The following is a 72,089-nucleotide window of genomic DNA, read 5'->3' on the forward strand; positions in this document are numbered from 1 at the left end:
GAACTAAATAAGGCCGGGAGTCGTTTTTATTGTTTAAAACACCATTTCTCGACCAGAATATGCTTTCTCAAGAACGCCATTTTCCCATGGCGAGAGACTCATTTTCTGTGAGAAAATGCATTAAAAGGAGGGATTTCATCAGAAACACAAAAAATACATATTGTACATGTCTGAAAACGCACAGAACCTTGAAATAGAAGGTTTCTCACCAAAAATCACATTGGTGAAAGCCGTACTTTAAGGCTCTGAGTGTTTGCAGACATGTACAACAGGCATGTTTAAACTATAACGTTTTTAGTGAAATCATGTTTTTCTCGAGGAGAAAACGCGTTTAAAGCCATAAAAAGATTTCGCTGTGTTTTGGCATTGGACCAAGCTGCCAACAACCTAAACAATGATCAGAACTGGAGAAATTACACATTGACATTGGGTGAAATCATGTAACTCTTAAGGATGTGTTGCAGACTTGTTGAATAGATTCATTTTGTTTGTTTTTGATGAAATTGTGCTTTTCTTGTCGAGAAAAGGCCTTTAACGCGATAAAAAGGTTTAGTGCGTTATGAATACGGGCTAGGTTAACAAAAGTAAAAATGTGAACTAAATAAGGCCGGGAGTCGTTTTTATTGTTTAAAACACCATTTCTCGACCAGAATATGCTTTCTCAAGAACGCCATTTTCCCATGGCGAGAGACTCATTTTCTGTGAGAAAATGCATTAAAAGGAGGGATTTCATCAGAAACACAAAAAAAACATATTGTACATGTCTGAAAACGCACAGAACCTTGAAATAGAAGGTTTCTCACCAAAAACCACATTGATGAAATCCGTACTTTAAGGCTCTGAGTGTTTGCAGACAGTTACAACAGGCATGTTTGAACTATATCGTTTTTAGTGAAATCATGTTTCTCTCGAGGAGAAAACGCGTTTAAAGCCATAAAGAGATTTCACTGTGTTTTGGCATTGGACCAAGCTACCAACAACCTAAACAATGATCAGAACTGGAGAAATTACACATTGACATTGGGTGAAAGCATGTAACTCTTAAGAATATGTTGCAGACTTGTTGAATAGATTCATTTTTCTTGTTTTGTTTGTTTCTGATGAAATTGTGCTTTTCTTGTCGAGAAAAGGCGTTTAACGCGATAAAAAGGTTTAGTGCGTTATGAATACGGGCTAGGTTAACAAAAGTAAAAATGTGAACTAAATAAGGCCGGGAGTCGTTTTTATTGTTTAAAACACCATTTCTCGACCAGAATATGCTTTCTCAAGAACGCCATTTTCCCATGGCGAGAGACTCATTTTCTGTGAGAAAATGCATTAAAAGGAGGGATTTCATCAGAAACACAAAAAATACATATTGTACATGTCTGAAAACGCACAGAACCTTGAAATAGAAGGTTTCTCACCAAAAATCACATTGGTGAAAGCCGTACTTTAAGGCTCTGAGTGTTTGCAGACATGTACAACAGGCATGTTTAAACTATAACGTTTTTAGTGAAATCATGTTTTTCTCGAGGAGAAAACGCGTTTAAAGCCATAAAAAGATTTCACTGTGTTTTGGCATTGGACCAAGCTGCCAACAACCTAAACAATGATCAGAACTGGAGAAATTACACATTGACATTGGGTGAAATCATGTAACTCTTAAGGATGTGTTGCAGACTTGTTGAATAGATTCATTTTTCTTGTTGTTTGTTTTTGATGAAATTGTGCTTTTGTTGTCGAGAAAAGGCGTTTAACGCGATAAAAAGGTTTAGTGCGTTATGAATACGGGCTAGGTTAACAAAAGTAAAAATGTGAACTAAATAAGGCCGGGAGTCGTTTTTATTGTTTAAAACACCATTTCTCGACCAGAATATGCTTTTTCAAGAAAGCCATTTTCCCATGGCGAGAGACTCATTTCCTGTGAGAAAATGCATTAAAAGGAGGGATTTCATCAGAAACACAAAAAATACATATTGTACGTGTCTGAAAACGCACAGAACCTTGAAATAGAAGGTTTCTCACCAAAAACCACATTGATGAAAACCGTACTTTAAGGCTCTGAGTGTTTGCAAACATGTACAACAGGCATGTTTAAACTATAACGTTTTTAGTGAAATCATGTTTCTCTCGAGGAGAAAACGCGTTTAAAGCCATAAAAAGATTTCGCTGTATTTTGGCATTGGACCAAGCTACCAACAACCTAAACAATGATCAGAACTGGAGAAATTACACATTGACATTGGGTGAAATCATGTAACTCTTAAGGATGTGTTGCAGACTTGTTGAATAGATTCATTTTTCTTGTTTTGTTTGTTTCTGATGAAATTGTGCTTTTCTTGTCGAGAAAAGGCGTTTAACGCGATAAAAAGGTTTAGTGCGTTATGAATACGGGCTAGGTTAACAAAAGTAAAAATGTGAACTAAATAAGGCCGGGAGTCGTTTTTATTGTTTAAAACACCATTTCTCGACCAGAATATGCTTTCTCAAGAACGCCATTTTCCCATGGCGAGAGACTCATTTTCTGTGAGAAAATGCATTAAAAGGAGGGATTTCATCAGAAACACAAAAAATACATATTGTACATGTCTGAAAACGCACAGAACCTTGAAATAGAAGGTTTCTCACCAAAAATCACATTGGTGAAAGCCGTACTTTAAGGCTCTGAGTGTTTGCAGACATGTACAACAGGCTTGTTTAAACTATAACGTTTTTAGTGAAATCATGTTTCTCTCGAGGAGAAATCGCGTTTAAAGCCATAAAAAGATTTCACTGTGTTTTGGCATTGGACCAAGCTGCCAACAACCTAAACAATGATCAGAACTGGAGAAATTACACATTGACATTGGGTGAAATCATGTAACTCTTAAGGATGTGTTGCAGACTTGTTGAATAGATTCATTTTTCTTGTTTTGTTTGTTTCTGATGAAATTGTGCTTTTCTTGTCGAGAAAAGGCGTTTAACGCGATAAAAAGGTTTAGTGCGTTATGAATACGGGCTAGGTTAACAAAAGTAAAAATGTGAACTAAATAAGGCCGGGAGTCGTTTTTATTGTTTAAAACACCATTTCTCGACCAGAATATGCTTTCTCAAGAACGCCATTTTCCCATGGCGAGAGACTCATTTTCTGTGAGAAAATGCATTAAAAGGAGGGATTTCATCAGAAACACAAAAAATACATATTGTACGTGTCTGAAAACGCACAGAACCTTGAAATAGAAGGTTTCTCACCAAAAACCACATTGATGAAAACCGTACTTTAAGGCTCTGAGTGTTTGCAAACATGTACAACAGGCATGTTTAAACTATAACGTTTTTAGTGAAATCATGTTTCTCTCGAGGAGAAAACGCGTTTAAAGCCATAAAAAGATTTCGCTGTATTTTGGCATTGGACCAAGCTACCAACAACCTAAACAATGATCAGAACTGGAGAAATTACACATTGACATTGGGTGAAATCATGTAACTCTTAAGGATGTGTTGCAGACTTGTTGAATAGATTCATTTTTCTTGTTTTGTTTGTTTTTGATGAAATTGTGCTTTTGTTGTCGAGAAAAGGCGTTTAACGCGGTAAAAAGGTTTAGTGCGTTATGAATACGGGCTAGGTTAACAAAAGTTAAAATGTGAACTAAATAAGGCCGGGAGTCGTTTTTATTGTTTAAAACACCGTTTCTCGACCAGAATATGCTTTTTCAAGAAAGCCATTTTCCCATGGCAAGAGACTCATTTTCTGTGAGAAAATGCATTAAAAGGAGGGATTTCATCAGAAAAACAAAAAATACATATTGTACGTGTCTGAAAACGCACAGAACCTTGAAATAGAAGGTTTCTCACCAAAAACCACATTGGTGAAAGCCGTACGTTAAGGCTCTGAGTGTTTGCAGACATGTACAACAGGCATGTTTAAACTATAACGTTTTTAGTGAAATCATGTTTTTCTCGAGGAGAAAACGCGTTTAAAGCCATAAAAAGATTTCACTGTGTTTTGGCATTGGACCAAGCTGCCAACAACCTAAACAATGATCAGAACTGGAGAAATTACACATTGACATTGGGTGAAATCATGTAACTCTTAAGGATGTGTTGCAGACTTGTTGAATAGATTCATTTTTCTTGTTTTGTTTGTTTTTGATGAAATTGTGCTTTTGTTGTCGAGAAAAGGCGTTTAACGCGGTAAAAAGGTTTAGTGCGTTATGAATACGGGCTAGGTTAACAAAAGTTAAAATGTGAACTAAATAAGGCCGGGAGTCGTTTTTATTGTTTAAAACACCATTTGTCGACCAGAATATGCTTTCTCAAGAACGCCATTTTCCCATGGCGAGAGACTCATTTTCTGTGAGAAAATGCATTAAAAGGAGGGATTTCATCAGAAACACAAAAAATACATATTGTACATGTCTGAAAACGCACAGAACCTTGAAATAGAAGGTTTCTCACCAAAAATCACATTGGTGAAAGCCGTACTTTAAGGCTCTGAGTGTTTGCAGACATGTACAACAGGCATGTTTAAACTATAACGTTTTTAGTGAAATCATGTTTTTCTCGAGGAGAAAACGCGTTTAAAGCCATAAAAAGATGTCACTGTGTTTTGGCATTGGACCAAGCTGCCAACAACCTAAACAATGATCAGAACTGGAGAAATTACACATTGACATTGGGTGAAATCATGTAACTCTTAAGGATGTGTTGCAGACTTGTTGAATAGATTCATTTTTCTTGTTTTGTTTGTTTTTGATGAAATTGTGCTTTTGTTGTCGAGAAAAGGCGTTTAACGCGGTAAAAAGGTTTAGTGCGTTATGAATACGGGCTAGGTTAACAAAAGTAAAAATGTGAACTAAATAAGGCCGGGAGTCGTTTTTATTGTTTAAAACACCATTTCTCGACCAGAATATGCTTTTTCAAGAAAGCCATTTTCCCATGGCGAGAGACTCATTTCCTGTGAGAAAATGCATTAAAAGGAGGGATTTCATCAGAAACACAAAAAATACATATTGTACGTGTCTGAAAACGCACAGAACCTTGAAATAGAAGGTTTCTCACCAAAAACCACATTGATGAAAACCGTACTTTAAGGCTCTGAGTGTTTGCAAACATGTACAACAGGCATGTTTAAACTATAACGTTTTTAGTGAAATCATGTTTTTCTCGAGGAGAAAACGCGTTTAAAGCCATAAAAAGATGTCACTGTGTTTTGGCATTGGACCAAGCTGCCAACAACCTAAACAATGATCAGAACTGGAGAAATTACACATTGACATTGGGTGAAATCATGTAACTCTTAAGGATGTGTTGCAGACTTGTTGAATAGATTCATTTTTCTTGTTTTGTTTGTTTTTGATGAAATTGTGCTTTTGTTGTCGAGAAAAGGCGTTTAACGCGGTAAAAAGGTTTAGTGCGTTATGAATACGGGCTAGGTTAACAAAAGTAAAAATGTGAACTAAATAAGGCCGGGAGTCGTTTTTATTGTTTAAAACACCATTTCTCGACCAGAATATGCTTTTTCAAGAAAGCCATTTTCCCATGGCGAGAGACTCATTTCCTGTGAGAAAATGCATTAAAAGGAGGGATTTCATCAGAAACACAAAAAATACATATTGTACGTGTCTGAAAACGCACAGAACCTTGAAATAGAAGGTTTCTCACCAAAAACCACATTGATGAAAACCGTACTTTAAGGCTCTGAGTGTTTGCAAACATGTACAACAGGCATGTTTAAACTATAACGTTTTTAGTGAAATCATGTTTCTCTCGAGGAGAAAACGCGTTTAAAGCCATAAAAAGATTTCGCTGTATTTTGGCATTGGACCAAGCTACCAACAACCTAAACAATGATCAGAACTGGAGAAATTACACATTGACATTGGGTGAAATCATGTAATTCTTAAGGATGTGTTGCAGACTTGTTGAATAGATTCATTTTTCTTGTTTTGTTTGTTTCTGATGAAATTGTGCTTTTCTTGTCGAGAAAAGGCGTTTAACGCGATAAAAAGGTTTAGTGCGTTATGAATACGGGCTAGGTTAACAAAAGTAAAAATGTGAACTAAATAAGGCCGGGAGTCGTTTTTATTGTTTAAAACACCATTTCTCGACCAGAATATGCTTTCTCAAGAACGCCATTTTCCCATGGCGAGAGACTCATTTTCTGTGAGAAAATGAATTAAAAGGAGGGATTTCATCAGAAACACAAAAAATACATATTGTACATGTCTGAAAACGCACAGAACCTTGAAATAGAAGGTTTCTCACCAAAAATCACATTGGTGAAAGCCGTACTTTAAGGCTCTGAGTGTTTGCAGACATGTACAACAGGCATGTTTAAACTATAACGTTTTTAGTGAAATCATGTTTCTCTCGAGGAGAAATCGCGTTTAAAGCCATAAAAAGATTTCACTGTGTTTTGGCATTGGACCAAGCAACCAACAACCTAAACAATGATCAGAACTGGAGAAATTACACATTGACATTGGGTGAAATCATGTAACTCTTAAGGATGTGTTGCAGACTTGTTGAATAGATTCATTTTTCTTGTTTTGTTTGTTTTTGATGAAATTGTGCTTTTCTTGTCGAGAAAAGGCGTTTAACGCGGTAAAAAGGTTTAGTGCGTTATGAATACGGGCTAGGTTAACAAAAGTTAAAATGTGAACTAAATAAGGCAGGGAGTCGTTTTTATTGTTTAAAACACCATTTCTCGACCAGAATATGCTTTTTCAAGAAAGCCATTTTCCCATGGCAAGAGACTCATTTTCTGTGAGAAAATGCATTAAAAGGAGGGATTTCATCAGAAAAACAAAAAATACATATTGTACGTGTCTGAAAACGCACAGAACCTTGAAATAGAAGGTTTCTCACCAAAAACCACATTGATGAAATCCGTACTTTAAGGCTCTGAGTGTTTGCAGACATGTACAACAGGCATGTTTAAACTATAACGTTTTTTAGTGAAATCATGTTTCTCTCGAGGAGAAAACGCGTTTAAAGCCATAAAGAGATTTCACTGTGTTTTGGCATTGGACCAAGCTACCAACAACCTAAACAATGATCAGAACTGGAGAAATTACACATTGACATTGGGTGAAAGCATGTAACTCTTAAGAATATGTTGCAGACTTGTTGAATAGATTCATTTTTCTTGTTTTGTTTGTTTCTGATGAAATTGTGCTTTTCTTGTCGAGAAAAGGCGTTTAACGCGATAAAAAGGTTTAGTGCGTTATGAATACGGGCTAGGTTAACAAAAGTAAAAATGTGAACTAAATAAGGCCGGGAGTCGTTTTTATTGTTTAAAACACCATTTCTCGACCAGAATATGCTTTCTCAAGAACGCCATTTTCCCATGGCGAGAGACTCATTTTCTGTGAGAAAATGCATTAAAAGGAGGGATTTCATCAGAAACACAAAAAATACATATTGTACATGTCTGAAAACGCACAGAACCTTGAAATAGAAGGTTTCTCACCAACAATCACATTGGTGAAAGCCGTACTTTAAGGCTCTGAGTGTTTGCAGACATGTACAACAGGCATGTTTAAACTATAACGTTTTTAGTGAAATCATGTTTTTCTCGAGGAGAAAACGCGTTTAAAGCCATAAAAAGATTTCACTGTGTTTTGGCATTGGACCAAGCTGCCAACAACCTAAACAATGATCAGAACTGGAGAAATTACACATTGACATTGGGTGAAATCATGTAACTCTTAAGGATGTGTTGCAGACTTGTTGAATAGATTCATTTTTCTTGTTTTGTTTGTTTTTGATGAAATTGTGCTTTTGTTGTCGAGAAAAGGCGTTTAACGCGGTAAAAAGGTTTAGTGCGTTATGAATACGGGCTAGGTTAACAAAAGTTAAAATGTGAACTAAATAAGGCCGGGAGTCGTTTTTATTGTTTAAAACACCATTTCTCGACCAGAATATGCTTTCTCAAGAAAGCCATTTTCCCATGGCGAGAGACTCATTTTCTGTGAGAAAATGCATTAAAAGGAGGGATTTCATCAGAAACACAAAAAATACATATTGTACGTGTCTGATAACGCACCGAACCTTGAAATAGAAGGTTTCTCACCAAAAAACACATTGGTGAAAACCCTACTTTAAGGCTCTGAGTGTTTGCAGACAGTTAACAACAGGCATGTTTGAACTATATCGTTTTTAGTGAAATCATGTTTCTCTCGAGGAGAAAACGCGTTTAAAGCCATAAAGAGATTTCACTGTGTTTTGGCATTGGACCAAGCTACCAACAACCTAAACAATGATCAGAACTGGAGAAGTTACACATTGACATTGGGTGAAATCATGTAACTCTTAAGGATGTGTTGCAGACTTGTTGAATAGATTCATTTTTCTTGTTTTGTTTGTTTCTGATGAAATTGTGCTTTTCTTGTCGAGAAAAGGCGTTTAACGCGATAAAAAGGTTTAGTGCGTTATGAATACGGGCTAGGTTAACAAAAGTAAAAATGTGAACTAAATAAGGCCGGGAGTCGTTTTTATTGTTTAAAACACCATTTCTCGACCAGAATATGCTTTCTCAAGAACGCCATTTTCCCATGGCGAGAGACTCATTTTCTGTGAGAAAATGCATTAAAAGGAGGGATTTCATCAGAAACACAAAAAATACATATTGTACATGTCTGAAAACGCACAGAACCTTGAAATAGAAGGTTTCTCACCAAAAATCACATTGGTGAAAGCCGTACTTTAAGGCTCTGAGTGTTTGTAGACATGTACAACAGGCATGTTTAAACTATAACGTTTTTAGTGAAATCATGTTTTTCTCGAGGAGAAAACGCGTTTAAAGCCATAAAAAGATTTCACTGTGTTTTGGCATTGGACCAAGCTGCCAACAACCTAAACAATGATCAGAACTGGAGAAATTACACATTGACATTGGGTGAAATCATATAACTCTTAAGGATGTGTTGCAGACTTGTTGAATAGATTCATTTTTCTTGTTTTGTTTGTTTTTGATGAAATTGTGCTTTTGTTGTCGAGAAAAGGCGTTTAACGCGGTAAAAAGGTTTAGTGCGTTATGAATACGGGCTAGGTTAACAAAAGTTAAAATGTGAACTAAATAAGGCCGGGAGTCGTTTTTATTGTTTAAAACACCGTTTCTCGACCAGAATATGCTTTCTCAAGAAAGCCATTTTCCCATGGCAAGAGACTCATTTTCTGTGAGAAAATGCATTAAAAGGAGGGATTTCATCAGAAAAACAAAAAATACATATTGTACGTGTCTGAAAACGCACAGAACCTTGAAATAGAAGGTTTCTCACCAAAAACCACATTGATGAAATCCGTACTTTAAGGCTCTGAGTGTTTGCAGACATGTACAACAGGCATGTTTAAACTATAACGTTTTTAGTGAAATCATGTTTCTCTCGAGGAGAAAACGCGTTTAAAGCCATAAAGAGATTTCACTGTGTTTTGGCATTGGACCAAGCTACCAACAACCTAAACAATGATCAGAACTGGAGAAATTACACATTGACATTGGGTGAAAGCATGTAACTCTTAAGAATATGTTGCAGACTTGTTGAATAGATTCATTTTTCTTGTTTTGTTTGTTTCTGATGAAATTGTGCTTTTCTTGTCGAGAAAAGGCGTTTAACGCGATAAAAAGGTTTAGTGCGTTATGAATACGGGCTAGGTTACCAAAAGTAAAAATGTGAACTAAATAAGGCCGGGAGTCGTTTTTATTGTTTAAAACACCATTTCTCGACCAGAATATGCTTTTTCAAGAAAGCCATTTTCCCATGGCGAGAGACTCATTTCCTGTGAGAAAATGCATTAAAAGGAGGGATTTCATCAGAAACACAAAAAATACATATTGTACGTGTCTGAAAACGCACAGAACCTTGAAATAGAAGGTTTCTCACCAAAAACCACATTGATGAAAACCGTACTTTAAGGCTCTGAGTGTTTGCAAACATGTACAACAGGCATGTTTAAACTATAACGTTTTTAGTGAAATCATGTTTCTCTCGAGGAGAAAACGCGTTTAAAGCCATAAAAAGATTTCGCTGTATTTTGGCATTGGACCAAGCTACCAACAACCTAAACAATGATCAGAACTGGAGAAATTACACATTGACATTGGGTGAAATCATGTAATTCTTAAGGATGTGTTGCAGACTTGTTGAATAGATTCATTTTTCTTGTTTTGTTTGTTTCTGATGAAATTGTGCTTTTCTTGTCGAGAAAAGGCGTTTAACGCGATAAAAAGGTTTAGTGCGTTATGAATACGGGCTAGGTTACCAAAAGTAAAAATGTGAACTAAATAAGGCCGGGAGTCGTTTTTATTGTTTAAAACACCATTTTTCGACCAGAATATGCTTTCTCAAGAACGCCATTTTCCCATGGCGAGAGACTCATTTTCTGTGAGAAAATGCATTAAAAGGAGGGATTTCATCAGAAACACAAAAAATACATATTGTACATGTCTGAAAACGCACAGAACCTTGAAATAGAAGGTTTCTCACCAAAAATCACATTGGTGAAAGCCGTACTTTAAGGCTCTGAGTGTTTGCAGACATGTACAACAGGCATGTTTAAACTATAACGTTTTTAGTGAAATCATGTTTCTCTCGAGGAGAAATCGCGTTTAAAGCCATAAAAAGATTTCACTGTGTTTTGGCATTGGACCATGCTGCCAACAACCTAAACAATGATCAGAACTGGAGAAATTACACATTGACATTGGGTGAAATCATGTAACTCTTAAGGATGTGTTGCAGACTTGTTGAATAGATTCATTTTTCTTGTTTTGTTTGTTTTTGATGAAATTGTGCTTTTGTTGTCGAGAAAAGGCGTTTAACGCGGTAAAAAGGTTTAGTGCGTTATGAATACGGGCTAGGTTAACAAAAGTTAAAATGTGAACTAAATAAGGCAGGGAGTCGTTTTTATTGTTTAAAACACCATTTCTCGACCAGAATATGCTTTTTCAAGAAAGCCATTTTCCCATGGCAAGAGACTCATTTTCTGTGAGAAAATGCATTAAAAGGAGGGATTTCATCAGAAAAACAAAAAATACATATTGTACGTGTCTGAAAACGCACAGAACCTTGAAATAGAAGGTTTCTCACCAAAAACCACATTGATGAAATCCGTACTTTAAGGCTCTGAGTGTTTGCAGACATGTACAACAGGCATGTTTAAACTACAACGTTTTTAGTGAAATCATGTTTCTCTCGAGGAGAAAACGCGTTTAAAGCCATAAAGAGATTTCACTGTGTTTTGGCATTGGACCAAGCTACCAACAACCTAAACAATGATCAGAACTGGAGAAATTACACATTGACATTGGGTGAAAGCATGTAACTCTTAAGAATATGTTGCAGACTTGTTGAATAGATTCATTTTTCTTGTTTTGTTTGTTTCTGATGAAATTGTGCTTTTCTTGTCGAGAAAAGGCGTTTAACGCGATAAAAAGGTTTAGTGCGTTATGAATACGGGCTAGGTTAACAAAAGTAAAAATGTGAACTAAATAAGGCCGGGAGTCGTTTTTATTGTTTAAAACACCATTTCTCGACCAGAATATGCTTTCTCAAGAACGCCATTTTCCCATGGCGAGAGACTCATTTTCTGTGAGAAAATGCATTAAAAGGAGGGATTTCATCAGAAACACAAAAAATACATATTGTACATGTCTGAAAACGCACAGAACCTTGAAATAGAAGGTTTCTCACCAAAAATCACATTGGTGAAAGCCGTACTTTAAGGCTCTGAGTGTTTGCAGACATGTACAACAGGCATGTTTAAACTATAACGTTTTTAGTGAAATCATGTTTCTCTCGAGGAGAAAACGCGTTTAAAGCCATAAAGAGATTTCACTGTGTTTTGGCATTGGACCAAGCTACCAACAACCTAAACAATGATCAGAACTGGAGAAATTACACATTGACATTGGGTGAAAGCATGTAACTCTTAAGAATATGTTGCAGACTTGTTGAATAGATTCATTTTTCTTGTTTTGTTTGTTTCTGATGAAATTGTGCTTTTCTTGTCGAGAAAAGGCGTTTAACGCGATAAAAAGGTTTAGTGCGTTATGAATACGGGCTAGGTTAACAAAAGTAAAAATGTGAACTAAATAAGGCCGGGAGTCGTTTTTATTGTTTAAAACACCATTTCTCGACCAGAATATGCTTTCTCAAGAACGCCATTTTCCCATGGCGAGAGACTCATTTTCTGTGAGAAAATGCATTAAAAGGAGGGATTTCATCAGAAACACAAAAAATACATATTGTACATGTCTGAAAACGCACAGAACCTTGAAATAGAAGGTTTCTCACCAAAAATCACATTGGTGAAAGCCGTACTTTAAGGCTCTGAGTGTTTGCAGACATGTACAACAGGCATGTTTAAACTATAACGTTTTTAGTGAAATCATGTTTTTCTCGAGGAGAAAACGCGTTTAAAGCCATAAAAAGATTTCACTGTGTTTTGGCATTGGACCAAGCTGCCAACAACCTAAACAATGATCAGAACTGGAGAAATTACACATTGACATTGGGTGAAATCATGTAACTCTTAAGGATGTGTTGCAGACTTGTTGAATAGATTCATTTTTCTTGTTTTGTTTGTTTTTGATGAAATTGTGCTTTTGTTGTCGAGAAAAGGCGTTTAACGCGGTAAAAAGGTTTAGTGCGTTATGAATACGGGCTAGGTTAACAAAAGTTAAAATGTGAACTAAATAAGGCCGGGAGTCGTTTTTATTGTTTAAAACACCATTTCTCGACCAGAATATGCTTTTTCAAGAAAGCCATTTTCCCATGGCAAGAGACTCATTTTCTGTGAGAAAATGCATTAAAAGGAGGGATTTCATCAGAAAAACAAAAAATACATATTGTACGTGTCTGAAAACGCACAGAACCTTGAAATAGAAGGTTTCTCACCAAAAACCACATTGATGAAATCCGTACTTTAAGGCTCTGAGTGTTTGCAGACATGTACAACAGGCATGTTTAAACTATAACGTTTTTAGTGAAATCATGTTTCTCTCGAGGAGAAAACGCGTTTAAAGCCATAAAGAGATTTCACTGTGTTTTGGCATTGGACCAAGCTACCAACAACCTAAACAATGATCAGAACTGGAGAAATTACACATTGACATTGGGTGAAAGCATGTAACTCTTAAGAATATGTTGCAGACTTGTTGAATAGATTCATTTTTCTTGTTTTGTTTGTTTCTGATGAAATTGTGCTTTTCTTGTCGAGAAAAGGCGTTTAACGCGATAAAAAGGTTTAGTGCGTTATGAATACGGGCTAGGTTAACAAAAGTAAAAATGTGAACTAAATAAGGCCGGGAGTCGTTTTTATTGTTTAAAACACCATTTCTCGACCAGAATATGCTTTCTCAAGAACGCCATTTTCCCATGGCGAGAGACTCATTTTCTGTGAGAAAATGCATTAAAAGGAGGGATTTCATCAGAAACACAAAAAATACATATTGTACATGTCTGAAAACGCACAGAACCTTGAAATAGAAGGTTTCTCACCAAAAATCACATTGGTGAAAGCCGTACTTTAAAGCTCTGAGTGTTTGCAGACATGTACAACAGGCATGTTTAAACTATAACGTTTTTAGTGAAATCATGTTTTTCTCGAGGAGAAAACGCGTTTAAAGCCATAAAAAGATTTCACTGTGTTTTGGCATTGGACCAAGCTGCCAACAACCTAAACAATGATCAGAACTGGAGAAATTACACATTGACATTGGGTGAAATCATGTAACTCTTAAGGATGTGTTGCAGACTTGTTGAATAGATTCATTTTTCTTGTTTTGTTTGTTTTTGATGAAATTGTGCTTTTGTTGTCGAGAAATGGCGTTTAACGCGGTAAAAAGGTTTAGTGCGTTATGAATACGGGCTAGGTTAACAAAAGTTAAAATGTGAACTAAATAAGGCCGGGAGTCGTTTTTATTGTTTAAAACACCATTTCTCGACCAGAATATGCTTTTTCAAGAAAGCCATTTTCCCATGGCAAGAGACTCATTTTCTGTGAGAAAATGCATTAAAAGGAGGGATTTCATCAGAAAAAACAAAAAATACATATTGTACGTGTCTGAAAAGGCACAGAACCTTGAAATAGAAGGTTTCTCACCAAAAACCACATTGATGAAATCCGTACTTTAAGGCTCTGAGTGTTTGCAGACATGTACATCAGGCATGTTTAAACTATAACGTTTTTAGTGAAATCATGTTTCTCTCAAGGAGAAAAAGCGTTTAAAGCCATAAAAAGATTTCAGTCTGTTTTGGCATTGGACCAAGCTACCAACAACCTAAACAATGATCAGAACTGGAGAAATTACACATTGACATTGGGTGAAATCATGTAACTCTTAAGGATGTGTTGCAGACTTGTTGAATAGATTCATTTTTCTTGTTTTGTTTGTTTCTGATGAAATTGTGCTTTTCTTGTCGAGAAAAGGCGTTTAACGCGATAAAAAGGTTTAGTGCGTTATGAATACGGGCTACGTTACCAAAAGTAAAAATGTGAACTAAATAAGGCCGGGAGTCGTTTTTATTGTTTAAAACACCATTTCTCGACCAGAATATGCTTTCTCAAGAACGCCATTTTCCCATGGCGAGAGACTCATTTTCTGTGAGAAAATGCATTAAAAGGAGGGATTTCATCAGAAACACAACAAATACATATTGTACATGTCTGAAAACGCACAGAACCTTGAAATAGAAGGTTTCTCACCAACAATCACATTGGTGAAAGCCGTACTTTAAGGCTCTGAGTGTTTGCAGACAGTTACAACAGGCATGTTTAAACTATAACGTTTTTAGTGAAATCATGTTTCTCTCGAGGAGAAAACGCGTTTAAAGCCATAAAGAGATTTCACTGTGTTTTGGCATTGGACCAAGCTACCAACAACCTAAACAATGATCAGAACTGGAGAAATTACACATTGACATTGGGTGAAATCATGTAACTCTTAAGGATGTGTTGCAGACTTGTTGAATAGATTCATTTTTCTTGTTTTGTTTGTTTCTGATGAAATTGTGCTTTTCTTGTCGAGAAAAGGCGTTTAACGCGATAAAAAGGTTTAGTGCGTTATGAATACGGGCTACGTTACCAAAAGTAAAAATGTGAACTAAATAAGGCCGGGAGTCGTTTTTATTGTTTAAAACACCATTTCTCGACCAGAATATGCTTTCTCAAGAAAGCCATTTTCCGATGGCGAGAGACTCATTTTCTGTGAGAAAATGCATTAAAAGGAGGGATTTCATCAGAAACACAAAAAATACATATTGTACGTGTCTGATAACGCACCGAACCTTGAAATAGAAGGTTTCTCACCAAAAAACACATTGGTGAAAACCCTACTTTAAGGCTCTGAGTGTTTGAAGACAGTTAACAACAGGCATGTTTGAACTATATCGTTTTTAGTGAAATCATGTTTCTCTCGAGGAGAAAACGCGTTTAAAGCCATAAAGAGATTTCACTGTGTTTTGGCATTGGACCAAGCTACCAACAACCTAAACAATGATCAGAACTGGAGAAATTACACATTGACATTGGGTGAAAGCATGTAACTCTTAAGACTATGTTGCAGACTTGTTGAATAGATTCATTTTTCTTGTTTTGTTTGTTTCTGATGAAATTGTGCTTTTCTTGTCGAGAAAAGGCGTTTAACGCGATAAAAAGGTTTAGTGCGTTATGAATACGGGCTAGGTTAACAAAATTAAAAATGTGAACTAAATAAGGCCGGGAGTCGTTTTTATTGTTTAAAACACCGTTTCTCGACCAGAATATGCTTTCTCAAGAACGCCATTTTCCCATGGCGAGAGACTCATTTTCTGTGAGAAAATGCATTAAAAGGAGGGATTTCATCAGAAACACAAAAAATACATATTGTACTTGTCTGAAAACGCACAGAACCTTGAAATAGAAGGTTTCTCACCAAAAATCACATTGGTGAAAGCCGTACTTTAAGGCTCTGAGTGTTTGCAGACATGTACAACAGGCATGTTTAAACTACAACGTTTTTAGTGAAATCATGTTTTTCTCGAGGAGAAAACGCGTTTAAAGCCATAAAAAGATTTCACTCTGTTTTGGCATTGGACCAAGCTACCAACAACCTAAACAATGATCAGAACTGGAGAAATTACACATTGACATTGGGTGAAATCATGTAACTCTTAAGGATGTGTTGCAGACTTGTTGAATAGATTCATTTTTCTTGTTTTGTTTGTTTCTGATGAAATTGTGCTTTTCTTGTCGAGAAAAGGCGTTTAACGCGATAAAAAGGTTTAGTGCGTTATGAATACGGGCTACGTTACCAAAAGTAAAAATGTGAACTAAATAAGGCCGGGAGTCGTTTTTATTGTTTAAAACACCATTTCTCGACCAGAATATGCTTTCTCAAGAAAGCCATTTTCCGATGGCGAGAGACTCATTTTCTGTGAGAAAATGCATTAAAAGGAGGGATTTCATCAGAAACACAAAAAATACATATTGTACGTGTCTGATAACGCACCGAACCTTGAAATAGAAGGTTTCTCACCAAAAAACACATTGGTGAAAACCCTACTTTAAGGCTCTGAGTGTTTGAAGACAGTTAACAACAGGCATGTTTGAACTATATCGTTTTTAGTGAAATCATGTTTCTCTCGAGGAGAAAACGCGTTTAAAGCCATAAAGAGATTTCACTGTGTTTTGGCATTGGACCAAGCTACCAACAACCTAAACAATGATCAGAACTGGAGAAATTACACATTGACATTGGGTGAAAGCATGTAACTCTTAAGACTATGTTGCAGACTTGTTGAATAGATTCATTTTTCTTGTTTTGTTTGTTTCTGATGAAATTGTGCTTTTCTTGTCGAGAAAAGGCGTTTAACGCGATAAAAAGGTTTAGTGCGTTATGAATACGGGCTAGGTTAACAAAATTAAAAATGTGAACTAAATAAGGCCGGGAGTCGTTTTTATTGTTTAAAACACCGTTTCTCGACCAGAATATGCTTTCTCAAGAACGCCATTTTCCCATGGCGAGAGACTCATTTTCTGTGAGAAAATGCATTAAAAGGAGGGATTTCATCAGAAACACAAAAAATACATATTGTACTTGTCTGAAAACGCACAGAACCTTGAAATAGAAGGTTTCTCACCAAAAATCACATTGGTGAAAGCCGTACTTTAAGGCTCTGAGTGTTTGCAGACATGTACAACAGGCATGTTTAAACTACAACGTTTTTAGTGAAATCATGTTTCTCTCGAGGAGAAAACGCGTTTAAAGCCATAAAGAGATTTCACTGTGTTTTGGCATTGGACCAAGCTACCAACAACCTAAACAATGATCAGAACTGGAGAAATTACACATTGACATTGGGTGAAATCATGTAACTCTTAAGGATGTGTTGCAGACTTGTTGAATAGATTCATTTTTCTTGTTTTGTTTGTTTCTGATGAAATTGTGCTTTTCTTGTCGAGAAAAGGCGTTTAACGCGATAAAAAGGTTTAGTGCGTTATGAATACGGGCTACGTTACCAAAAGTAAAAATGTGAACTAAATAAGGCCGGGAGTCGTTTTTATTGTTTAAAACACCATTTCTCGACCAGAATATGCTTTCTCAAGAAAGCCATTTTCCGATGGCGAGAGACTCATTTTCTGTGAGAAAATGCATTAAAAGGAGGGATTTCATCAGAAACACAAAAAATACATATTGTACGTGTCTGATAACGCACCGAACCTTGAAATAGAAGGTTTCTCACCAAAAAACACATTGGTGAAAACCCTACTTTAAGGCTCTGAGTGTTTGAAGACAGTTAACAACAGGCATGTTTGAACTATATCGTTTTTAGTGAAATCATGTTTCTCGAGGAGAAAACGCGTTTAAAGCCATAAAGAGATTTCACTGTGTTTTGGCATTGGACCAAGCTACCAACAACCTAAACAATGATCAGAACTGGAGAAATTACACATTGACATTGGGTGAAAGCATGTAACTCTTAAGAATATGTTGCAGACTTGTTGAATAGATTCATTTTTCTTGTTTTGTTTGTTTCTGATGAAATTGTGCTTTTCTTGTCGAGAAAAGGCGTTTAACGCGATAAAAAGGTTTAGTGCGTTATGAATACGGGCTAGGTTAACAAAATTAAAAATGTGAACTAAATAAGGCCGGGAGTCGTTTTTATTGTTTAAAACACCGTTTCTCGACCAGAATATGCTTTCTCAAGAACGCCATTTTCCCATGGCGAGAGACTCATTTTCTGTGAGAAAATGCATTAAAAGGAGGGATTTCATCAGAAACACAAAAAATACATATTGTACTTGTCTGAAAACGCACAGAACCTTGAAATAGAAGGTTTCTCACCAAAAAACACATTGGTGAAAACCCTACTTTAAGGCTCTGAGTGTTTGAAGACAGTTAACAACAGGCATGTTTGAACTATATCGTTTTTAGTGAAATCATGTTTCTCGAGGAGAAAACGCGTTTAAAGCCATAAAGAGATTTCACTGTGTTTTGGCATTGGACCAAGCTACCAACAACCTAAACAATGATCAGAACTGGAGAAATTACACATTGACATTGGGTGAAAGCATGTAACTCTTAAGAATATGTTGCAGACTTGTTGAATAGATTCATTTTTCTTGTTTTGTTTGTTTCTGATGAAATTGTGCTTTTCTTGTCGAGAAAAGGCGTTTAACGCGATAAAAAGGTTTAGTGCGTTATGAATACGGGCTAGGTTAACAAAATTAAAAATGTGAACTAAATAAGGCCGGGAGTCGTTTTTATTGTTTAAAACACCGTTTCTCGACCAGAATATGCTTTCTCAAGAACGCCATTTTCCCATGGCGAGAGACTCATTTTCTGTGAGAAAATGCATTAAAAGGAGGGATTTCATCAGAAACACAAAAAATACATATTGTACTTGTCTGAAAACGCACAGAACCTTGAAATAGAAGGTTTCTCACCAAAAATCACATTGGTGAAAGCCGTACTTTAAGGCTCTGAGTGTTTGCAGACATGTACAACAGGCATGTTTAAACTACAACGTTTTTAGTGAAATCATGTTTCTCTCGAGGAGAAAACGCGTTTAAAGCCATAAAGAGATTTCACTGTGTTTTGGCATTGGACCAAGCTACCAACAACCTAAACAATGATCAGAACTGGAGAAATTACACATTGACATTGGGTGAAATCATGTAACTCTTAAGGATGTGTTGCAGACTTGTTGAATAGATTCATTTTTCTTGTTTTGTTTGTTTCTGATGAAATTGTGCTTTTCTTGTCGAGAAAAGGCGTTTAACGCGATAAAAAGGTTTAGTGCGTTATGAATACGGGCTACGTTACCAAAAGTAAAAATGTGAACTAAATAAGGCCGGGAGTCGTTTTTATTGTTTAAAACACCATTTCTCGACCAGAATATGCTTTCTCAAGAAAGCCATTTTCCGATGGCGAGAGACTCATTTTCTGTGAGAAAATGCATTAAAAGGAGGGATTTCATCAGAAACACAAAAAATACATATTGTACGTGTCTGATAACGCACCGAACCTTGAAATAGAAGGTTTCTCACCAAAAAACACATTGGTGAAAACCCTACTTTAAGGCTCTGAGTGTTTGAAGACAGTTAACAACAGGCATGTTTGAACTATATCGTTTTTAGTGAAATCATGTTTCTCGAGGAGAAAACGCGTTTAAAGCCATAAAGAGATTTCACTGTGTTTTGGCATTGGACCAAGCTACCAACAACCTAAACAATGATCAGAACTGGAGAAATTACACATTGACATTGGGTGAAAGCATGTAACTCTTAAGAATATGTTGCAGACTTGTTGAATAGATTCATTTTTCTTGTTTTGTTTGTTTCTGATGAAATTGTGCTTTTCTTGTCGAGAAAAGGCGTTTAACGCGATAAAAAGGTTTAGTGCGTTATGAATACGGGCTAGGTTAACAAAATTAAAAATGTGAACTAAATAAGGCCGGGAGTCGTTTTTATTGTTTAAAACACCGTTTCTCGACCAGAATATGCTTTCTCAAGAACGCCATTTTCCCATGGCGAGAGACTCATTTTCTGTGAGAAAATGCATTAAAAGGAGGGATTTCATCAGAAACACAAAAAATACATATTGTACTTGTCTGAAAACGCACAGAACCTTGAAATAGAAGGTTTCTCACCAAAAATCACATTGGTGAAAGCCGTACTTTAAGGCTCTGAGTGTTTGCAGACATGTACAACAGGCATGTTTAAACTACAACGTTTTTAGTGAAATCATGTTTTTCTCGAGGAGAAAACGCGTTTAAAGCCATAAAAAGATTTCACTCTGTTTTGGCATTGGACCAAGCTGCCAACAACCTAAACAATGATCAGAACTGGAGAAATTACACATTGACATTGGGTGAAATCATGTAACTCTTAAGGATGTGTTGCAGACTTGTTGAATAGATTCATTTTTCTTTTTTTGTTTGTTTTTGATGAAATTGTGCTTTTGTTGTCGAGAAAAGGCGTTTAACGCGGTAAAAAGGTTTAGTGCGTTATGAATACGGGCTAGGTTAACAAAAGTTAAAATGTGAACTAAATAAGGCCGGGAGTCGTTTTTATTGTTTAAAACACCATTTCTCGACCAGAATATGCTTTTTCAAGAAAGCCATTTTCCCATGGCAAGAGACTCATTTTCTGTGAGAAAATGCATTAAAAGGAGGGATTTCATCAGAAACACAAAAAATACATATTGTACGTGTCTGAAAACGCACAGAACCTTGAAATAGAAGGTTTCTCACCAAAAACCACATTGATGAAATCCGTACTTTAAGGCTCTGAGTGTTTGCAGACATGTACAACAGGCATGTTTAAACTATAACGTTTTTAGTGAAATCATGTTTCTCTCGAGGAGAAAACGCGTTTAAAGCCATAAAGAGATTTCACTGTGTTTTGGCATTGGACCAAGCTACCAACAACCTAAACAATGATCAGAACTGGAGAAATTACACATTGACATTGGGTGAAAGCATGTAACTCTTAAGAATATGTTGCAGACTTGTTGAATAGATTCATTTTTCTTGTTTTGTTTGTTTCTGATGAAATTGTGCTTTTCTTGTCGAGAAAAGGCGTTTAACGCGATAAAAAGGTTTAGTGCGTTATGAATACGGGCTAGGTTAACAAAAGTAAAAATGTGAACTAAATAAGGCCGGGAGTCGTTTTTATTGTTTAAAACACCATTTCTCGACCAGAATATGCTTTCTCAAGAACGCCATTTTCCCATGGCGAGAGACTCATTTTCTGTGAGAAAATGGATTAAAAGGAGGGATTTCATCAGAAACACAAAAAATACATATTGTACATGTCTGAAAACGCACAGAACCTTGAAATAGAAGGTTTCTCACCAAAAATCACATTGGTGAAAGCCGTACTTTAAGGCTCTGAGTGTTTGCAGACATGTACAACAGGCATGTTTAAACTATAACGTTTTTAGTGAAATCATGTTTTTCTCGAGGAGAAAACGCGTTTAAAGCCATAAAAAGATTTCACTGTGTTTTGGCATTGGACCAAGCTGCCAACAACCTAAACAATGATCAGAACTGGAGAAATTACACATTGACATTGGGTGAAATCATGTAATCTTAAGGATGTGTTGCAGACTTGTTGAATAGATTCATTTTTCTTGTTTTGTTTGTTTTTGATGAAATTGTGCTTTTGTTGTCGAGAAAAGGCGTTTAACGCGGTAAAAAGGTTTAGTGCGTTATGAATACGGGCTAGGTTAACAAAAGTTAAAATGTGAACTAAATAAGGCCGGGAGTCGTTTTTATTGTTTAAAACACCATTTCTCGACCAGAATATGCTTTTTCAAGAAAGCCATTTTCCCATGGCAAGAGACTCATTTTCTGTGAGAAAATGCATTAAAAGGAGGGATTTCATCAGAAACACAAAAAATACATATTGTACGTGTCTGAAAACGCACAGAACCTTGAAATAGAAGGTTTCTCACCAAAAACCACATTGATGAAATCCGTACTTTAAGGCTCTGAGTGTTTGCAGACATGTACATCAGGCATGTTTAAACTATAACGTTTTTAGTGAAATCATGTTTCTCTCAAGGAGAAAACGCGTTTAAAGCCATAAAAAGATTTCACTCTGTTTTGGCATTGGACCAAGCTACCAACAACCTAAACAATGATCAGAACTGGAGAAATTACACATTGACATTGGGTGAAATCATGTAACTCTTAAGGATGTGTTGCAGACTTGTTGAATAGATTCATTTTTCTTGTTTTGTTTGTTTCTGATGAAATTGTGCTTTTCTTGTCGAGAAAAGGCGTTTAACGCGATAAAAAGGTTTAGTGCGTTATGAATACGGGCTACGTTACCAAAAGTAAAAATGTGAACTAAATAAGGCCGGGAGTCGTTTTTATTGTTTAAAACACCATTTCTCGACCAGAATATGCTTTCTCAAGAACGCCATTTTCCCATGGCGAGAGACTCATTTTCTGTGAGAAAATGCATTAAAAGGAGGGATTTCATCAGAAGCACAAAAAATACATATTGTACATGTCTGAAAACGCACAGAACCTTGAAATAGAAGGTTTCTCACCAAAAAACACATTGGTGAAAACCGTACTTTAAGGCTCTGAGTGTTTGCAGACAGTTACAACAGGCATGTTTAAACTATAACGTTTTTAGTGAAATCATGTTTCTCTCGAGGAGAAAACGCGTTTAAAGCCATAAAGAGATTTCACTGTGTTTTGGCATTGGACCAAGCTACCAACAACCTAAACAATGATCAGAACTGGAGAAATTACACATTGACATTGGGTGAAATCATGTAACTCTTAAGGATGTGTTGCAGACTTGTTGAATAGATTCATTTTTCTTGTTTTGTTTGTTTCTGATGAAATTGTGCTTTTCTTGTCGAGAAAAGGCGTTTAACGCGATAAAAAGGTTTAGTGCGTTATGAATACGGGCTACGTTACCAAAAGTAAAAATGTGAACTAAATAAGGCCGGGAGTCGTTTTTATTGTTTAAAACACCATTTCTCGACCAGAATATGCTTTCTCAAGAAAGCCATTTTCCGATGGCGAGAGACTCATTTTCTGTGAGAAAATGCATTAAAAGGAGGGATTTCATCAGAAACACAAAAAATACATATTGTACGTGTCTGATAACGCACCGAACCTTGAAATAGAAGGTTTCTCACCAAAAAACACATTGGTGAAAACCCTACTTTAAGGCTCTGAGTGTTTGAAGACTATTAACAACAGGCATGTTTGAACTATATCGTTTTTAGTGAAATCATGTTTCTCTCGAGGAGAAAACGCGTTTAAAGCCATAAAGAGATTTCACTGTGTTTTGGCATTGGACCAAGCTACCAACAACCTAAACAATGATCAGAACTGGAGAAATTACACATTGACATTGGGTGAAAGCATGTAACTCTTAAGACTATGTTGCAGACTTGTTGAATAGATTCATTTTTCTTGTTTTGTTTGTTTCTGATGAAATTGTGCTTTTCTTGTCGAGAAAAGGCGTTTAACGCGATAAAAAGGTTTAGTGCGTTATGAATACGGGCTAGGTTAACAAAATTAAAAATGTGAACTAAATAAGGCCGGGAGTCGTTTTTATTGTTTAAAACACCGTTTCTCGACCAGAATATGCTTTCTCAAGAACGCCATTTTGCCATGGCGAGAGACTCATTTTCTGTGAGAAAATGCATTAAAAGGAGGGATTTCATCAGAAACACAAAAAATACATATTGTACTTGTCTGAAAACGCACAGAACCTTGAAATAGAAGGTTTCTCACCAAAAATCACATTGGTGAAAGCCGTACTTTAAGGCTCTGAGTGTTTGCAGACATGTACAACAGGCATGTTTAAACTACAACGTTTTTAGTGAAATCATGTTTTTCTCGAGGAGAAAACGCGTTTAAAGCCATAAAAAGATTTCACTGTGTTTTGGCATTGGACCAAGCTACCAACAACCTAAACAATGATCAGAACTGGAGAAATTACACATTGACATTGGGTGAAATCATGTAACTCTTAAGGATGTGTTGCAGACTTGTTGAATAGATTCATTTTTCTTGTTTTGTTTGTTTCTGATGAAATTGTGCTTTTCTTGTCGAGAAAAGGCGTTTAACGCGATAAAAAGGTTTAGTGCGTTATGAATACGGGCTACGTTACCAAAAGTAAAAATGTGAACTAAATAAGGCCGGGAGTCGTTTTTATTGTTTAAAACACCATTTCTCGACCAGAATATGCTTTCTCAAAAAAGCCATTTTCCGATGGCGAGAGACTCATTTTCTGTGAGAAAATGCATTAAAAGGAGGGATTTCATCAGAAACACAAAAAATACATATTGTACGTGTCTGATAACGCACCGAACCTTGAAATAGAAGGTTTCTCACCAAAAAACACATTGGTGAAAACCCTACTTTAAGGCTCTGAGTGTTTGAAGACAGTTAACAACAGGCATGTTTGAACTATATCGTTTTTAGTGAAATCATGTTTCTCTCGAGGAGAAAACGCGTTTAAAGCCATAAAGAGATTTCACTGTGTTTTGGCATTGGACCAAGCTACCAACAACCTAAACAATGATCAGAACTGGAGAAATTACACATTGACATTGGGTGAAAGCATGTAACTCTTAAGAATATGTTGCAGACTTGTTGAATAGATTCATTTTTCTTGTTTTGTTTGTTTCTGATGAAATTGTGCTTTTCTTGTCGAGAAAAGGCGTTTAACGCGATAAAAAGGTTTAGTGCGTTATGAATACGGGCTACGTTACCAAAAGTAAAAATGTGAACTAAATAAGGCCGGGAGTCGTTTTTATTGTTTAAAACACCATTTCTCGACCAGAATATGCTTTCTCAAGAACGCCATTTTCCCATGGCGAGAGACTCATTTTCTGTGAGAAAATGCATTAAAAGGAGGGATTTCATCAGAAACACAAAAAATACATATTGTACATGTCTGAAAACGCACCGAACCTTGAAATAGAAGGTTTCTCACCAAAAAACACATTGGTGAAAACCGTACTTTAAGGCTCTGAGTGTTTGCAGACAGTTACAACAGGCATGTTTAAACTATAACGTTTTTAGTGAAATCATGTTTCTCTCGAGGAGAAAACGCGTTTAAAGCCATAAAGAGATTTCACTGTGTTTTGGCATTGGACCAAGCTACCAACAACCTAAACAATGATCAGAACTGGAGAAATTACACATTGACATTGGGTGAAATCATGTAACTCTTAAGGATGTGTTGCAGACTTGTTGAATAGATTCATTTTTCTTGTTTTGTTTGTTTCTGATGAAATTGTGCTTTTCTTGTCGAGAAAAGGCGTTTAACGCGATAAAAAGGTTTAGTGCGTTATGAATACGGGCTACGTTACCAAAAGTAAAAATGTGAACTAAATAAGGCCGGGAGTCGTTTTTATTGTTTAAAACACCATTTCTCGACCAGAATATGCTTTCTCAAGAAAGCCATTTTCCGATGGCGAGAGACTCATTTTCTGTGAGAAAATGCATTAAAAGGAGGGATTTCATCAGAAACACAAAAAATACATATTGTACGTGTCTGATAACGCACCGAACCTTGAAATAGAAGGTTTCTCACCAAAAAACACATTGGTGAAAACCCTACTTTAAGGCTCTGAGTGTTTGAAGACAGTTAACAACAGGCATGTTTGAACTATATCGTTTTTAGTGAAATCATGTTTCTCTCGAGGAGAAAACGCGTTTAAAGCCATAAAGAGATTTCACCGTGTTTTGGCATTGGACCAAGCTACCAACAACCTAAACAATGATCAGAACTGGAGAAATTACACATTGACATTGGGTGAAAGCATGTAACTCTTAAGAATATGTTGCAGACTTGTTGAATAGATTCATTTTTCTTGTTTTGTTTGTTTCTGATGAAATTGTGCTTTTCTTGTCGAGAAAAGGCGTTTAACGCGATAAAAAGGTTTAGTGCGTTATGAATACGGGCTAGGTTAACAAAATTAAAAATGTGAACTAAATAAGGCCGGGAGTCGTTTTTATTGTTTAAAACACCGTTTCTCGACCAGAATATGCTTTCTCAAGAACGCCATTTTCCCATGGCGAGAGACTCATTTTCTGTGAGAAAATGCATTAAAAGGAGGGATTTCATCAGAAACACAAAAAATACATATTGTACTTGTCTGAAAACGCACAGAACCTTGAAATAGAAGGTTTCTCACCAAAAATCACATTGGTGAAAGCCGTACTTTAAGGCTCTGAGTGTTTGCAGACATGTACAACAGGCATGTTTAAACTACAACGTTTTTAGTGAAATCATGTTTTTCTCGAGGAGAAAACGCGTTTAAAGCCATAAAAAGATTTCACTCTGTTTTGGCATTGGACCAAGCTGCCAACAACCTAAACAATGATCAGAACTGGAGAAATTACACATTGACATTGGGTGAAATCATGTAACTCTTAAGGATGTGTTGCAGACTTGTTGAATAGATTCATTTTTCTTTTTTTGTTTGTTTTTGATGAAATTGTGCTTTTGTTGTCGAGAAAAGGCGTTTAACGCGGTAAAAAGGTTTAGTGCGTTATGAATACGGGCTAAGTTAACAAAAGTTAAAATGTGAACTAAATAAGGCCGGGAGTCGTTTTTATTGTTTAAAACACCATTTCTCGACCAGAATATGCTTTTTCAAGAAAGCCATTTTCCCATGGCAAGAGACTCATTTTCTGTGAGAAAATGCATTAAAAGGAGGGATTTCATCAGAAACACAAAAAATACATATTGTACGTGTCTGAAAACGCACAGAACCTTGAAATAGAAGGTTTCTCACCAAAAACCACATTGATGAAATCCGTACTTTAAGGCTCTGAGTGTTTGCAGACATGTACAACAGGCATGTTTAAACTATAACGTTTTTAGTGAAATCATGTTTCTCTCGAGGAGAAAACGCGTTTAAAGCCATAAAGAGATTTCACTGTGTTTTGGCATTGGACCAAGCTACCAACAACCTAAACAATGATCAGAACTGGAGAAATTACACATTGACATTGGGTGAAAGCATGTAACTCTTAAGAATATGTTGCAGACTTGTTGAATAGATTCATTTTTCTTGTTTTGTTTGTTTCTGATGAAATTGTGCTTTTCTTGTCGAGAAAAGGCGTTTAACGCGATAAAAAGGTTTAGTGCGTTATGAATACGGGCTAGGTTAACAAAAGTAAAAATGTGAACTAAATAAGGCCGGGAGTCGTTTTTATTGTTTAAAACACCATTTCTCGACCAGAATATGCTTTCTCAAGAACGCCATTTTCCCATGGCGAGAGACTCATTTTCTGTGAGAAAATGGATTAAAAGGAGGGATTTCATCAGAAACACAAAAAATACATATTGTACATGTCTGAAAACGCACAGAACCTTGAAATAGAAGGTTTCTCACCAAAAATCACATTGGTGAAAGCCGTACTTTAAGGCTCTGAGTGTTTGCAGACATGTATAACAGGCATGTTTAAACTATAACGTTTTTAGTGAAATCATGTTTTTCTCGAGGAGAAAACGCGTTTAAAGCCATAAAAAGATTTCACTGTGTTTTGGCATTGGACCAAGCTGCCAACAACCTAAACAATGATCAGAACTGGAGAAATTACACATTGACATTGGGTGAAATCATGTAATCTTAAGGATGTGTTGCAGACTTGTTGAATAGATTCATTTTTCTTGTTTTGTTTGTTTTTGATGAAATTGTGCTTTTGTTGTCGAGAAAAGGCGTTTAACGCGGTAAAAAGGTTTAGTGCGTTATGAATACGGGCTAGGTTAACAAAAGTTAAAATGTGAACTAAATAAGGCCGGGAGTCGTTTTTATTGTTTAAAACACCATTTCTCGACCAGAATATGCTTTTTCAAGAAAGCCATTTTCCCATGGCAAGAGACTCATTTTCTGTGAGAAAATGCATTAAAAGGAGGGATTTCATCAGAAACACAAAAAATACATATTGTACGTGTCTGAAAACGCACAGAACCTTGAAATAGAAGGTTTCTCACCAAAAACCACATTGATGAAATCCGTACTTTAAGGCTCTGAGTGTTTGCAGACATGTACATCAGGCATGTTTAAACTATAACGTTTTTAGTGAAATCATGTTTCTCTCAAGGAGAAAACGCGTTTAAAGCCATAAAAAGATTTCACTCTGTTTTGGCATTGGACCAAGCTACCAACAACCTAAACAATGATCAGAACTGGAGAAATTACACATTGACATTGGGTGAAATCATGTAACTCTTAAGGATGTGTTGCAGACTTGTTGAATAGATTCATTTTTCTTGTTTTGTTTGTTTCTGATGAAATTGTGCTTTTCTTGTCGAGAAAAGGCGTTTAACGCGATAAAAAGGTTTAGTGCGTTATGAATACGGGCTACGTTACCAAAAGTAAAAATGTGAACTAAATAAGGCCGGGAGTCGTTTTTATTGTTTAAAACACCATTTCTCGACCAGAATATGCTTTCTCAAGAACGCCATTTTCCCATGGCGAGAGACTCATTTTCTGTGAGAAAATGCATTAAAAGGAGGGATTTCATCAGAAGCACAAAAAATACATATTGTACATGTCTGAAAACGCACAGAACCTTGAAATAGAAGGTTTCTCACCAAAAAACACATTGGTGAAAACCGTACTTTAAGGCTCTGAGTGTTTGCAGACAGTTACAACAGGCATGTTTAAACTATAACGTTTTTAGTGAAATCATGTTTCTCTCGAGGAGAAAACGCGTTTAAAGCCATAAAGAGATTTCACTGTGTTTTGGCATTGGACCAAGCTACCAACAACCTAAACAATGATCAGAACTGGAGAAATTACACATTGACATTGGGTGAAATCATGTAACTCTTAAGGATGTGTTGCACACTTGTTGAATAGATTCATTTTTCTTGTTTTGTTTGTTTCTGATGAAATTGTGCTTTTCTTGTCGAGAAAAGGCGTTTAACGCGATAAAAAGGTTTAGTGCGTTATGAATACGGGCTACGTTACCAAAAGTAAAAATGTGAACTAAATAAGGCCGGGAGTCGTTTTTATTGTTTAAAACACCATTTCTCGACCAGAATATGCTTTCTCAAGAAAGCCATTTTCCGATGGCGAGAGACTCATTTTCTGTGAGAAAATGCATTAAAAGGAGGGATTTCATCAGAAACACAAAAAATACATATTGTACGTGTCTGATAACGCACCGAACCTTGAAATAGAAGGTTTCTCACCAAAAAACACATTGGTGAAAACCCTACTTTAAGGCTCTGAGTGTTTGAAGACAGTTAACAACAGGCATGTTTGAACTATATCGTTTTTAGTGAAATCATGTTTCTCTCGAGGAGAAAACGCGTTTAAAGCCATAAAGAGATTTCACTGTGTTTTGGCATTGGACCAAGCTACCAACAACCTAAACAATGATCAGAACTGGAGAAATTACACATTGACATTGGGTGAAAGCATGTAACTCTTAAGACTATGTTGCAGACTTGTTGAATAGATTCATTTTTCTTGTTTTGTTTGTTTCTGATGAAATTGTGCTTTTCTTGTCGAGAAAAGGCGTTTAACGCGATAAAAAGGTTTAGTGCGTTATGAATACGGGCTAGGTAAACAAAATTAAAAATGTGAACTAAATAAGGCCGGGAGTCGTTTTTATTGTTTAAAACACCGTTTCTCGACCAGAATATGCTTTCTCAAGAACGCCATTTTCCCATGGCGAGAGACTCATTTTCTGTGAGAAAATGCATTAAAAGGAGGGATTTCATCAGAAACACAAAAAATACATATTGTACTTGTCTGAAAACGCACAGAACCTTGAAATAGAAGGTTTCTCACCAAAAATCACATTGGTGAAAGCCGTACTTTAAGGCTCTGAGTGTTTGCAGACATGTACAACAGGCATGTTTAAACTACAACGTTTTTAGTGAAATCATGTTTTTCTCGAGGAGAAAACGCGTTTAAAGCCATAAAAAGATTTCACTCTGTTTTGGCATTGGACCAAGCTACCAACAACCTAAACAATGATCAGAACTGGAGAAATTACACATTGACATTGGGTGAAATCATGTAACTCTTAAGGATGTGTTGCAGACTTGTTGAATAGATTCATTTTTCTTGTTTTGTTTGTTTCTGATGAAATTGTGCTTTTCTTGTCGAGAAAAGGCGTTTAACGCGATAAAAAGGTTTAGTGCGTTATGAATACGGGCTACGTTACCAAAAGTAAAAATGTGAACTAAATAAGGCCGGGAGTCGTTTTTATTGTTTAAAACACCATTTCTCGACCAGAATATGCTTTCTCAAGAAAGCCATTTTCCGATGGCGAGAGACTCATTTTCTGTGAGAAAATGCATTAAAAGGAGGGATTTCATCAGAAACACAAAAAATACATATTGTACGTGTCTGATAACGCACCGAACCTTGAAATAGAAGGTTTCTCACCAAAAAACACATTGGTGAAAACCCTACTTTAAGGCTCTGAGTGTTTGAAGACAGTTAACAACAGGCATGTTTGAACTATATCGTTTTTAGTGAAATCATGTTTCTCTCGAGGAGAAAACGCGTTTAAAGCCATAAAGAGATTTCACTGTGTTTTGGCATTGGACCAAGCTACCAACAACCTAAACAATGATCAGAACTGGAGAAATTACACATTGACATTGGGTGAAAGCATGTAACTCTTAAGAATATGTTGCAGACTTGTTGAATAGATTCATTTTTCTTGTTTTGTTTGTTTCTGATGAAATTGTGCTTTTGTTGTCGAGAAAAGGCGTTTAACGCGATAAAAAGGTTTAGTGCGTTATGAATACGGGCTAGGTTAACAAAATTAAAAATGTGAACTAAATAAGGCCGGGAGTCGTTTTTATTGTTTAAAACACCGTTTCTCGACCAGAATATGCTTTCTCAAGAACGCCATTTTCCCATGGCGAGAGACTCATTTTCTGTGAGAAAATGCATTAAAAGGAGGGATTTCATCAGAAACACAAAAAATACATATTGTACTTGTCTGAAAACGCACAGAACCTTGAAATAGAAGGTTTCTCACCAAAAATCACATTGGTGAAAGCCGTACTTTAAGGCTCTGAGTGTTTGCAGACATGTACAACAGGCATGTTTAAACTACAACGTTTTTAGTGAAATCATGTTTTTCTCGAGGAGAAAACGCGTTTAAAGCCATAAAAAGATTTCACTCTGTTTTGGCATTGGACCAAGCTGCCAACAACCTAAACAATGATCAGAACTGGAGAAATTACACATTGACATTGGGTGAAATCATGTAACTCTTAAGGATGTGTTGCAGACTTGTTGAATAGATTCATTTTTCTTGTTTTGTTTGTTTCTGATGAAATTGTGCTTTTGTTGTCGAGAAAAGGCGTTTAACGCGGTAAAAAGGTTTAGTGCGTTATGAATACGGGCTAGGTTAACAAAAGTTAAAATGTGAACTAAATAAGGCCGGGAGTCGTTTTTATTGTTTAAAACACCATTTCTCGACCAGAATATGCTTTTTCAAGAAAGCCATTTTCCCATGGCAAGAGACTCATTTTCTGTGAGAAAATGCATTAAAAGGAGGGATTTCATCAGAAACACAAAAAATACATATTGTACGTGTCTGAAAACGCACAGAACCTTGAAATAGAAGGTTTCTCACCAAAAACCACATTGATGAAATCCGTACTTTAAGGCTCTGAGTGTTTGCAGACATGTACAACAGGCATGTTTAAACTATAACGTTTTTAGTGAAATCATGTTTCTCTCAAGGAGAAAACGCGTTTAAAGCCATAAAAAGATTTCACTCTGTTTTGGCATTGGACCAAGCTACCAACAACCTAAACAATGATCAGAACTGGAGAAATTACACATTGACATTGGGTGAAATCATGTAACTCTTAAGGATGTGTTGCAGACTTGTTGAATAGATTCATTTTTCTTGTTTTGTTTGTTTCTGATGAAATTGTGCTTTTCTTGTCGAGAAAAGGCGTTTAACGCGATAAAAGGGTTTAGTGCGTTATGAATACGGGCTACGTTACCAAAAGTAAAAATGTGAACTAAATAAGGCCGGGAGTCGTTTTTATTGTTTAAAACACCATTTCTCGACCAGAATATGCTTTCTCAAGAAAGCCATTTTCCCATGGCGAGAGACTCATTTTCTGTGAGAAAATGCATTAAAAGGAGGGATTTCATCAGAAACACAAAAAATACATATTGTACGTGTCTGATAACGCACCGAACCTTGAAATAGAAGGTTTCTCACCAAAAAACACATTGGTGAAAACCCTACTTTAAGGCTCTGAGTGTTTGAAGACAGTTAACAACAGGCATGTTTGAACTATATCGTTTTTAGTGAAATCATGTTTCTCTCGAGGAGAAAACGCGTTTAAAGCCATAAAGAGATTTCACTGTGTTTTGGCATTGGACCAAGCTACCAACAACCTAAACAATGATCAGAACTGGAGAAATTACACATTGACATTGGGTGAAATCATGTAACTCTTAGGATGTGTTGCAGACTTGTTGAATAGATTCATTTTTCTTGTTTTGTTTGTTTCTGATGAAATTGTGCTTTTCTTGTCGAGAAAAGGCGTTTAACTTGATAAAAAGGTTTAGTGCGTTATGAATACGGGCTAGGTTAACAAAAGTAAAAATGTGAACTAAATAAGGCCGGGAGTCGTTTTTATTGTTTAAAACACCATTTCTCGACCAGAATATGCTTTCTCAAGAAAGCCATTTTCCCATGGCGAGAGACTCATTTTCTGTGAAAAAAAGCATTAAAAGGAGGGATTTCATCAGAAACACAAAAAATACATATTGTACATGTCTGAAAACGCACAGAACCTTGAAATAGAAGGTTTCTCACCAAAAAACACATTGGTCAAAACCGTACTTTAAGGCTCTGAGTGTTTGCAAACATGTACAACAGGCATGTTTAAACTATAACGTTTTTAGTGAAATCATGTTTCTCTCGAGGAGAAAACGCGTTTAAAGCCATAAAAAGATTTCGCTGTATTTTGGCATTGGACCAAGCTACCAACAACCTAAACAATGATCAGAACTGGAGAAATTACACATTGACATTGGGTGAAATCATGTAACTCTTAAGGATGTGTTGCAGACTTGTTGAATAGATTCATTTTTCTTGTTTTGTTTGTTTTTGATGAAATTGTGCTTTTGTTGTCGAGAAAAGACGTTTAACGCGATAAAAAGGTTTAGTGCGTTATGAATACGGGCTAGGTTACCAAAAGTAAAAATGTGAACTAAATAAGGCCGGGAGTCGTTTCTATTGTTTAAAATACCTTTTCTCGACCAGAATATGCTTTTTCAAGAAAGCCATTTTCCCTTGGCGAGAGACTCATTTTCTGTGTGAAAATGCATTAAAAGGAGGGATTTCATCAGAAACACAAAAAATACATATTGTACGTGTCTGAAATTGAACAGAACCTTGAAATAGAAGGTTTCTCACCAAAAAACACATTGGTGAAAACCGTACTTTAAGGCTCTGAGTGTTTGCAGACAGTTACAACAGGCATGTTTAAACTATAACGTTTTTAGTGAAATCATGTTTCTCTCGAGGAGAAAACGCGTTTAAAGCCATAAAGAGATTTCACTGTGTTTTGGCATTGGACCAAGCTACCAACAACCTAAACAATGATCAGAACTGGAGAAATTACACATTGACATTGGGTGAAAGCATGTAACTCTTAAGAATATGTTGCAGACTTGTTGAATAGATTCATTTTTCTTGTTTTGTTTGTTTCTGATGAAATTGTGCTTTTCTTGTCGAGAAAAGGCGTTTAACGCGATAAAAAGGTTTAGTGCGTTATGAATACGGGCTAGGTTAACAAAAGTAAAAATGTGAACTAAATAAGGCCGGGAGTCGTTTTTATTGTTTAAAACACCATTTCTCGACCAGAATATGCTTTTTCAAGAAAGCCATTTTCCCATGGCGAGAGACTCATTTCCTGTGAGAAAATGCATTAAAAGGAGGGATTTCATCAGAAACACAAAAAATACATATTGTACGTGTCTGAAAACGCACAGAACCTTGAAATAGAAGGTTTCTCACCAAAAACCACATTGATGAAAACCGTACTTTAAGGCTCTGAGTGTTTGCAAACATGTACAACAGGCATGTTTAAACTATAACGTTTTTAGTGAAATCATGTTTCTCTCGAGGAGAAAACGCGTTTAAAGCCATAAAAAGATTTCGCTGTATTTTGGCATTGGACCAAGCTACCAACAACCTAAACAATGATCAGAACTGGAGAAATTACACATTGACATTGGGTGAAATCATGTAACTCTTAAGGATGTGTTGCAGACTTGTTGAATAGATTCATTTTTCTTGTTTTGTTTGTTTTTGATGAAATTGTGCTTTTGTTGTCGAGAAAAGACGTTTAACGCGATAAAAAGGTTTAGTGCGTTATGAATACGGGCTAGGTTACCAAAAGTAAAAATGTGAACTAAATAAGGCCGGGAGTCGTTTCTATTGTTTAAAATACCTTTTCTCGACCAGAATATGCTTTTTCAAGAAAGCCATTTTCCCTTGGCGAGAGACTCATTTTCTGTGTGAAAATGCATTAAAAGGAGGGATTTCATCAGAAACACAAAAAATACATATTGTACGTGTCTGAAATTGAACAGAACCTTGAAATAGAAGGTTTCTCACCAAAAAACACATTGGTGAAAACCGTACTTTAAGGCTCTGAGTGTTTGCAGACAGTTACAACAGGCATGTTTAAACTATAACGTTTTTAGTGAAATCATGTTTCTCTCGAGGAGAAAACGCGTTTAAAGCCATAAAGAGATTTCACTGTGTTTTGGCATTGGACCAAGCTACCAACAACCTAAACAATGATCAGAACTGGAGAAATTACACATTGACATTGGGTGAAAGCATGTAACTCTTAAGAATATGTTGCAGACTTGTTGAATAGATTCATTTTTCTTGTTTTGTTTGTTTCTGATGAAATTGTGCTTTTCTTGTCGAGAAAAGGCGTTTAACGCGATAAAAAGGTTTAGTGCGTTATGAATACGGGCTAGGTTAACAAAAGTAAAAATGTGAACTAAATAAGGCCGGGAGTCGTTTTTATTGTTTAAAACACCATTTCTCGACCAGAATATGCTTTCTCAAGAACGCCATTTTCCCATGGCGAGAGACTCATTTTCTGTGAGAAAATGCATTAAAAGGAGGGATTTCATCAGAAACACAAAAAATACATATTGTACATGTCTGAAAACGCACAGAACCTTGAAATAGAAGGTTTCTCACCAAAAATCACATTGGTGAAAGCCGTACTTTAAGGCTCTGAGTGTTTGCAGACATGTACAACAGGCATGTTTAAACTATAACGTTTTTAGTGAAATCATGTTTTTCTCGAGGAGAAAACGCGTTTAAAGCCATAAAAAGATTTCACTGTGTTTTGGCATTGGACCAAGCTGCCAACAACCTAAACAATGATCAGAACTGGAGAAATTACACATTGACATTGGGTGAAATCATGTAACTCTTAAGGATGTGTTGCAGACTTGTTGAATAGATTCATTTTTCTTGTTTTGTTTGTTTTTGATGAAATTGTGCTTTTGTTGTCGAGAAAAGGCGTTTAACGCGGTAAAAAGGTTTAGTGCGTTATGAATACGGGCTAGGTTAACAAAAGTAAAAATGTGAACTAAATAAGGCCGGGAGTCGTTTTTATTGTTTAAAACACCATTTCTCGACCAGAATATGCTTTTTCAAGAAAGCCATTTTCCCATGGCAAGAGACTCATTTTCTGTGAGAAAATGCATTAAAAGGAGGGATTTCATCAGAAACACAAAAAATACATATTGTACGTGTCTGAAAACGCACAGAACCTTGAAATAGAAGGTTTCTCACCAAAAACCACATTGATGAAATCCGTACTTTAAGGCTCTGAGTGTTTGCAGACATGTACATCAGGCATGTTTAAACTATAACGTTTTTAGTGAAATCATGTTTCTCTCAAGGAGAAAACGCGTTTAAAGCCATAAAAAGATTTCACTCTGTTTTGGCATTGGACCAAGCTACCAACAACCTAAACAATGATCAGAACTGGAGAAATTACACATTGACATTGGGTGAAATCATGTAACTCTTAAGGATGTGTTGCAGACTTGTTGAATAGATTCATTTTTATTGTTTTGTTTGTTTCTGATGAAATTGTGCTTTTCTTGTCGAGAAAAGGCGTTTAACGCGATAAAAAGGTTTAGTGCGTTATGAATACGGGCTACGTTACCAAAAGTAAAAATGTGAACTAAATAAGGCCGGGAGTCGTTTTTATTGTTTAAAACACCATTTCTCGACCAGAATATGCTTTCTCAAGAACGCCATTTTCCCATGGCGAGAGACTCATTTTCTGTGAGAAAATGCATTAAAAGGAGGGATTTCATCAGAAACACAAAAAATACATATTGTACATGTCTGAAAACGCACAGAACCTTGAAATAGAAGGTTTCTCACCAAAAAACACATTGGTGAAAACCGTACTTTAAGGCTCTGAGTGTTTGCAGACAGTTACAACAGGCATGTTTAAACTATAACGTTTTTAGTGAAATCATGTTTCTCTCGAGGAGAAAACGCGTTTAAAGCCATAAAGAGATTTCACTGTGTTTTGGCATTGGACCAAGCTACCAACAACCTAAACAATGATCAGAACTGGAGAAATTACACATTGACATTGGGTGAAATCATGTAACTCTTAAGGATGTGTTGCAGACTTGTTGAATAGATTCATTTTTCTTGTTTTGTTTGTTTCTGATGAAATTGTGCTTTTCTTGTCGAGAAAAGGCGTTTAACGCGATAAAAAGGTTTAGTGCGTTATGAATACGGGCTACGTTACCAAAAGTAAAAATGTGAACTAAATAAGGCCGGGAGTCGTTTTTATTGTTTAAAACACCATTTCTCGACCAGAATATGCTTTCTCAAGAAAGCCATTTTCCGATGGCGAGAGACTCATTTTCTGTGAGAAAATGCATTAAAAGGAGGGATTTCATCAGAAACACAAAAAATACATATTGTACGTGTCTGATAACGCACCGAACCTTGAAATAGAAGGTTTCTCACCAAAAAACACATTGGTGAAAACCCTACTTTAAGGCTCTGAGTGTTTGAAGACAGTTAACAACAGGCATGTTTGAACTATATCGTTTTTAGTGAAATCATGTTTCTCTCGAGGAGAAAACGCGTTTAAAGCCATAAAGAGATTTCACTGTGTTTTGGCATTGGACCAAGCTACCAACAACCTAAACAATGATCAGAACTGGAGAAATTACACATTGACATTGGGTGAAATCATGTAACTCTTAAGGATGTGTTGCAGACTTGTTGAATAGATTCATTTTTCTTGTTTTGTTTGTTTCTGATGAAATTGTGCTTTTCTTGTCGAGAAAAGGCGTTTAACGCGATAAAAAGGTTTAGTGCGTTATGAATACGGGCTACGTTACCAAAAGTAAAAATGTGAACTAAATAAGGCCGGGAGTCGTTTTTATTGTTTAAAACACCATTTCTCGACCAGAATATGCTTTCTCAAGAACGCCATTTTCCCATGGCGAGAGACTCATTTTCTGTGAGAAAATGCATTAAAAGGAGGGATTTCATCAGAAACACAAAAAATACATATTGTACATGTCTGAAAACGCACAGAACCTTGAAATAGAAGGTTTCTCACCAAAAAACACATTGGTGAAAACCGTACTTTAAGGCTCTGAGTGTTTGCAGACAGTTACAACAGGCATGTTTAAACTATAACGTTTTTAGTGAAATCATGTTTCTCTCGAGGAGAAAACGCGTTTAAAGCCATAAAGAGATTTCACTGTGTTTTGGCATTGGACCAAGCTACCAACAACCTAAACAATGATCAGAACTGGAGAAATTACACATTGACATTGGGTGAAATCATGTAACTCTTAAGGATGTGTTGCAGACTTGTTGAATAGATTCATTTTTCTTGTTTTGTTTGTTTCTGATGAAATTGTGCTTTTCTTGTCGAGAAAAGGCGTTTAACGCGATAAAAAGGTTTAGTGCGTTATGAATACGGGCTACGTTACCAAAAGTAAAAATGTGAACTAAATAAGGCCGGGAGTCGTTTTTATTGTTTAAAACACCATTTCTCGACCAGAATATGCTTTCTCAAGAACGCCATTTTCCCATGGCGAGAGACTCATTTTCTGTGAGAAAATGCATTAAAAGGAGGGATTTCATCAGAAACACAAAAAATACATATTGTACGTGTCTGATAACGCACCGAACCTTGAAATAGAAGGTTTCTCACCAAAAAACACATTGGTGAAAACCCTACTTTAAGGCTCTGAGTGTTTGAAGACAGTTAACAACAGGCATGTTTGAACTATATCGTTTTTAGTGAAATCATGTTTCTCTCGAGGAGAAAACGCGTTTAAAGCCATAAAGAGATTTCACTGTGTTTTGGCATTGGACCAAGCTACCAACAACCTAAACAATGATCAGAACTGGAGAAATTACACATTGACATTGGGTGAAAGCATGTAACTCTTAAGAATATGTTGCAGACTTGTTGAATAGATTCATTTTTCTTGTTTTGTTTGTTTCTGATGAAATTGTGCTTTTCTTGTCGAGAAAAGGCGTTTAACGCGATAAAAAGGTTTAGTGCGTTATGAATACGGGCTAGGTTAACAAAATTAAAAATGTGAACTAAATAAGGCCGGGAGTCGTTTTTATTGTTTAAAACACCGTTTCTCGACCAGAATATGCTTTCTCAAGAACGCCATTTTCCCATGGCGAGAGACTCATTTTCTGTGAGAAAATGCATTAAAAGGAGGGATTTCATCAGAAACACAAAAAATACATATTGTACTTGTCTGAAAACGCACAGAACCTTGAAATAGAAGGTTTCTCACCAAAAATCACATTGGTGAAAGCCGTACTTTAAGGCTCTGAGTGTTTGCAGACATGTACAACAGGCATGTTTAAACTACAACGTTTTTAGTGAAATCATGTTTTTCTCGAGGAGAAAACGCGTTTAAAGCCATAAAAAGATTTCACTCTGTTTTGGCATTGGACCAAGCTGCCAACAACCTAAACAATGATCAGAACTGGAGAAATTACACATTGACATTGGGTGAAATCATGTAACTCTTAAGGATGTGTTGCAGACTTGTTGAATAGATTCATTTTTCTTTTTTTGTTTGTTTTTGATGAAATTGTGCTTTTGTTGTCGAGAAAAGGCGTTTAACGCGGTAAAAAGGTTTAGTGCGTTATGAATACGGGCTAGGTTAACAAAAGTTAAAATGTGAACTAAATAAGGCCGGGAGTCGTTTTTATTGTTTAAAACACCATTTCTCGACCAGAATATGCTTTTTCAAGAAAGCCATTTTCCCATGGCAAGAGACTCATTTTCTGTGAGAAAATGCATTAAAAGGAGGGATTTCATCAGAAACACAAAAAATACATATTGTACGTGTCTGAAAACGCACAGAACCTTGAAATAGAAGGTTTCTCACCAAAAACCACATTGATGAAATCCGTACTTTAAGGCTCTGAGTGTTTGCAGACATGTACAACAGGCATGTTTAAACTATAACGTTTTTAGTGAAATCATGTTTCTCTCAAGGAGAAAACGCGTTTAAAGCCATAAAAAGATTTCACTCTGTTTTGGCATTGGACCAAGCTACCAACAACCTAAACAATGATCAGAACTGGAGAAATTACACATTGACATTGGGTGAAATCATGTAACTCTTAAGGATGTGTTGCAGACTTGTTGAATAGATTCATTTTTCTTGTTTTGTTTGTTTCTGATGAAATTGTGCTTTTCTTGTCGAGAAAAGGCGTTTAACGCGATAAAAGGGTTTAGTGCGTTATGAATACGGGCTACGTTACCAAAAGTAAAAATGTGAACTAAATAAGGCCGGGAGTCGTTTTTATTGTTTAAAACACCATTTCTCGACCAGAATATGCTTTCTCAAGAAAGCCATTTTCCCATGGCGAGAGACTCATTTTCTGTGAGAAAATGCATTAAAAGGAGGGATTTCATCAGAAACACAAAAAATACATATTGTACGTGTCTGATAACGCACCGAACCTTGAAATAGAAGGTTTCTCACCAAAAAACACATTGGTGAAAACCCTACTTTAAGGCTCTGAGTGTTTGAAGACAGTTAACAACAGGCATGTTTGAACTATATCGTTTTTAGTGAAATCATGTTTCTCTCGAGGAGAAAACGCGTTTAAAGCCATAAAGAGATTTCACTGTGTTTTGGCATTGGACCAAGCTACCAACAACCTAAACAATGATCAGAACTGGAGAAATTACACATTGACATTGGGTGAAATCATGTAACTCTTAGGATGTGTTGCAGACTTGTTGAATAGATTCATTTTTCTTGTTTTGTTTGTTTCTGATGAAATTGTGCTTTTCTTGTCGAGAAAAGGCGTTTAACTTGATAAAAAGGTTTAGTGCGTTATGAATACGGGCTAGGTTAACAAAAGTAAAAATGTGAACTAAATAAGGCCGGGAGTCGTTTTTATTGTTTAAAACACCATTTCTCGACCAGAATATGCTTTCTCAAGAACGCCATTTTCCCATGGCGAGAGACTCATTTTCTTTGAGAAAATGCATTAAAAGGAGGGATTTCATCAGAAACACAAAAAATACATATTGTACATGTCTGAAAACGCACAGAACCTTGAAATAGAAGGTTTCTCACCAAAAATCACATTGGTGAAAGCCGTACTTTAAGGCTCTGAGTGTTTGCAGACATGTACAACAGGCATGTTTAAACTATAACGTTTTTAGTGAAATCATGTTTTTCTCGAGGAGAAAACGCGTTTTAAGCCATAAAAAGATTTCACTGTGTTTTGGCATTGGACCAAGCTACCAACAACCTAAACAATGATCAGAACTGGAGAAATTACACATTGACATTGGGTGAAAGCATGTAACTCTTAAGGATGTGTTGCAGACTTGTTGAATAGATTCATTTTTCTTGTTTTGTTTGTTTTTGATGAAATTGTGCTTTTCTTGTCGAGAAAAGGCCTTTAACGCGATAAAAAGGTTTAGTGCGTTATGAATACGGGCTAGGTTAACAAAAGTAAAAATGTGAACTAAATAAGGCCGGGAGTCGTTTTTATTGTTTAAAACACCATTTCTCGACCAGAATATGCTTTTTCAAGAAAGCCATTTTCCCATGGCGAGAGACTCATTTCCTGTGAGAAAATGCATTAAAAGGAGGGATTTCATCAGAAACGCAAAAAATACATATTGTACGTGTCTGAAAACGCACAGAACCTTGAAATAGAAGGTTTCTCACCAAAAACCACATTGATGAAAACCGTACTTTAAGGCTCTGAGTGTTTGCAGACATGTACAACAGGCATGTTTAAACTATAACGTTTTTAGTGAAATCATGTTTCTCTCGAGGAGAAAACGCGTTTAAAGCCATAAAGAGATTTCACTGTGTTTTGGCATTGGACCAAGCTACCAACAACCTAAACAATGATCAGAACTGGAGAAATTACACATTGACATTCGGTGAAATCATGTAACTCTTAGGATGTGTTGCAGACTTGTTGAATAGATTCATTTTTCTTGTTTTGTTTGTTTCTGATGAAATTGTGCTTTTGTTGTCGAGAAAAGGCGTTTAACGCGGTAAAAAGGTTTAGTGCGTTATGAATACGGGCTAGGTTAACAAAAGTTAAAATGTGAACTAAATAAGGCCGGGAGTCGTTTTTATTGTTTAAAACACCATTTCTCGACCAGAATATGCTTTTTCAAGAAAGCCATTTTCCCATGGCAAGAGACTCATTTTCTGTGAGAAAATGCATTAAAAGGAGGGATTTCATCAGAAACACAAAAAATACATATTGTACGTGTCTGAAAACGCACAGAACCTTGAAATAGAAGGTTTCTCACCAAAAACCACATTGATGAAATCCGTACTTTAAGGCTCTGAGTGTTTGCAGACATGTACATCAGGCATGTTTAAACTATAACGTTTTTAGTGAAATCATGTTTCTCTCAAGGAGAAAACGCGTTTAAAGCCATAAAAAGATTTCACTCTGTTTTGGCATTGGACCAAGCTACCAACAACCTAAACAATGATCAGAACTGGAGAAATTACACATTGACATTGGGTGAAATCATGTAACTCTTAAGGATGTGTTGCAGACTTGTTGAATAGATTCATTTTTATTGTTTTGTTTGTTTCTGATGAAATTGTGCTTTTCTTGTCGAGAAAAGGCGTTTAACGCGATAAAAAGGTTTAGTGCGTTATGAATACGGGCTACGTTACCAAAAGTAAAAATGTGAACTAAATAAGGCCGGGAGTCGTTTTTATTGTTTAAAACACCATTTCTCGACCAGAATATGCTTTCTCAAGAACGCCATTTTCCCATGGCGAGAGACTCATTTTCTGTGAGAAAATGCATTAAAAGGAGGGATTTCATCAGAAACACAAAAAATACATATTGTACGTGTCTGATAACGCACCGAACCTTGAAATAGAAGGTTTCTCACCAAAAAACACATTGGTGAAAACCCTACTTTAAGGCTCTGAGTGTTTGAAGACAGTTAACAACAGGCATGTTTGAACTATATCGTTTTTAGTGAAATCATGTTTCTCTCGAGGAGAAAACGCGTTTAAAGCCATAAAGAGATTTCACTGTGTTTTGGCATTGGACCAAGCTACCAACAACCTAAACAATGATCAGAACTGGAGAAATTACACATTGACATTGGGTGAAATCATGTAACTCTTAGGATGTGTTGCAGACTTGTTGAATAGATTCATTTTTCTTGTTTTGTTTGTTTTTGATGAAATTGTGCTTTTGTTGTCGAGAAAAGACGTTTAACGCGATAAAAAGGTTTAGTGCGTTATGAATACGGGCTAGGTTAACAAAAGTAAAAATGTGAACTAAATAAGGCCGGGAGTCGTTTCTATTGTTTAAAATACCTTTTCTCGACCAGAATATGCTTTTTCAAGAAAGCCATTTTCCCTTGGCGAGAGACTCATTTTCTGTGTGAAAATGCATTAAAAGGAGGGATTTCATCAGAAACACAAAAAATACATATTGTACGTGTCTGAAATTGAACAGAACCTTGAAATAGAAGGTTTCTCACCAAAAAACACATTGGTGAAAACCCTACTTTAAGGCTCTGAGTGTTTGCAGACAGTTACAACAGGCATGTTTAAACTATAACGTTTTTAGTGAAATCATGTTTCTCTCGAGGAGAAAACGCGTTTAAAGCCATAAAGAGATTTCACTGTGTTTTGGCATTGGACCAAGCTACCAACAACCTAAACAATGATCAGAACTGGAGAAATTACACATTGACATTGGGTGAAAGCATGTAACTCTTAAGAATGTGTTGCAGACTTGTTGAATAGATTCATTTTTCTTGTTTTGTTTGTTTCTGATGAAATTGTGCTTTTCTTGTCGAGAAAAGGCGTTTAACGCGATAAAAAGGTTTAGTGCGTTATGAATACGGGCTAGGTTAACAAAAGTAAAAATGTGAACTAAATAAGGCCGGGAGTCGTTTTTATTGTTTAAAACACCATTTCTCGACCAGAATATGCTTTCTCAAGAACGCCATTTTCCCATGGCGAGAGACTAATTTTCTGTGAGAAAATGCATTAAAAGGAGGGATTTCATCAGAAACACAAAAAATACATATTGTACATGTCTGAAAACGCACAGAACCTTGAAATAGAAGGTTTCTCACCAAAAATCACATTGGTGAAAGCCGTACTTTAAGGCTCTGAGTGTTTGCAGACATGTACAACAGGCATGTTTAAACTATAACGTTTTTAGTGAAATCATGTTTTTCTCGAGGAGAAAACGCGTTTAAAGCCATAAAAAGATTTCACTGTGTTTTGGCATTGGACCAAGCTGCCAACAACCTAAACAATGATCAGAACTGGAGAAATTACACATTGACATTGGGTGAAATCATGTAACTCTTAAGGATGTGTTGCAGACTTGTTGAATAGATTCATTTTTCTTGTTTTGTTTGTTTTTGATGAAATTGTGCTTTTGTTGTCGAGAAAAGGCGTTTAACGCGGTAAAAAGGTTTAGTGCGTTATGAATACGGGCTAGGTTAACAAAAGTTAAAATGTGAACTAAATAAGGCCGGGAGTCGTTTTTATTGTTTAAAACACCATTTCTCGACCAGAATATGCTTTTTCAAGAAAGCCATTTTCCCATGGCAAGAGACTCATTTTCTGTGAGAAAATGCATTAAAAGGAGGGATTTCATCAGAAACACAAAAAATACATATTGTACTTGTCTGAAAACGCACAGAACCTTGAAATAGAAGGTTTCTCACCAAAAACCACATTGATGAAATCCGTAATTTAAGGCTCTGAGTGTTTGCAGACATGTACAACAGGCATGTTTAAACTATAACGTTTTTAGTGAAATCATGTTTCTCTCAAGGAGAAAACGCGTTTAAAGCCATAAAGAGATTTCACTGTGTTTTGGCATTGGACCAAGCTACCAACAACCTAAACAATGATCAGAACTGGAGAAATTACACATTGACATTGGGTGAAATCATGTAACTCTTAAGGATGTGTTGCAGACTTGTTGAATAGATTCATTTTTCTTGTTTTGTTTGTTTCTGATGAAATTGTGCTTTTCTTGTCGAGAAAAGGCGTTTAACGCGATAAAAAGGTTTAGTGCGTTATGAATACGGGCTACGTTACCAAAAGTAAAAATGTGAACTAAATAAGGCCGGGAGTCGTTTTTATTGTTTAAAACACCATTTCTCGACCAGAATATGCTTTCTCAAGAAAGCCATTTTCCCATGGCGAGAGACTCATTTTCTGTGAGAAAATGCATTAAAAGGAGGGATTTCATCAGAAACACAAAAAATACATATTGTACGTGTCTGAAAACGCACCGAACCTTGAAATAGAAGGTTTCTCACCAAAAAACACATTGGTGAAAACCCTACTTTAAGGCTCTGAGTGTTTGAAGACAGTTAACAACAGGCATGTTTGAACTATATCGTTTTTAGTGAAATCATGTTTCTCTCGAGGAGAAAACGCGTTTAAAGCCATAAAGAGATTTCACTGTGTTTTGGCATTGGACCAAGCTACCAACAACCTAAACAATGATAAGAACTGGAGAAATTACACATTGACATTGGGTGAAATCATGTAACTCTTAAGGATGTGTTGCAGCCTTGTTGAATAGATTCATTTTTCTTGTTTTGTTTGTTTCTGATGAAATTGTGCTTTTGTTGTCGAGAAAAGGCGTTTAACGCGGTAAAAAGGTTTAGTGCGTTATGAATACGGGCTACGTTACCAAAAGTAAAAATGTGAACTAAATAAGGCCGGGAGTCGTTTTTATTGTTTAAAACACCATTTCTCGACCAGAATATGCTTTCTCAAGAAAGCCATTTCCCCATGGCGAGAGACTCATTTTCTGTGAGAAAATGCATTAAAAGGAGGGATTTCATCAGAAACACAACAAATACATATTGTACGTGTCTGATAACGCACCGAACCTTGAAATAGAAGGTTTCTCACCAAAAAACACATTGGTGAAAACCCTACTTTAAGGCTCTGAGTGTTTGAAGACAGTTACAACAGGCATGTTTGAACTATATCGTTTTTAGTGAAATCATGTTTCTCTCGAGGAGAAAACGCGTTTAAAGCCATAAAGAGATTTCACTGTGTTTTGGCATTGGACCAAGCTACCAACAACCTAAACAATGATCAGAACTGGGGAAATTACACATTGACATTGGTTGAAATCATGTAACTCTTAAGGATGTGTTGCAGACTTGTTGAATAGATTCATTTTTCTTGCTTTGTTTGTTTCTGATGAAATTGTGCTTTTCTTGTCGAGAAAAGGCCTTTAACGCGATAAAAAGGTTTAGTGCGTTATGAATACGGGCTACGTTACCAAAAGTAAAAATGTGAACTAAATAAGGCCGGGAGTCGTTTCTATTGTTTAAAATACCTTTTCTCGACCAGAATATGCTTTTTCAAGAAAGCCATTTTCCCATGGCGAGAGACTCATTTTCTGTGAGAAAATGCATTAAAAGGAGAGATTTCATCAGAAACACAAAAAATACATATTGTACGTGTCTGAAATTGAACAGAACCTTGAAATAGAAGGTTTCTCACCAAAAAACACATTGGTGAAAACCGTACTTTAAGGCTCTGAGTGTTTGCAGACAGTTACAACAGGCATGTTTGAACTATAACGTTTTTAGTGAAATCATGTTTATCTCGAGGAGAAAACGCGTTTAAAGCCATAAAGAGATTTCACTGTGTTTTGGCATTGGACCAAGCTACCAACAACCTAAACAATGATCAGAACTGGAGAAATTACACATTGACATTGGGTGAAAGCATGTAACTCTTAAGAATGTGTTGCAGACTTGTTGAATAGATTCATTTTTCTTGTTTTGTTTGTTTCTGATGAAATTGTGCTTTTGTTGTCGAGAAAAGGCGTTTAACGCGATAAAAAGGTTTAGTGCGCTATGAATACGGGCTAGGTTAACAAAAGTAAAAATGTGAACTAAATAAGGCCGGGAGTCGTTTTTATTGTTTAAAACACCATTTCTCGACCAGAATATGCTTTCTCAAGAACGCCATTTTCCCATGGCGAGAGACTCATTTTCTGTGAGAAAATGCATTAAAAGGAGGGATTTCATCAGAAACACAAAAAATACATATTGTACATGTCTGAAAACGCACAGAACCTTGAAATAGAAGGTTTCTCACCAAAAAACACATTGGTGAAAACCGTACTTTAAGGCTCTGAGTGTTTGCAGACAGTTACAACAGGCATGTTTAAACTATAACGTTTTTAGTGAAATCATGTTTCTCTCGAGGAGAAAACGCGTTTAAAGCCATAAAGAGATTTCACTGTGTTTTGGCATTGGACCAAGCTACCAACAACCTAAACAATGATCAGAACTGGAGAAATTACACATTGACATTGGGTGAAAGCATGTAACTCTTAAGAATGTGTTGCAGACTTGTTGAATAGATTCATTTTTCTTGTTTTGTTTGTTTCTGATGAAATTGTGCTTTTGTTGTCGAGAAAAGGCGTTTAACGCGGTAAAAAGGTTTAGTGCGTTATGAATACGGGCTACGTTACCAAAAGTAAAAATGTGAACTAAATAAGGCCGGGAGTCGTTTTTATTGTTTAAAACACCATTTCTCGACCAGAATATGCTTTCTCAAGAAAGCCATTTTCCCATGGCGAGAGACTCATTTTCTGTGAGAAAATGCATGAAAAGGAGGGATTTCATCAGAAACACAACAAATACATATTGTACGTGTCTGATAACGCACCGAACCTTGAAATAGAAGGTTTCTCACCAAAAAACACATTGGTGAAAACCCTACTTTAAGGCTCTGAGTGTTTGAAGACAGTTACAACAGGCATGTTTGAACTATATCGTTTTTAGTGAAATCATGTTTCTCTCGAGGAGAAAACGCGTTTAAAGCCATAAAGAGATTTCACTGTGTTTTGGCATTGGACCAAGCTACCAACAACCTAAACAATGATCAGAACTGGGGAAATTACACATTGACATTGGTTGAAATCATGTAACTCTTAAGGATGTGTTGCAGACTTGTTGAATAGATTCATTTTTCTTGCTTTGTTTGTTTCTGATGAAATTGTGCTTTTCTTGTCGAGAAAAGGCCTTTAACGCGATAAAAAGGTTTAGTGCGTTATGAATACGGGCTACGTTACCAAAAGTAAAAATGTGAACTAAATAAGGCCGGGAGTCGTTTTTATTGTTTAAAACACCGTTTCTCGACCAGAATATGCTTTCTCAAGAACGCCATTTTCCCATGGCGAGAGACTCATTTTCTGTGAGAAAATGCATTAAAAGGAGGGATTTCATCAGAAACACAAAAAATACATATTGTACTTGTCTGAAAACGCACAGAACCTTGAAATAGAAGGTTTCTCACCAAAAATCACATTGGTGAAAGCCGTACTTTAAGGCTCTGAGTGTTTGCAGACATGTACAACAGGCATGTTTAAACTACAACGTTTTTAGTGAAATCATGTTTTTCTCGAGGAGAAAACGCGCTTAAAGCCATAAAAAGATTTCACTCTGTTTTGGCATTGGACCAAGCTACCAACAACCTAAACAATGATCAGAACTGGAGAAATTACACATTGACATTGGGTGAAATCATGTAACTCTTAAGGATGTGTTGCAGACTTGTTGAATAGATTCATTTTTCTTGTTTTGTTTGTTTCTGATGAAATTGTGCTTTTCTTGTCGAGAAAAGGCGTTTAACGCGATAAAAAGGTTTAGTGCGTTATGAATACGGGCTACGTTACCAAAAGTAAAAATGTGAACTAAATAAGGCCGGGAGTCGTTTTTATTGTTTAAAACACCATTTCTCGACCAGAATATGCTTTCTCAAGAAAGCCATTTTCCGATGGCGAGAGACTCATTTTCTGTGAGAAAATGCATTAAAAGGAGGGATTTCATCAGAAACACAAAAAATACATATTGTACGTGTCTGATAACGCACCGAACCTTGAAATAGAAGGTTTCTCACCAAAAAACACATTGGTGAAAACCCTACTTTAAGGCTCTGAGTGTTTGAAGACAGTTAACAACAGGCATGTTTGAACTATATCGTTTTTAGTGAAATCATGTTTCTCTCGAGGAGAAAACGCGTTTAAAGCCATAAAGAGATTTCACTGTGTTTTGGCATTGGACCAAGCTACCAACAACCTAAACAATGATCAGAACTGGAGAAATTACACATTGACATTGGGTGAAAGCATGTAACTCTTAAGAATATGTTGCAGACTTGTTGAATAGATTCATTTTTCTTGTTTTGTTTGTTTCTGATGAAATTGTGCTTTTCTTGTCGAGAAAAGGCGTTTAACGCGATAAAAAGGTTTAGTGCGTTATGAATACGGGCTAGGTTAACAAAATTAAAAATGTGAACTAAATAAGGCCGGGAGTCGTTTTTATTGTTTAAAACACCGTTTCTCGACCAGAATATGCTTTCTCAAGAACGCCATTTTCCCATGGCGAGAGACTCATTTTCTGTGAGAAAATGCATTAAAAGGAGGGATTTCATCAGAAACACAAAAAATACATATTGTACTTGTCTGAAAACGCACAGAACCTTGAAATAGAAGGTTTCTCACCAAAAATCACATTGGTGAAAGCCGTACTTTAAGGCTCTGAGTGTTTGCAGACATGTACAACAGGCATGTTTAAACTACAACGTTTTTAGTGAAATCATGTTTTTCTCGAGGAGAAAACGCGTTTAAAGCCATAAAAAGATTTCACTCTGTTTTGGCATTGGACCAAGCTGCCAACAACCTAAACAATGATCAGAACTGGAGAAATTACACATTGACATTGGGTGAAATCATGTAACTCTTAAGGATGTGTTGCAGACTTGTTGAATAGATTCATTTTTCTTTTTTTGTTTGTTTTTGATGAAATTGTGCTTTTGTTGTCGAGAAAAGGCGTTTAACGCGGTAAAAAGGTTTAGTGCGTTATGAATACGGGCTAGGTTAACAAAAGTTAAAATGTGAACTAAATAAGGCCGGGAGTCGTTTTTATTGTTTAAAACACCATTTCTCGACCAGAATATGCTTTTTCAAGAAAGCCATTTTCCCATGGCAAGAGACTCATTTTCTGTGAGAAAATGCATTAAAAGGAGGGATTTCATCAGAAACACAAAAAATACATATTGTACGTGTCTGAAAACGCACAGAACCTTGAAATAGAAGGTTTCTCACCAAAAACCACATTGATGAAATCCGTACTTTAAGGCTCTGAGTGTTTGCAGACATGTACAACAGGCATGTTTAAACTATAACGTTTTTAGTGAAATCATGTTTCTCTCAAGGAGAAAACGCGTTTAAAGCCATAAAAAGATTTCACTGTGTTTTGGCATTGGACCAAGCTACCAACAACCTAAACAATGATCAGAACTGGAGAAATTACACATTGACATTGGGTGAAATCATGTAACTCTTAGGATGTGTTGCAGACTTGTTGAATAGATTCATTTTTCTTGTTTTGTTTGTTTCTGATGAAATTGTGCTTTTCTTGTCGAGAAAAGGCGTTTAACTTGATAAAAAGGTTTAGTGCGTTATGAATACGGGCTAGGTTAACAAAAGTAAAAATGTGAACTAAATAAGGCCGGGAGTCGTTTTTATTGTTTAAAACACCATTTCTCGACCAGAATATGCTTTCTCAAGAACGCCATTTTCCCATGGCGAGAGACTCATTTTCTTTGAGAAAATGCATTAAAAGGAGGGATTTCATCAGAAACACAAAAAATACATATTGTACATGTCTGAAAACGCACAGAACCTTGAAATAGAAGGTTTCTCACCAAAAATCACATTGGTGAAAGCCGTACTTTAAGGCTCTGAGTGTTTGCAGACATGTACAACAGGCATGTTTAAACTACAACGTTTTTAGTGAAATCATGTTTTTCTCGAGGAGAAAACGCGTTTAAAGCCATAAAAAGATTTCACTCTGTTTTGGCATTGGACCAAGCTACCAACAACCTAAACAATGATCAGAACTGGAGAAATTACACATTGACATTGGGTGAAATCATGTAACTCTTAAGGATGTGTTGCAGACTTGTTGAATAGATTCATTTTTCTTGTTTTGTTTGTTTCTGATGAAATTGTGCTTTTCTTGTCGAGAAAAGGCGTTTAACGCGATAAAAAGGTTTAGTGCGTTATGAATACGGGCTACGTTACCAAAAGTAAAAATGTGAACTAAATAAGGCCGGGAGTCGTTTTTATTGTTTAAAACACCATTTCTCGACCAGAATATGCTTTCTCAAGAAAGCCATTTTCCGATGGCGAGAGACTCATTTTCTGTGAGAAAATGCATTAAAAGGAGGGATTTCATCAGAAACACAAAAAATACATATTGTACGTGTCTGATAACGCACCGAACCTTGAAATAGAAGGTTTCTCACCAAAAAACACATTGGTGAAAACCCTACTTTAAGGCTCTGAGTGTTTGAAGACAGTTAACAACAGGCATGTTTGAACTATATCGTTTTTAGTGAAATCATGTTTCTCTCGAGGAGAAAACGCGTTTAAAGCCATAAAGAGATTTCACTGTGTTTTGGCATTGGACCAAGCTACCAACAACCTAAACAATGATCAGAACTGGAGAAATTACACATTGACATTGGGTGAAAGCATGTAACTCTTAAGAATATGTTGCAGACTTGTTGAATAGATTCATTTTTCTTGTTTTGTTTGTTTCTGATGAAATTGTGCTTTTCTTGTCGAGAAAAGGCGTTTAACTTGATAAAAAGGTTTAGTGCGTTATGAATACGGGCTAGGTTAACAAAAGTAAAAATGTGAACTAAATAAGGCCGGGAGTCGTTTTTATTGTTTAAAACACCATTTCTCGACCAGAATATGCTTTCTCAAGAACGCCATTTTCCCATGGCGAGAGACTCATTTTCTTTGAGAAAATGCATTAAAAGGAGGGATTTCATCAGAAACACAAAAAATACATATTGTACATGTCTGAAAACGCACAGAACCTTGAAATAGAAGGTTTCTCACCAAAAATCACATTGGTGAAAGCCGTACTTTAAGGCTCTGAGTGTTTGCAGACATGTACAACAGGCATGTTTAAACTACAACGTTTTTAGTGAAATCATGTTTTTCTCGAGGAGAAAACGCGTTTAAAGCCATAAAAAGATTTCACTCTGTTTTGGCATTGGACCAAGCTACCAACAACCTAAACAATGATCAGAACTGGAGAAATTACACATTGACATTGGGTGAAATCATGTAACTCTTAAGGATGTGTTGCAGACTTGTTGAATAGATTCATTTTTCTTGTTTTGTTTGTTTCTGATGAAATTGTGCTTTTCTTGTCGAGAAAAGGCGTTTAACGCGATAAAAAGGTTTAGTGCGTTATGAATACGGGCTACGTTACCAAAAGTAAAAATGTGAACTAAATAAGGCCGGGAGTCGTTTTTATTGTTTAAAACACCATTTCTCGACCAGAATATGCTTTCTCAAGAAAGCCATTTTCCGATGGCGAGAGACTCATTTTCTGTGAGAAAATGCATTAAAAGGAGGGATTTCATCAGAAACACAAAAAATACATATTGTACGTGTCTGATAACGCACCGAACCTTGAAATAGAAGGTTTCTCACCAAAAAACACATTGGTGAAAACCCTACTTTAAGGCTCTGAGTGTTTGAAGACAGTTAACAACAGGCATGTTTGAACTATATCGTTTTTAGTGAAATCATGTTTCTCTCGAGGAGAAAACGCGTTTAAAGCCATAAAGAGATTTCACTGTGTTTTGGCATTGGACCAAGCTACCAACAACCTAAACAATGATCAGAACTGGAGAAATTACACATTGACATTGGGTGAAAGCATGTAACTCTTAAGAATATGTTGCAGACTTGTTGAATAGATTCATTTTTCTTGTTTTGTTTGTTTCTGATGAAATTGTGCTTTTCTTGTCGAGAAAAGGCGTTTAACTTGATAAAAAGGTTTAGTGCGTTATGAATACGGGCTAGGTTAACAAAAGTAAAAATGTGAACTAAATAAGGCCGGGAGTCGTTTTTATTGTTTAAAACACCATTTCTCGACCAGAATATGCTTTCTCAAGAACGCCATTTTCCCATGGCGAGAGACTCATTTTCTTTGAGAAAATGCATTAAAAGGAGGGATTTCATCAGAAACACAAAAAATACATATTGTACATGTCTGAAAACGCACAGAACCTTGAAATAGAAGGTTTCTCACCAAAAAACACATTGGTGAAAACCGTACTTTAAGGCTCTGAGTGTTTGCAGACATGTACAACAGGCATGTTTAAACTACAACGTTTTTAGTGAAATCATGTTTTTCTCGAGGAGAAAACGCGTTTAAAGCCATAAAAAGATTTCACTCTGTTTTGGCATTGGACCAAGCTACCAACAACCTAAACAATGATCAGAACTGGAGAAATTACACATTGACATTGGGTGAAATCATGTAACTCTTAAGGATGTGTTGCAGACTTGTTGAATAGATTCATTTTTCTTGTTTTGTTTGTTTCTGATGAAATTGTGCTTTTCTTGTCGAGAAAAGGCCTTTAACGCGATAAAAAGGTTTAGTGCGTTATGAATACGGGCTAGGTTAACAAAAGTAAAAATGTGAACTAAATAAGGCCGGGAGTCGTTTTTATTGTTTAAAACACCATTTCTCGACCAGAATATGCTTTCTCAAGAACGCCATTTTCCCATGGCGAGAGACTCATTTTCTTTGAGAAAATGCATTAAAAGGAGGGATTTCATCAGAAACACAAAAAATACATATTGTACATGTCTGAAAACGCACAGAACCTTGAAATAGAAGGTTTCTCACCAAAAATCACATTGGTGAAAGCCGTACTTTAAGGCTCTGAGTGTTTGCAGACATGTACAACAGGCATGTTTAAACTACAACGTTTTTAGTGAAATCATGTTTTTCTCGAGGAGAAAACGCGTTTAAAGCCATAAAAAGATTTCACTCTGTTTTGGCATTGGACCAAGCTACCAACAACCTAAACAATGATCAGAACTGGAGAAATTACACATTGACATTGGGTGAAATCATGTAACTCTTAAGGATGTGTTGCAGACTTGTTGAATAGATTCATTTTTCTTGTTTTGTTTGTTTCTGATGAAATTGTGCTTTTCTTGTCGAGAAAAGGCGTTTAACGCGATAAAAAGGTTTAGTGCGTTATGAATACGGGCTACGTTACCAAAAGTAAAAATGTGAACTAAATAAGGCCGGGAGTCGTTTTTATTGTTTAAAACACCATTTCTCGACCAGAATATGCTTTCTCAAGAAAGCCATTTTCCGATGGCGAGAGACTCATTTTCTGTGAGAAAATGCATTAAAAGGAGGGATTTCATCAGAAACACAAAAAATACATATTGTACGTGTCTGATAACGCACCGAACCTTGAAATAGAAGGTTTCTCACCAAAAAACACATTGGTGAAAACCCTACTTTAAGGCTCTGAGTGTTTGAAGACAGTTAACAACAGGCATGTTTGAACTATATCGTTTTTAGTGAAATCATGTTTCTCTCGAGGAGAAAACGCGTTTAAAGCCATAAAGAGATTTCACTGTGTTTTGGCATTGGACCAAGCTACCAACAACCTAAACAATGATCAGAACTGGAGAAATTACACATTGACATTGGGTGAAAGCATGTAACTCTTAAGAATATGTTGCAGACTTGTTGAATAGATTCATTTTTCTTGTTTTGTTTGTTTCTGATGAAATTGTGCTTTTCTTGTCGAGAAAAGGCGTTTAACGCGATAAAAAGGTTTAGTGCGTTATGAATACGGGCTAGGTTAACAAAATTAAAAATGTGAACTAAATAAGGCCGGGAGTCGTTTTTATTGTTTAAAACACCGTTTCTCGACCAGAATATGCTTTCTCAAGAACGCCATTTTCCCATGGCGAGAGACTCATTTTCTGTGAGAAAATGCATTAAAAGGAGGGATTTCATCAGAAACACAAAAAATACATATTGTACTTGTCTGAAAACGCACAGAACCTTGAAATAGAAGGTTTCTCACCAAAAATCACATTGGTGAAAGCCGTACTTTAAGGCTCTGAGTATTTGCAGACATGTACAACAGGCATGTTTAAACTACAACGTTTTTAGTGAAATCATGTTTTTCTCGAGGAGAAAACGCGTTTAAAGCCATAAAAAGATTTCACTCTGTTTTGGCATTGGACCAAGCTACCAACAACCTAAACAATGATCAGAACTGGAGAAATTACACATTGACATTGGGTGAAATCATGTAACTCTTAAGGATGTGTTGCAGACTTGTTGAATAGATTCATTTTTCTTGTTTTGTTTGTTTCTGATGAAATTGTGCTTTTCTTGTCGAGAAAAGGCGTTTAACGCGATAAAAAGGTTTAGTGCGTTATGAATACGGGCTACGTTACCAAAAGTAAAAATGTGAACTAAATAAGGCCGGGAGTCGTTTTTATTGTTTAAAACACCATTTCTCGACCAGAATATGCTTTCTCAAGAAAGCCATTTTCCGATGGCGAGAGACTCATTTTCTGTGAGAAAATGCATTAAAAGGAGGGATTTCATCAGAAACACAAAAAATACATATTGTACGTGTCTGATAACGCACCGAACCTTGAAATAGAAGGTTTCTAACCAAAAAACACATTGGTGAAAACCCTACTTTAAGGCTCTGAGTGTTTGAAGACAGTTAACAACAGGCATGTTTGAACTATATCGTTTTTAGTGAAATCATGTTTCTCTCGAGGAGAAAACGCGTTTAAAGCCATAAAGAGATTTCACTGTGTTTTGGCATTGGACCAAGCTACCAACAACCTAAACAATGATCAGAACTGGAGAAATTACACATTGACATTGGGTGAAAGCATGTAACTCTTAAGAATATGTTGCAGACTTGTTGAATAGATTCATTTTTCTTGTTTTGTTTGTTTCTGATGAAATTGTGCTTTTCTTGTCGAGAAAAGGCGTTTAACTTGATAAAAAGGTTTAGTGCGTTATGAATACGGGCTAGGTTAACAAAAGTAAAAATGTGAACTAAATAAGGCCGGGAGTCGTTTTTATTGTTTAAAACACCATTTCTCGACCAGAATATGCTTTTTCAAGAAAGCCATTTTCCCATGGCGAGAGACTCATTTCCTGTGAGAAAATGCATTAAAAGGAGGGATTTCATCAGAAACACAAAAAATACATATTGTACGTGTCTGAAAACGCACAGAACCTTGAAATAGAAGGTTTCTCACCAAAAACCACATTGATGAAAACCGTACTTTAAGGCTCTGAGTGTTTGCAAACATGTACAACAGGCATGTTTAAACTATAACGTTTTTAGTGAAATCATGTTTCTCTCGAGGAGAAAACGCGTTTAAAGCCATAAAAAGATTTCGCTGTATTTTGGCATTGGACCAAGCTACCAACAACCTAAACAATGATCAGAACTGGAGAAATTACACATTGACATTGGGTGAAATCATGTAACTCTTAAGGATGTGTTGCAGACTTGTTGAATAGATTCATTTTTCTTGTTTTGTTTGTTTTTGATGAAATTGTGCTTTTGTTGTCGAGAAAAGACGTTTAACGCGATAAAAAGGTTTAGTGCGTTATGAATACGGGCTAGGTTACCAAAAGTAAAAATGTGAACTAAATAAGGCCGGGAGTCGTTTCTATTGTTTAAAATACCTTTTCTCGACCAGAATATGCTTTTTCAAGAAAGCCATTTTCCCTTGGCGAGAGACTCATTTTCTGTGTGAAAATGCATTAAAAGGAGGGATTTCATCAGAAACACAAAAAATACATATTGTACGTGTCTGAAATTGAACAGAACCTTGAAATAGAAGGTTTCTCACCAAAAAACACATTGGTGAAAACCGTACTTTAAGGCTCTGAGTGTTTGCAGACAGTTACAACAGGCATGTTTAAACTATAACGTTTTTAGTGAAATCATGTTTCTCTCGAGGAGAAAACGCGTTTAAAGCCATAAAGAGATTTCACTGTGTTTTGGCATTGGACCAAGCTACCAACAACCTAAACAATGATCAGAACTGGAGAAATTACACATTGACATTGGGTGAAAGCATGTAACTCTTAAGAATGTGTTGCAGACTTGTTGAATAGATTCATTTTTCTTGTTTTGTTTGTTTCTGATGAAATTGTGCTTTTGTTGTCGAGAAAAGGCGTTTAACGCGATAAAAAGGTTTAGTGCGTTATGAATACGGGCTAGGTTAACAAAAGTAAAAATGTGAACTAAATAAGGCCGGGAGTCGTTTTTATTGTTTAAAACACCATTTCTCGACCAGAATATGCTTTCTCAAGAACGCCATTTTCCCATGGCGAGAGACTAATTTTCTGTGAGAAAATGCATTAAAAGGAGGGATTTCATCAGAAACACAAAAAATACATATTGTACATGTCTGAAAACGCACAGAACCTTGAAATAGAAGGTTTCTCACCAAAAATCACATTGGTGAAAGCCGTACTTTAAGGCTCTGAGTGTTTGCAGACATGTACAACAGGCATGTTTAAACTATAACGTTTTTAGTGAAATCATGTTTTTCTCGAGGAGAAAACGCGTTTAAAGCCATAAAAAGATTTCACTGTGTTTTGGCATTGGACCAAGCTGCCAACAACCTAAACAATGATCAGAACTGGAGAAATTACACATTGACATTGGGTGAAATCATGTAACTCTTAAGGATGTGTTGCAGACTTGTTGAATAGATTCATTTTTCTTGTTTTGTTTGTTTTTGATGAAATTGTGCTTTTGTTGTCGAGAAAAGGCGTTTAACGCGGTAAAAAGGTTTAGTGCGTTATGAATACGGGCTAGGTTAACAAAAGTTAAAATGTGAACTAAATAAGGCCGGGAGTCGTTTTTATTGTTTAAAACACCATTTCTCGACCAGAATATGCTTTTTCAAGAAAGCCATTTTCCCATGGCAAGAGACTCATTTTCTGTGAGAAAATGCATTAAAAGGAGGGATTTCATCAGAAACACAAAAAATACATATTGTACTTGTCTGAAAACGCACAGAACCTTGAAATAGAAGGTTTCTCACCAAAAATCACATTGGTGAAAGCCGTACTTTAAGGCTCTGAGTGTTTGCAGACATGTACAACAGGCATGTTTAAACTACAACGTTTTTAGTGAAATCATGTTTTTCTCGAGGAGAAAACGCGTTTAAAGCCATAAAAAGATTTCACTCTGTTTTGGCATTGGACCAAGCTACCAACAACCTAAACAATGATCAGAACTGGAGAAATTACACATTGACATTGGGTGAAATCATGTAACTCTTAAGGATGTGTTGCAGACTTGTTGAATAGATTCATTTTTCTTGTTTTGTTTGTTTCTGATGAAATTGTGCTTTTCTTGTCGAGAAAAGGCGTTTAACGCGATAAAAAGGTTTAGTGCGTTATGAATACGGGCTACGTTACCAAAAGTAAAAATGTGAACTAAATAAGGCCGGGAGTCGTTTTTATTGTTTAAAACACCATTTCTCGACCAGAATATGCTTTCTCAAGAACGCCATTTTCCGATGGCGAGAGACTCATTTTCTGTGAGAAAATGCATTAAAAGGAGGGATTTCATCAGAAACACAAAAAATACATATTGTACGTGTCTGATAACGCACCGAACCTTGAAATAGAAGGTTTCTCACCAAAAAACACATTGGTGAAAACCCTACTTTAAGGCTCTGAGTGTTTGCAGACATGTACAACAGGCATGTTTAAACTATAACGTTTTTAGTGAAATCATGTTTTTCTCGAGGAGAAAACGCGTTTAAAGCCATAAAAAGATTTCACTGTGTTTTGGCATTGGACCAAGCTACCAACAACCTAAACAATGATCAGAACTGGAGAAATTACACATTGACATTGGGTGAAATCATGTAACTCTTAAGGATGTGTTGCAGACTTGTTGAATAGATTCATTTTTCTTGTTTTGTTTGTTTCTGATGAAATTGTGCTTTTCTTGTCGAGAAAAGGCGTTTAACGCGATAAAAAGGTTTAGTGCGTTTTGAATACGGGCTACGTTACCAAAAGTAAAAATGTGAACTAAATAAGGCCGGGAGTCGTTTTTATTGTTTAAAACACCATTTCTCGACCAGAATATGCTTTCTCAAGAAAGCCATTTTCCGATGGCGAGAGACTCATTTTCTGTGAGAAAATGCATTAAAAGGAGGGATTTCATCAGAAACACAAAAAATACATATTGTACGTGTCTGATAACGCACCGAACCTTGAAATAGAAGGTTTCTCACCAAAAAACACATTGGTGAAAACCCTACTTTAAGGCTCTGAGTGTTTGAAGACAGTTAACAACAGGCATGTTTGAACTATATCGTTTTTAGTGAAATCATGTTTCTCTCGAGGAGAAAACGCGTTTAAAGCCATAAAGAGATTTCACTGTGTTTTGGCATTGGACCAAGCTACCAACAACCTAAACAATGATCAGAACTGGAGAAATTACACATTGACATTGGGTGAAAGCATGTAACTCTTAAGACTATGTTGCAGACTTGTTGAATAGATTCATTTTTCTTGTTTTGTTTGTTTCTGATGAAATTGTGCTTTTCTTGTCGAGAAAAGGCGTTTAACGCGATAAAAAGGTTTAGTGCGTTATGAATACGGGCTAGGTTAACAAAATTAAAAATGTGAACTAAATAAGGCCGGGAGTCGTTTTTATTGTTTAAAACACCGTTTCTCGACCAGAATATGCTTTCTCAAGAACGCCATTTTCCCATGGCGAGAGACTCATTTTCTGTGAGAAAATGCATTAAAAGGAGGGATTTCATCAGAAACACAAAAAATACATATTGTACTTGTCTGAAAACGCACAGAACCTTGAAATAGAAGGTTTCTCACCAAAAATCACATTGGTGAAAGCCGTACTTTAAGGCTCTGAGTATTTGCAGACATGTACAACAGGCATGTTTAAACTACAACGTTTTTAGTGAAATCATGTTTTTCTCGAGGAGAAAACGCGTTTAAAGCCATAAAAAGATTTCACTCTGTTTTGGCATTGGACCAAGCTACCAACAACCTAAACAATGATCAGAACTGGAGAAATTACACATTGACATTGGGTGAAATCATGTAACTCTTAAGGATGTGTTGCAGACTTGTTGAATAGATTCATTTTTCTTGTTTTGTTTGTTTCTGATGAAATTGTGCTTTTCTTGTCGAGAAAAGGCGTTTAACGCGATAAAAAGGTTTAGTGCGTTATGAATACGGGCTACGTTACCAAAAGTAAAAATGTGAACTAAATAAGGCCGGGAGTCGTTTTTATTGTTTAAAACACCATTTCTCGACCAGAATATGCTTTCTCAAGAAAGCCATTTTCCGATGGCGAGAGACTCATTTTCTGTGAGAAAATGCATTAAAAGGAGGGATTTCATCAGAAACACAAAAAATACATATTGTACGTGTCTGATAACGCACCGAACCTTGAAATAGAAGGTTTCTAACCAAAAAACACATTGGTGAAAACCCTACTTTAAGGCTCTGAGTGTTTGAAGACAGTTAACAACAGGCATGTTTGAACTATATCGTTTTTAGTGAAATCATGTTTCTCTCGAGGAGAAAACGCGTTTAAAGCCATAAAGAGATTTCACTGTGTTTTGGCATTGGACCAAGCTACCAACAACCTAAACAATGATCAGAACTGGAGAAATTACACATTGACATTGGGTGAAAGCATGTAACTCTTAAGAATATGTTGCAGACTTGTTGAATAGATTCATTTTTCTTGTTTTGTTTGTTTCTGATGAAATTGTGCTTTTCTTGTCGAGAAAAGGCGTTTAACTTGATAAAAAGGTTTAGTGCGTTATGAATACGGGCTAGGTTAACAAAAGTAAAAATGTGAACTAAATAAGGCCGGGAGTCGTTTTTATTGTTTAAAACACCATTTCTCGACCAGAATATGCTTTCTCAAGAACGCCATTTTCCCATGGCGAGAGACTCATTTTCTTTGAGAAAATGCATTAAAAGGAGGGATTTCATCAGAAACACAAAAAATACATATTGTACATGTCTGAAAACGCACAGAACCTTGAAATAGAAGGTTTCTCACCAAAAATCACATTGGTGAAAGCCGTACTTTAAGGCTCTGAGTGTTTGCAGACATGTACAACAGGCATGTTTAAACTATAACGTTTTTAGTGAAATCATGTTTTTCTCGAGGAGAAAACGCGTTTAAAGCCATAAAAAGATTTCACTGTGTTTTGGCATTGGACCAAGCTACCAACAACCTAAACAATGATCAGAACTGGAGAAATTACACATTGACATTGGGTGAAAGCATGTAACTCTTAAGGATGTGTTGCAGACTTGTTGAATAGATTCATTTTTCTTGTTTTGTTTGTTTTTGATGAAATTGTGCTTTTCTTGTCGAGAAAAGGCCTTTAACGCGATAAAAAGGTTTAGTGCGTTATGAATACGGGCTAGGTTAACAAAAGTAAAAATGTGAACTAAATAAGGCCGGGAGTCGTTTTTATTGTTTAAAACACCATTTCTCGACCAGAATATGCTTTTTCAAGAAAGCCATTTTCCCATGGCGAGAGACTCATTTCCTGTGAGAAAATGCATTAAAAGGAGGGATTTCATCAGAAACACAAAAAATACATATTGTACGTGTCTGAAAACGCACAGAACCTTGAAATAGAAGGTTTCTCACCAAAAACCACATTGATGAAAACCGTACTTTAAGGCTCTGAGTGTTTGCAAACATGTACAACAGGCATGTTTAAACTATAACGTTTTTAGTGAAATCATGTTTCTCTCGAGGAGAAAACGCGTTTAAAGCCATAAAAAGATTTCGCTGTATTTTGGCATTGGACCAAGCTACCAACAACCTAAACAATGATCAGAACTGGAGAAATTACACATTGACATTGGGTGAAATCATGTAACTCTTAAGGATGTGTTGCAGACTTGTTGAATAGATTCATTTTTCTTGTTTTGTTTGTTTTTGATGAAATTGTGCTTTTGTTGTCGAGAAAAGACGTTTAACGCGATAAAAAGGTTTAGTGCGTTATGAATACGGGCTAGGTTACCAAAAGTAAAAATGTGAACTAAATAAGGCCGGGAGTCGTTTCTATTGTTTAAAATACCTTTTCTCGACCAGAATATGCTTTTTCAAGAAAGCCATTTTCCCTTGGCGAGAGACTCATTTTCTGTGTGAAAATGCATTAAAAGGAGGGATTTCATCAGAAACACAAAAAATACATATTGTACGTGTCTGAAATTGAACAGAACCTTGAAATAGAAGGTTTCTCACCAAAAAACACATTGGTGAAAACCGTACTTTAAGGCTCTGAGTGTTTGCAGACAGTTACAACAGGCATGTTTAAACTATAACGTTTTTAGTGAAATCATGTTTCTCTCGAGGAGAAAACGCGTTTAAAGCCATAAAGAGATTTCACTGTGTTTTGGCATTGGACCAAGCTACCAACAACCTAAACAATGATCAGAACTGGAGAAATTACACATTGACATTGGGTGAAAGCATGTAACTCTTAAGAATGTGTTGCAGACTTGTTGAATAGATTCATTTTTCTTGTTTTGTTTGTTTCTGATGAAATTGTGCTTTTGTTGTCGAGAAAAGGCGTTTAACGCGATAAAAAGGTTTAGTGCGTTATGAATACGGGCTAGGTTAACAAAAGTAAAAATGTGAACTAAATAAGGCCGGGAGTCGTTTTTATTGTTTAAAACACCATTTCTCGACCAGAATATGCTTTCTCAAGAACGCCATTTTCCCATGGCGAGAGACTAATTTTCTGTGAGAAAATGCATTAAAAGGAGGGATTTCATCAGAAACACAAAAAATACATATTGTACATGTCTGAAAACGCACAGAACCTTGAAATAGAAGGTTTCTCACCAAAAATCACATTGGTGAAAGCCGTACTTTAAGGCTCTGAGTGTTTGCAGACATGTACAACAGGCATGTTTAAACTATAACGTTTTTAGTGAAATCATGTTTTTCTCGAGGAGAAAACGCGTTTAAAGCCATAAAAAGATTTCACTGTGTTTTGGCATTGGACCAAGCTGCCAACAACCTAAACAATGATCAGAACTGGAGAAATTACACATTGACATTGGGTGAAATCATGTAACTCTTAAGGATGTGTTGCAGACTTGTTGAATAGATTCATTTTTCTTGTTTTGTTTGTTTTTGATGAAATTGTGCTTTTGTTGTCGAGAAAAGGCGTTTAACGCGGTAAAAAGGTTTAGTGCGTTATGAATACGGGCTAGGTTAACAAAAGTTAAAATGTGAACTAAATAAGGCCGGGAGTCGTTTTTATTGTTTAAAACACCATTTCTCGACCAGAATATGCTTTTTCAAGAAAGCCATTTTCCCATGGCAAGAGACTCATTTTCTGTGAGAAAATGCATTAAAAGGAGGGATTTCATCAGAAACACAAAAAATACATATTGTACTTGTCTGAAAACGCACAGAACCTTGAAATAGAAGGTTTCTCACCAAAAATCACATTGGTGAAAGCCGTACTTTAAGGCTCTGAGTGTTTGCAGACATGTACAACAGGCATGTTTAAACTACAACGTTTTTAGTGAAATCATGTTTTTCTCGAGGAGAAAACGCGTTTAAAGCCATAAAAAGATTTCACTCTGTTTTGGCATTGGACCAAGCTACCAACAACCTAAACAATGATCAGAACTGGAGAAATTACACATTGACATTGGGTGAAATCATGTAACTCTTAAGGATGTGTTGCAGACTTGTTGAATAGATCCATTTTTCTTGTTTTGTTTGTTTCTGATGAAATTGTGCTTTTCTTGTCGAGAAAAGGCGTTTAACGCGATAAAAAGGTTTAGTGCGTTATGAATACGGGCTACGTTACCAAAAGTAAAAATGTGAACTAAATAAGGCCGGGAGTCGTTTTTATTGTTTAAAACACCATTTCTCGACCAGAATATGCTTTCTCAAGAAAGCCATTTTCCGATGGCGAGAGACTCATTTTCTGTGAGAAAATGCATTAAAAGGAGGGATTTCATCAGAAACACAAAAAATACATATTGTACGTGTCTGATAACGCACCGAACCTTGAAATAGAAGGTTTCTCACCAAAAAACACATTGGTGAAAACCCTACTTTAAGGCTCTGAGTGTTTGAAGACAGTTAACAACAGGCATGTTTGAACTATATCGTTTTTAGTGAAATCATGTTTCTCTCGAGGAGAAAACGCGTTTAAAGCCATAAAGAGATTTCACTGTGTTTTGGCATTGGACCAAGCTACCAACAACCTAAACAATGATCAGAACTGGAGAAATTACACATTGACATTGGGTGAAAGCATGTAACTCTTAAGAATATGTTGCAGACTTGTTGAATAGATTCATTTTTCTTGTTTTGTTTGTTTCTGATGAAATTGTGCTTTTCTTGTCGAGAAAAGGCGTTTAACTTGATAAAAAGGTTTAGTGCGTTATGAATACGGGCTAGGTTAACAAAAGTAAAAATGTGAACTAAATAAGGCCGGGAGTCGTTTTTATTGTTTAAAACACCATTTCTCGACCAGAATATGCTTTCTCAAGAACGCCATTTTCCCATGGCGAGAGACTCATTTTCTTTGAGAAAATGCATTAAAAGGAGGGATTTCATCAGAAACACAAAAAATACATATTGTACATGTCTGAAAACGCACAGAACCTTGAAATAGAAGGTTTCTCACCAAAAATCACATTGGTGAAAGCCGTACTTTAAGGCTCTGAGTGTTTGCAGACATGTACAACAGGCATGTTTAAACTATAACGTTTTTAGTGAAATCATGTTTTTCTCGAGGAGAAAACGCGTTTAAAGCCATAAAAAGATTTCACTGTGTTTTGGCATTGGACCAAGCTGCCAACAACCTAAACAATGATCAGAACTGGAGAAATTACACATTGACATTGGGTGAAATCATGTAACTCTTAAGGATGTGTTGCAGACTTGTTGAATAGATTCATTTTTCTTGTTTTGTTTGTTTTTGATGAAATTGTGCTTTTGTTGTCGAGAAAAGGCGTTTAACGCGGTAAAAAGGTTTAGTGCGTTATGAATACGGGCTAGGTTAACAAAAGTTAAAATGTGAACTAAATAAGGCCGGGAGTCGTTTTTATTGTTTAAAACACCATTTCTCGACCAGAATATGCTTTTTCAAGAAAGCCATTTTCCCATGGCAAGAGACTCATTTTCTGTGAGAAAATGCATTAAAAGGAGGGATTTCATCAGAAACACAAAAAATACATATTGTACTTGTCTGAAAACGCACAGAACCTTGAAATAGAAGGTTTCTCACCAAAAATCACATTGGTGAAAGCCGTACTTTAAGGCTCTGAGTGTTTGCAGACATGTACAACAGGCATGTTTAAACTACAACGTTTTTAGTGAAATCATGTTTTTCTCGAGGAGAAAACGCGTTTAAAGCCATAAAAAGATTTCACTCTGTTTTGGCATTGGACCAAGCTACCAACAACCTAAACAATGATCAGAACTGGAGAAATTACACATTGACATTGGGTGAAATCATGTAACTCTTAAGGATGTGTTGCAGACTTGTTGAATAGATCCATTTTTCTTGTTTTGTTTGTTTCTGATGAAATTGTGCTTTTCTTGTCGAGAAAAGGCGTTTAACGCGATAAAAAGGTTTAGTGCGTTATGAATACGGGCTACGTTACCAAAAGTAAAAATGTGAACTAAATAAGGCCGGGAGTCGTTTTTATTGTTTAAAACACCATTTCTCGACCAGAATATGCTTTCTCAAGAAAGCCATTTTCCGATGGCGAGAGACTCATTTTCTGTGAGAAAATGCATTAAAAGGAGGGATTTCATCAGAAACACAAAAAATACATATTGTACGTGTCTGATAACGCACCGAACCTTGAAATAGAAGGTTTCTCACCAAAAAACACATTGGTGAAAACCCTACTTTAAGGCTCTGAGTGTTTGAAGACAGTTAACAACAGGCATGTTTGAACTATATCGTTTTTAGTGAAATCATGTTTCTCTCGAGGAGAAAACGCGTTTAAAGCCATAAAGAGATTTCACTGTGTTTTGGCATTGGACCAAGCTACCAACAACCTAAACAATGATCAGAACTGGAGAAATTACACATTGACATTGGGTGAAAGCATGTAACTCTTAAGAATATGTTGCAGACTTGTTGAATAGATTCATTTTTCTTGTTTTGTTTGTTTCTGATGAAATTGTGCTTTTCTTGTCGAGAAAAGGCGTTTAACTTGATAAAAAGGTTTAGTGCGTTATGAATACGGGCTAGGTTAACAAAAGTAAAAATGTGAACTAAATAAGGCCGGGAGTCGTTTTTATTGTTTAAAACACCATTTCTCGACCAGAATATGCTTTCTCAAGAACGCCATTTTCCCATGGCGAGAGACTCATTTTCTTTGAGAAAATGCATTAAAAGGAGGGATTTCATCAGAAACACAAAAAATACATATTGTACATGTCTGAAAACGCACAGAACCTTGAAATAGAAGGTTTCTCACCAAAAATCACATTGGTGAAAGCCGTACTTTAAGGCTCTGAGTGTTTGCAGACATGTACAACAGGCATGTTTAAACTATAACGTTTTTAGTGAAATCATGTTTTTCTCGAGGAGAAAACGCGTTTAAAGCCATAAAAAGATTTCACTGTGTTTTGGCATTGGACCAAGCTACCAACAACCTAAACAATGATCAGAACTGGAGAAATTACACATTGACATTGGGTGAAAGCATGTAACTCTTAAGGATGTGTTGCAGACTTGTTGAATAGATTCATTTTTCTTGTTTTGTTTGTTTTTGATGAAATTGTGCTTTTGTTGTCGAGAAAAGGCCTTTAACGCGATAAAAAGGTTTAGTGCGTTATGAATACGGGCTAGGTTAACAAAAGTAAAAATGTGAACTAAATAAGGCCGGGAGTCGTTTTTATTGTTTAAAACACCATTTCTCGACCAGAATATGCTTTTTCAAGAAAGCCATTTTCCCATGGCGAGAGACTCATTTTCTGTGAGAAAATGCATTAAAAGGAGGGATTTCATCAGAAACACAAAAAATACATATTGTACGTGTCTGAAAACGCACAGAACCTTGAAATAGAAGGTTTCTCACCAAAAACCACATTGATGAAAACCGTACTTTAAGGCTCTGAGTGTTTGCAAACATGTACAACAGGCATGTTTAAACTATAACGTTTTTAGTGAAATCATGTTTCTCTCGAGGAGAAAACGCGTTTAAAGCCATAAAAAGATTTCGCTGTATTTTGGCATTGGACCAAGCTACCAACAACCTAAACAATGATCAGAACTGGAGAAATTACACATTGACATTGGGTGAAATCATGTAACTCTTAAGGATGTGTTGCAGACTTGTTGAATAGATTCATTTTTCTTGTTTTGTTTGTTTTTGATGAAATTGTGCTTTTGTTGTCGAGAAAAGACGTTTAACGCGATAAAAAGGTTTAGTGCGTTATGAATACGGGCTAGGTTACCAAAAGTAAAAATGTGAACTAAATAAGGCCGGGAGTCGTTTCTATTGTTTAAAATACCTTTTCTCGACCAGAATATGCTTTTTCAAGAAAGCCATTTTCCCTTGGCGAGAGACTCATTTTCTGTGTGAAAATGCATTAAAAGGAGGGATTTCATCAGAAACACAAAAAATACATATTGTACGTGTCTGAAATTGAACAGAACCTTGAAATAGAAGGTTTCTCACCAAAAAACACATTGGTGAAAACCGTACTTTAAGGCTCTGAGTGTTTGCAGACAGTTACAACAGGCATGTTTAAACTATAACGTTTTTAGTGAAATCATGTTTCTCTCGAGGAGAAAACGCGTTTAAAGCCATAAAGAGATTTCACTGTGTTTTGGCATTGGACCAAGCTACCAACAACCTAAACAATGATCAGAACTGGAGAAATTACACATTGACATTGGGTGAAAGCATGTAACTCTTAAGAATGTGTTGCAGACTTGTTGAATAGATTCATTTTTCTTGTTTTGTTTGTTTCTGATGAAATTGTGCTTTTGTTGTCGAGAAAAGGCGTTTAACGCGATAAAAAGGTTTAGTGCGTTATGAATACGGGCTAGGTTAACAAAAGTAAAAATGTGAACTAAATAAGGCCGGGAGTCGTTTTTATTGTTTAAAACACCATTTCTCGACCAGAATATGCTTTCTCAAGAACGCCATTTTCCCATGGCGAGAGACTAATTTTCTGTGAGAAAATGCATTAAAAGGAGGGATTTCATCAGAAACACAAAAAATACATATTGTACATGTCTGAAAACGCACAGAACCTTGAAATAGAAGGTTTCTCACCAAAAATCACATTGGTGAAAGCCGTACTTTAAGGCTCTGAGTGTTTGCAGACATGTACAACAGGCATGTTTAAACTATAACGTTTTTAGTGAAATCATGTTTTTCTCGAGGAGAAAACGCGTTTAAAGCCATAAAAAGATTTCACTGTGTTTTGGCATTGGACCAAGCTGCCAACAACCTAAACAATGATCAGAACTGGAGAAATTACACATTGACATTGGGTGAAATCATGTAACTCTTAAGGATGTGTTGCAGACTTGTTGAATAGATTCATTTTTCTTGTTTTGTTTGTTTTTGATGAAATTGTGCTTTTGTTGTCGAGAAAAGGCGTTTAACGCGGTAAAAAGGTTTAGTGCGTTATGAATACGGGCTAGGTTAACAAAAGTTAAAATGTGAACTAAATAAGGCCGGGAGTCGTTTTTATTGTTTAAAACACCATTTCTCGACCAGAATATGCTTTTTCAAGAAAGCCATTTTCCCATGGCAAGAGACTCATTTTCTGTGAGAAAATGCATTAAAAGGAGGGATTTCATCAGAAACACAAAAAATACATATTGTACTTGTCTGAAAACGCACAGAACCTTGAAATAGAAGGTTTCTCAACAAAAACCACATTGATGAAATCCGTAATTTAAGGCTCTGAGTGTTTGCAGACATGTACAACAGGCATGTTTAAACTATAACGTTTTTAGTGAAATCATGTTTCTCTCAAGGAGAAAACGTGTTTAAAGCCATAAAGAGATTTCACTGTGTTTTGGCATTGGACCAAGCTACCAACAACCTAAACAATGATCAGAACTGGAGAAATTACACATTGACATTGGGTGAAATCATGTAACTCTTAAGGATGTGTTGCTGACTTGTTGAATAGATTCATTTTTCTTGTTTTGTTTGTTTCTGATGAAATTGTGCTTTTCTTGTCGAGAAAAGGCGTTTAACGCGATAAAAAGGTTTAGTGCGTTATGAATACGGGCTACGTTACCAAAAGTAAAAATGTGAACTAAATAAGGCCGGGAGTCGTTTTTATTGTTTAAAACACCATTTCTCGACCAGAATATGCTTTCTCAAGAAAGCCATTTTCCCATGGCGAGAGACTCATTTTCTGTGAGAAAATGCATTAAAAGGAGGGATTTCATCAGAAACACAAAAAATACATATTGTACGTGTCTGATAACGCACCGAACCTTGAAATAGAAGGTTTCTCACCAAAAAACACATTGGTGAAAACCCTACTTTAAGGCTCTGAGTGTTTGAAGACAGTTAACAACAGGCATGTTTGAACTATATCGTTTTTAGTGAAATCATGTTTCTCTCGAGGAGAAAACGCGTTTAAAGCCATAAAGAGATTTCACTGTGTTTTGGCATTGGACCAAGCTACCAACAACCTAAACAATGATAAGAACTGGAGAAATTACACATTGACATTGGGTGAAATCATGTAACTCTTAAGGATGTGTTGCAGCCTTGTTGAATAGATTCATTTTTCTTGTTTTGTTTGTTTCTGATGAAATTGTGCTTTTGTTGTCGAGAAAAGGCGTTTAACGCGGTAAAAAGGTTTAGTGCGTTATGAATACGGGCTACGTTACCAAAAGTAAAAATGTGAACTAAATAAGGCCGGGAGTCGTTTTTATTGTTTAAAACACCATTTCTCGACCAGAATATGCTTTCTCAAGAAAGCCATTTCCCCATGGCGAGAGACTCATTTTCTGTGAGAAAATGCATTAAAAGGAGGGATTTCATCAGAAACACAACAAATACATATTGTACGTGTCTGATAACGCACCGAACCTTGAAATAGAAGGTTTCTCACCAAAAAACACATTGGTGAAAACCCTACTTTAAGGCTCTGAGTGTTTGAAGACAGTTACAACAGGCATGTTTGAACTATATCGTTTTTAGTGAAATCATGTTTCTCTCGAGGAGAAAACGCGTTTAAAGCCATAAAGAGATTTCACTGTGTTTTGGCATTGGACCAAGCTACCAACAACCTAAACAATGATCAGAACTGGGGAAATTACACATTGACATTGGTTGAAATCATGTAACTCTTAAGGATGTGTTGCAGACTTGTTGAATAGATTCATTTTTCTTGCTTTGTTTGTTTCTGATGAAATTGTGCTTTTCTTGTCGAGAAAAGGCCTTTAACGCGATAAAAAGGTTTAGTGCGTTATGAATACGGGCTACGTTACCAAAAGTAAAAATGTGAACTAAATAAGGCCGGGAGTCGTTTCTATTGTTTAAAATACCTTTTCTCGACCAGAATATGCTTTTTCAAGAAAGCCATTTTCCCATGGCGAGAGACTCATTTTCTGTGAGAAAATGCATTAAAAGGAGAGATTTCATCAGAAACACAAAAAATACATATTGTACGTGTCTGAAATTGAACAGAACCTTGAAATAGAAGGTTTCTCACCAAAAAACACATTGGTGAAAACCGTACTTTAAGGCTCTGAGTGTTTGCAGACAGTTACAACAGGCATGTTTGAACTATAACGTTTTTAGTGAAATCATGTTTCTCTCGAGGAGAAAACGCGTTTAAAGCCATAAAGAGATTTCACTGTGTTTTGGCATTGGACCAAGCTACCAACAACCTAAACAATGATCAGAACTGGAGAAATTACACATTGACATTGGGTGAAAGCATGTAACTCTTAAGAATGTGTTGCAGACTTGTTGAATAGATTCATTTTTCTTGTTTTGTTTGTTTCTGATGAAATTGTGCTTTTGTTGTCGAGAAAAGGCGTTTAACGCGATAAAAAGGTTTAGTGCGTTATGAATACGGGCTAGGTTAACAAAAGTAAAAATGTGAACTAAATAAGGCCGGGAGTCGTTTTTATTGTTTAAAACACCATTTCTCGACCAGAATATGCTTTCTCAAGAACGCCATTTTCCCATGGCGAGAGACTCATTTTCTGTGAGAAAATGCATTAAAAGGAGGGATTTCATCAGAAACACAAAAAATACATATTGTACATGTCTGAAAACGCACAGAACCTTGAAATAGAAGGTTTCTCACCAAAAAACACATTGGTGAAAACCGTACTTTAAGGCTCTGAGTGTTTGCAGACAGTTACAACAGGCATGTTTAAACTATAACGTTTTTAGTGAAATCATGTTTCTCTCGAGGAGAAAACGCGTTTAAAGCCATAAAGAGATTTCACTGTGTTTTGGCATTGGACCAAGCTACCAACAACCTAAACAATGATCAGAACTGGAGAAATTACACATTGACATTGGGTGAAAGCATGTAACTCTTAAGAATGTGTTGCAGACTTGTTGAATAGATTCATTTTTCTTGTTTTGTTTGTTTTTGATGAAATTGTGCTTTTGTTGTCGAGAAAAGGCGTTTAACGCGGTAAAAAGGTTTAGTGCGTTATGAATACGGGCTACGTTACCAAAAGTAAAAATGTGAACTAAATTAGGCCGGGAGTCGTTTTTATTGTTTAAAACACCATTTCTCGACCAGAATATGCTTTCTCAAGAAAGCCATTTTCCCATGGCGAGAGACTCATTTTCTGTGAGAAAATGCATGAAAAGGAGGGATTTCATCAGAAACACAACAAATACATATTGTACGTGTCTGATAACGCACCGAACCTTGAAATAGAAGGTTTCTCACCAAAAAACACATTGGTGAAAACCCTACTTTAAGGCTCTGAGTGTTTGAAGTCAGTTAACAACAGGCATGTTTGAACTATATCGTTTTTAGTGAAATCATGTTTCTCTCGAGGAGAAAACGCGTTTAAAGCCATAAAGAGATTTCACTGTGTTTTGGCATTGGACCAAGCTACCAACAACCTAAACAATGATCAGAACTGGAGAAATTACACATTGACATTGGGTGAAATCATGTAACTCTTAAGGATGTGTTGCAGACTTGTTGAATAGATTCATTTTTCTTGTTTTGTTTGTTTCTGATGAAATTGTGCTTTTGTTGTCGAGAAAAGGCGTTTAACGCGGTAAAAAGGTTTAGTGCGTTATGAATACGGGCTACGTTACCAAAAGTAAAAATGTGAACTAAATTAGGCCGGGAGTCGTTTTTATTGTTTAAAACACCATTTCTCGACCAGAATATGCTTTCTCAAGAAAGCCATTTTCCCATGGCGAGAGACTCATTTTCTGTGAGAAAATGCATTAAAAGGAGGGATTTCATCAGAAACACAACAAATACATATTGTACGTGTCTGATAACGCACCGAACCTTGAAATAGAAGGTTTCTCACCAAAAAACACATTGGTGAAAACCCTACTTTAAGGCTCTGAGTGTTTGAAGACAGTTACAACAGGCATGTTTGAACTATATCGTTTTTAGTGAAATCATGTTTCTCTCGAGGAGAAAA

The sequence above is a fragment of the Lampris incognitus genome, chromosome 3 (assembly GCF_029633865.1).
Source record: "Lampris incognitus isolate fLamInc1 chromosome 3, fLamInc1.hap2, whole genome shotgun sequence".
Classification (NCBI taxonomy): domain Eukaryota; kingdom Metazoa; phylum Chordata; class Actinopteri; order Lampriformes; family Lampridae; genus Lampris; species Lampris incognitus.